Here is a 72,089-nt window from a genome sequence, read left to right on the forward strand (position 1 = left end):
AATTGTGTAGTAACAAGGTTGCAAAATCACAGATTAAGACAAGAGGAGAAATCAAAGAGTGAAGACGAAGTTGAAGTGCAATTATCAGAAACGATTTTTGATCAGATGGTTGAAAAAGAACAAGCATTGCGCTGGTCAAGGAGACACAGCCTGAGTGAGTGAGACACAGACAGAGTGAGAATTTGGTAATTTGGTGCAGTGAGGTAACCAGGAAAGATAAGTGGTTAATCTAATTGTGCTGTTTTTCAGTTAAAAGTGCAGTGTAGATTAGTGTCTGATTGGCTGAAGCTGCCCCCACCCTAATTGCTGAGAGGCAGTTATCTGGCAGTCACCCGAGGGCTGTTAAGGGGCACAAAGGTACACATTGTCTTCTTCTCTTTGAAGTTTTAGTGTGAGTCATCCTAAAGTCTGTATCAAAGACAGACAGAAAGAGCACTTAGTAAGCATTGCGCTGGTCAAGGAGACACAGCCTGAGTGAGTGAGACACAGACAGAGTGAGAATTTGGTAATTTGGTGCAGTGAGGTAATTCGGTGAAGAGTGGGAGAAGCTGCTTTTTCCCAACTGTTTTGTTCTCTCTCTTTATTCGGCCCTAATTTTGGGAGCCGTTCAGAGGAGGAGGAGCAGTCTCGTGTGAGTATAAAAACCTAACGGTAACTTCCTGTTTTACAGTTTTTTTTCCAAAAGTGACGTCAGAGGGAAGCTGTGATCTGATTGGTTGATAGCAAATCTGCCCCAATTTTTTTTAAAAACACAGCTAAACTCGTAAACTTAAATTAAACTAATTAATTAATTAGTGATGGCTGGTCAGGTGATGTGCTTGAGCTGCTTGATGTGGGAGCTGGCAGATCCCATTGCGAGCTGCAGCGACCACATCTGCAGTAAGTGTTGGCTGCTCGAAGAGCTCCGGCTCAGAGTTGATGAGCTGGAGTCTGAGCTTCAAACACTGAGGCACATCCGGGAGGGGGAGACTTACCTGGACACTGTGTTTCAGGAGGCAGTCACACCTGTCAGAGTAAGTAGTTTAAATCCTGCCAGTGGCCAGGGACAGCAGGGTGTGACTGCAAGTCAGGCAGGTAAAGGGAACCAGCAGTCAGGAACTCAGGAGCCTCAGGCCTTGACCCTGTCCAACAGGTATGAGGCACTTGCTCCCTGTGTGGATGGCGAACTGGGCTGCAGGAAGGATGAGTCAGCTGACCAAGGCTCAGCAGGCCATTCAAGGGGAGGGAGTAAGTAGGCAAGTTGTAGTTGTTGGGGATTCTATTACCAGGGGGATAGATAGTATCCTTTGTGAGCAGGATAAAGAGTCCCGCATGGTATGTTGCCTGCCCGGTGCTAGGGTGCGGGACATCTCTGACCGGCTTGAAAGGATACTGGAGAGGGAGGGGGAGGATCCAGTTGTTGTGGTCCATGTCGGTTCCAACAACATAGGCAAGTCGAGAAAAGAGGACCTGTTTAGAGATTATAAAGAGCTAGGATTCAAATTAAAAAACAGGTCCTCAAGGGTCATAATCTCCGGATTACTGACCGAGCCACGTGCAAATTGGCATAGGGAGGCAAGAATAAGGGAAGTTAACACGTGGCTGAAAGAGTGGTGTGGGAAAGAGGGGTTCCTTTTCATGGGACACTGACATCAGTTTTGGGACAGGGGGGACCTATACCATTGGGATGGTCTCCACCTGAAGCGAGCTGGGACCAGTGTTCTGGCGAAAAGAGTAAATCGGGTGGTCAATCGGACTTTAAACTAAAGATTAGGGGGGAAGGGAAAGTCAGGGAACCAAGAGGTGAAGTCATCAGTGGGAAGCGTAGCTGCTTAGGAATACAAAAAAGCACAAAAAGACAGAACTCAGGAGAGGTTACGATAGTCCCCATCCCACAAAATATGACACAGTGTATGGAAAGGCTCAGTAAACCAAGGTCCACCACACTAAGAAAACAAAAAGGGACGGTCAATAGAGAATTAAAGGTGCTATATAAAATGCGCGCAGTGTACGGAACAAGGTAGATGAGCTTGTGGCCCAGATTGTGACTGGCAGGTATGATGTGGTAGGCATCACAGAGACGTGGTTGCAGGGGGTTCAAAATGCACCACGAAATAGAAAGTGCATGTCAGAAAGGCAAGGTCACAGTGATCATGGGGGACTTCAATATGCAGGTGGACTGGGTAAATAATGCTGCCAGTGGACCCAAGGAAAGGGAATTCATTGAATGTTACAGGAGAGCTTTTTGGAACAGCTTGTGATGGAGCCCACGAGGGGACAGGCCATTCTGGACTTAGTGTTATGTAATGAGCCAGCCTTGATTAAAGATCTTAAAGTAAGGGAACACTTCAGAGGCAGTGATCATAATATGGTAGAATTCAATCTCCAATTTGAAAGAAAGAAGGTAGAATCAGATGTAAAGGTGTTACAGTTAAATAAAAGGTAACTCCAGGGGCATGAGGGAGGAACTGACGAAAATCGACTGGGAGCAGAGCCTAATGGGAAAGACAGTAGAACAGCAATGGGAGTAATTGAGGACACAGTACAGAGGTTCATCCCAAAGAAAAGAAAGGTTATCAGAGGGGGGATTAGGCAGCCATGGCTGACAAAGGAAGTTAGGGAATGCATCAAAGCAAAAGAGAAGGCCTATAATGTGGCAAAGAGTACATAAGAACATAAGAATTAGGAGCAGGAGTAGGCCAGCTGGCCCCTCGAGCCTGCTCCACCATTCAATTAGATCATGGCTGATCTTTTGTGGACTCAGCTCCACTTTCCGGCCCAAACACCATAACCCTCAATCCCCTTATTCTTCAAAAAACTATCTATCTTTATCTTAAAAACATTTAATGAAGGAGCCTCTACTGCTTCACTGGGCAAGGAATTCCATAGATTCACAACCCTTTGGGTGAAGAAGTTCCTCCTAAACTCAGTCCCAAATCTACTTCCCCTTATTTTGAGGCTATGCCCCCTAGTTCTGCTTTCACCCGCCAGTGGAAACAACCTGCCCGTATCTATCCTATCTATTCCCTTCATAATTTTATATGTTTCTATCAGATCCCCCTTCATCCTTCTAAATTCCAACGAGTACAGTCCCAGTCTACTCAACCTCTCCTCGTAATCCAACCCCTTCAGCTCTGGGATTAACCTAGTGAATCTCCTCTGCACACCCTCCAGCTACAGTACGTCCTTTCTCAAGTAAGGAGACCAAAACTGAACACAATACTCCAGGTGTGTCCTCACTAACACCTTATACAATTGCAGCATAACCTCCCTAGTCTTAAACTCCATCCCTCTAGCAATGAAGGACAAAATTCCATTTGCCTTCTTAATCACCTGTTGCACCTGAAAACCAACTTTCTGCGACTCATGCACTAGCACACCCAGGTCTCTCTGCACAGCAGCATGTTTTAATATTTTATCATTTAAATAATAATCCCTTTTGCTGTTATTCCTACCAAAATGGATAACCTCACATTTGTTAACATTTTATTCCATCTGCCAGACCCTAGCCCATTCACTTAGCCTATCCAAATCCCTCTGCAGACTTCCAGTATCCTCTGCACTTTTTGCTTTACCACTTATCTTAGTGTCGTCTGCAAACTTGGACACATTGCCCTTGGTCCCCAACTCCAAATCATCTATGTAAATTGTGAACAGTTGTGGGCCCAACACTGATCCCTGAGGGACACCACTAGCTACTGATTGCCAACCAGAGAAACACCCATTAATCCCCACTCTTTGCTTTCTATTAATTAACCAATCCTCTATCCATGGTACTACTTTTCCCTTAATGCCATGCATCTTTATCTTATGCAACAACCTTTTGTGTGGCACCTTGTCAAAGGCTTTCTGGAAATCCAGATATACCACATCCATTGGCTCCCCGTTATCTACCGCACTGTTAATGTCCTCAAAAAATTCCACTAAATTAGTTAGGCACGACCTGCCCTTTATGAACCCATGCTGCGTCTGTCCAATGGGACAATTTCCATCCAGATGCCTCGCTATTTCTTCCTTGATGATAGATTCCAGCATCTTCCCTACTACCGAAGTTAAGCTCACTGGCCTATAATTACCCACTTTCTGCCTACCTCCTTTTTTAAACAGTGGTGTCACGTTTGCTAATTTCCAATCCGCTGGGACCACCCCAGAGTCTAGTGAATTTTGGTAAATTATCACTAGTGCATTTGCAATTTTCCTAGCCATCTCTTTTAGCACTCTGGGATGCATTCCATCAGGGCCAGGAGACTTGTCTACCTTTAGCCCCATTAGCTTGCCCATCATTACCTCCTTGGTGATATCAATCCTCTCAAGGTCCTCACCTGTCATAGCCTCATTTCCATCAGTCACTGGCATGTTATTTGTGTCTTCCACTGTGAAGACCGACCCAAAAAACCTGTTCAGTTCCTCAGCCATTTCCTCATCTCCCATTATTAAATCTCCTTTCTCATCCTCTAAAGGACCAATATTTACCTTAGCCACTCTTTTTTGTTTTATGTATTTGTAGAAACGTTTACTATCTGTTTTTATATTCTGAGCAAGTTTACTCTCATAATCTATCTTACTCTTCTTTATAGCTTTTTTAGTAGCTTTCTGTTGCCCCCTAAAGATTTCCCAGTCCTCTAGTCTCCCACTGATCTTTGCTACTTTGTATGTTTTTTCCTTCAATTTGATACTCTCCCTTAGATATCCACTGTCGATTTTCTCTCTTTTTACCGTCTTCCTTTTTGTTGGTATAAACCTTTGCTGAGCACTGTGAAAAATCACTTGGAAGGTTCTCCACTATTCCTCAACTGTTTCACCATAAAGTCTTTGCTCCCAGTCTACCTTAGCTAGTTTTTCACTCATCCCATTGTAATCTCCTTTGTTTGAGCACAAAACACTCGTGCTTGATTTTACCTTCTCACCCTCCATCTGTATTTTAAATTCCACCATATTGTGATCGCTCCTTCCGAGAGGATCCCTAACTATGAGATCCTGAATCAATCCTGTCTCATTACACAGGACCAGATCTAGGACCGCTTGTTCCCTCGTAGGTTCCATTACATACTGTTCAAGGAAACTATCGCGAGTACATTCTATAAACTCCTCCTCAAGGCTGCCTTGACCAACCTGGTTAAACCAATCAACATGTAGATTAAAATCCCCCATGATAACTGCTGTACCATTTCTACATACATCTGTTATTTCTTTGTTTATTGCCTGCCCCACCATAATGTTACTATTTGGTGGCCTATAGATTACTCCTATCAGTGACTTTTTCGCCTTACTATTCCTGATTTCCACCCAAATGGATTCAACCTTATCCTCCATAGCACCGATGTCATCCCTTACTGTTGCCCGGATGTCATCCTTAAATAACAGAGCTACACCACCTCCCTTACCATCCACTCTGTCCTTCCGAAAAGTTTGATACCCTCGGATATTTAACTCCCAGTCGTGACCATACTTTAACCATGTTTCAGTAATGGCCACTAAATCATAGTCATTCACGATGATTTGCGCCATCAACTCATTTACCTTATTCCGAATACTACGAGCATTCAGGTAAAGTACACTTATGTTGGCTTTTTTACCTCTGTTCTTAATCTTAACACCTTGATCAGTAACCTCTCCTAAGTTATATTTCCTCTTAACCTTTCTCCTAATTTTCCTTGTCGTTGAACCCATATCTTCCTGTAACAACCTGCCGCGTCGCTGACCATTAATGTTTTCACTTCCCGTTTTATTTCTTTTAGTATTCCTGGTCCTATTCACTGAGCTCCCCTCAGTCACTGTACCTTGTACTGTCGCCCTTTTTGATTTTTGACTGGCTTCTCTGCCTTACACTTTCCCCCTTACTGCCTTTTATTTCTGTCCCTGTTTTACTACCTTCCAACTTCCTGCATCGGTTCCCATCCCCCTGCCACATTAGTTTAAACTCTCCCCAACAGCTCTAGCAAATACCCCCCCTAGGACATCGGTTCCAGTCCTGCCCAGGTGCAGACCGTCCGGTTTGTACTGGTCCCACCTCCCCCAGAATCGGTTCCAATGTCCCAGGAATTTGAATCCCTCCCTCTTGCACCATCTCTCGAGCCACGTATTCATCCTCTCTATCCTGACATTCCTACTCTGACTAGCTCGTGGCACTGGTAGCAATCCTGAGATTACTACCTTTGAGGTCCTACTTTTTAGTTTAAATCCTAGCTCCCTAAATTCAGCTTGTAGGACCTCGTCCCGTTTTTTACCTCTATCGTTGGTGCCTATGCGCACCACGACAGCTGGCTGTTCACCCTCCCCCCCCGAATGTCCTGCAGCCGCTCCGAGACATCCTTGACCCTTGCACCAGGGAGGCAACATACCATCCTGGAGTCTCGATTGCGTCTGCAGAACCGCCTGTCTATCCCCCTTACAATTGAGTCCCCTATCACTATAGCCCTGCCATTCTTCTTCCTGCCCAGCTGCGCAGCAGAGCCAGCCACGGTGCCATGAACCTGGCTGCTGCTGCCTTCCCCTGGTGAGTCATCTCCCTCAACAGTATCCAAAGCGGTATATCTGTTTTGCAGGGAGATGACCGCAGAGGACACCTGCACTGCCTTCCTTCTCTTGCTCTGTCTTTTGGTCACCCATTTACTATCTCCCTCAGTACCTTTCACCTGCGGTGTGACCAACTCGCTAAACATGCTATCCACGACGTCCTCAGCATCACGGACGCTCCAAAGTGAGTCCATCCGCAGCTCCAGAACCATCAAGAGGTCTAACAGGAGCAGCAACTGGACACACTTCATGCACGTGAAGGAGCCAGGGACAGTGGACGTGTCCCTAAGCTCCCACATCGCACACGAGAAGCATGACACTGGTCTGAGATCTCCTGCCATGTCTTAAACCTTTGGTTAACTTCAACAATTTCAATTTCCCCCCCAAAAAATTTAAATAAATAAATAAACAATGAGGAAAAAAATAAATAAATATACCAATGAAAAGAAACAGAAAAACAGAAACACTACTTACCAGTCACAAAAAGCACTTCCTCCCCACCCAGCTTTGAATTCCCACCTCGATTCAAATTCCCAAACTCACTCTTTGCTGCCTCACTCTGGCTGTCTTCTCTGTCTCACTGGGAGTACTCACTGGGAGTGAGTTTACAAGTGGCTCTTTTTAAACTGTCCTGAATTGACTCCCCTCCCCCACCTGCTTTTAGATCAAAGTAGATTGAAGTGACTGACACTTAACTGCCAACCAGTTATGTGAGTGGGTGGGGCAGCCCTTGTTAACCTACACTGCACAATACTAGCTTAATATAAATTAATTTAAACTCCTGAAATTTAAAAGGAGCTGCCTTACTGATTCAATTTAATTCAATTCAATTCCCACCTCGATTCAAATTCCCAAACTCACACTTTGCTGTCTCACTCCTGGCTGTCTTCTCTCTCTCACTGGGAGAACTCACTCCTTTAGTAGTGGGAAGTCAGAAGATTGGGAAGGCTACAAAAACAAACAGAGGATAACAAAGAGAGAAATAAGGAAAGAGAGGATCAATTATGAAGGTAGGCTAGCCAGTAACATTAGGAATGATAGTAAAAGTTTCTTTAAATACATTAAAAACAAACGGGAGGGAAAAGTAGACATTGGGCCGCTCCAAAATGACGCTGGTAATCTAGTGATGGGAGACAAGGAAATAGCTGAGGAACTAAATAAGTACTTTGCGTCAGTCTTCACAGTAGAAGACATGAGTAATATCCCAACAATTCAGGAGAGTCAGGGAGCAGAGTTGAATATGGTAGCCATCACAAAGGAGAAAGTGCTGGAGAAACAAAGAGGTCTAAAAATTGATAAATCTCCGGGCCCAGATGGGCTACATCCTAGAGTTCTAAAGGAGATAGCTGAAGAAATAGTGGAGACGTTAGTTATGATCTTTCAAAAGTCACTGGAGTCAGGGAAAGTCACAGAGGATTGGAAAATCGCTGTTGTAACCCCCATGTTCAAGAAGGGAACAAGGAAAAAGATGGAAAATTATAGGCCAATTAGCCTAACCTCGGTTGTTGGCAAGATTCTAGAATCCATTGTTAAGGATGAGATTTCTACATTCTTGGACGTGCAGGGTCGGATTAACATAGAACATAGAAAATACAGCACAGAACAGGCCCTTCGGCCCACGATGTTATGCCGAACCTTTGTCCTAGATTTATCATAGATTATTGTTGAATTTACAGTGCAGAAGGAGGCCATTGGGCCCTTTGAGTCTGCACCGGCTCTTGGAAAGAGCACCCTACCCAAACTCAACACCTCCACCCAACACCAAGGGCAATTTTGGACACTAAGGGCAATTTATCATGGCCAATCCACCTAACCTGCACATCTTTGGACTGTGGGAGGAAACCGGAGCACCCGGAGGAAACCCACGCAGACACGGGGAGGATGTGCAGACTCCGCACAGACAGTGATCCAAGCCGGAATCGAACCTGGAACCCTGGAGCTGTGAAGCAATTGCTACATCAATCCACAATGCTACCGTGCTGCCCTTAAGAACAAATAAATCTACACTATATCATTTTACCATAATCCATGTACCTATCCAATAGCTGCTTGAAGGTCCCTAATGTTTCCGACTCAACTACTTCCACAGGCAGTGCATTCCATGCCCCCACTACTCTCTGGGTAAAGAACCTACCTCTGATATCCCTCCTATATCTTCCACCCTTCACCTTAAATTTATGTCCCCTTGTAATGGTTTGTTCCACCCGGGGAAAAAGTCTCTGACTGTCTATCTATTCCCCTGATCATCTTATAAACCTCTATCAAGTCAGCATGGATTTAGTAAGGGGAGGTCGTGCCTGAAAAACCTGTTGGAGTTCTTTGAAGAGATAACAAATAGGTTAGACCAAAGAGAGCCAATGGATGTTATCTATCTTGACTTCCAAAAGGCCTTTGATAAGGTGCCTCACGGGAGACTGCTGAGTAAAATAAGGGCCCATGGTATTCGAGGCAAGGTACTAACATGGATTGACGATTGGCTGTCAAGCAGAAGGCAGAGAGTTGGGATAAAAGGTTATTTTTTGGAATGGCAACCGGTGACGAGTGGTGTCCCGCAGGGTTCAGTGTTGGGGCCACAGCTGTTCTCTTTATATATTAACGATCTAGATGACGGGACTGGGGGCATTCTGGCTACGTTTGCCGATGATACAAAGATAGGTGGAGGGGCAGGTAGTATGGAGGAGGTGGGGAGGCTGCAGAAAGATTTAGACAGGTTAGGAGAGTGGTCCAAGAAATGGCTGATGAAATTCAACGTGGGCAAGTGCGAGGTCTTGCACTTTGGAAAAAAGAATAGAGGCATGGACTATTTTCTAAACGGTGACAAAATTCATAATGCTGAAGTGCAAAGGGACTTGGGAGTCCTAGTCCAGGATTCTCTAAAGGTAAACTTGCAGGTTGAGTCCGTAATTAAGAAAGCAAATGCAATGTTGTCATTTATCTCAAGAGGCTTGGAATATAAAAGCAGGGATGTACTTCTGAAGCTTTATAAAGCATTAGTTAGGCCCCATTTAGAATACTGTGAGCAATTTTGGGCCCCACACCTCAGGAAGGACATACTGGCACTGGAGCGGGTCCAGCAGAGATTCACACGGATGATCCCAGGAGTGGTAGGCCTAACATACGATGAACGTCTGAGGATCCTGGGATTATATTCATTGGAGTTTAGGCGGTTGAGGGGAGATCTAATAGGAACTTATAAGATAATGAATGGCTTAGATAGGGTGGACGTAGGGAAGTTGTTTCCATTAGCTGGGGAGACTAGGACCCGGGGGCACAGCCTTAGAATAAAAGAGAGTCACTTTAGAACAGATATGAGGAGAAATTTCTTCAGCCAGAGAGTGGTGGGTCTGTGGAATTCATTGCCACAGAGGGCGGTGGAGGCCGGGACGTTGAGTGTCTTTAAGACAGAAGTTGATAAATTCTTGATTTCTCGAGGAATTAAGGGCTATGGAGAGAGAGCGGGTAAATGGAGTTGAAATCAGCCTATGTCTTATGGTCTTATGGTCTAAGAACAGGTGGAGGATGAGGCGGATATTTTTAGTTCAGGAAAATTGGCGGAATTACAGCAGAAAGATATAGAAGTAAAACGGATGTATCAGAAAGCATATATGGAAGAGGAATCTGAGTGTATACCAGAGAGTTATTACCATAAAAGTGATGTCTTGATGAGAAAATGGAGACCTTTACATATGCAGGCGGATGAAAAGTGGGCAGAAGTTCATCAAGTAGTATTGCCGGTAGGGTAAAGAAAGGAGGTGTTGTGAGTTGCACATGAGGTACCAGTGGGAGGGCATTTGGGAATAAGGAAAGCTCGAACTAAAATACAAAAACATTTTTATTGGCCTGGACTACATAAACATGTGGTTAAATTTTGTCAATCATGTCACACATGTCAAGTGATAGGGAAACCTCAAGCAGTGATAAAACCAGCGTCCTTCATACCCATTCCAGCATTTGAGGAACCTTTTACAAAGGTCCTAATTGATTGTGTAGGACCGCGTCCTAAAACAAAAAGTGGGAATCAATATCTCTTGACTATAATGGATGTGTCTACTAGGTTTCCAGAGTCCGTTCCAGTACGTAATATTACAGCTAAAAAGATTGTGGAGGTGTTACTTAAATTCTTTACTAGATATGGACTACCCACAGAAATATAATCGGATCAAGGATCGAATTTTACCTCAAGGTTATTCAAAGAAGTTATGGATTGCTTCGGAATAAAACAATTTAAATCAACTGCATACCATCCAGAATCGCAGGGAGCATTAGAAAGGTGGCATCAGACATTAAAGACAATGTTGAGGGCTTATTGTCACGATTATCCAAAGGAATGGGACAAAGGAATTCCATTCATACTGTTTGCAATTAGGGATGCACCTAATGAGTCAACCAAAATTAGTCCTTTTGAACTAATTTTTGGTCATGAGGTAAGAGGACCACTTAAATTGATTAAGGGAAAATTGGTGAGTGAGAAATCAGAAATTACATTATTGGATTACGTGTCAAATTTTAGGGACCGATTAAATAGAGCAGGTGAATTGGCTAGACAACATTTGAAAGTTGCACAAAATGTGATGAAACGGGTCGCGGACAAGAAATCCTAAGTTCGTAGTTTTGCCAGTGGAGATAAAAGTTTAGTATTGTTACCAGTGGTAGGTGAGCCTTTAAAAGCTTGGTTTTGTGTAACTTATCAGATTGAAAGGACATTATGTGAGGTGAATTATGTGGTAAAAACACCAGATAGAAGGAAGACTCACCGAGTGTGTCATGTGAATATGCTGAAAAGGTACTTTGAAGGGGAAGGAGAGAAAAAGGAGGAGGTTTTAATGATTCTAACTCAAAGTGTCAAACCAAATCCAGATGACTGTGAATTTGACATACCTCAAATTAAATTGGAAAATGAGGATGTTCTTAAAAATTGGGATAAATTGTTGAGTTACCTTCCAGAGGAAAAACGGACTGACCTGAAAGAGTTTTTGATAAGACATGGGCATGTTTGTGGAGATAAACTGGGAAGTATTAAAATGGCTGTACATGATGTAGATGTGGGAAATACTGTTCCAATCAAACAACATCCATATAGACTTAACCCTTTAAAATTGGCACAGGTTAACAAAGAGATTGACAGTATGCTGAAAAGTGGCATAATTGAAGTGGGTTGCAGCCAATGGAGCTCACCCATAGAGATCGTACCTAAACCAGATGGTCCCCAATGGTTGTGTGTGGACTATAGAAAGGTTAATGCAGTTACAAGGACGGACTCTTATCCTGTCCCACGTTTGGAGGATTGCATTGAGAGAGTGGGACAATCAGCTTTTATTTCCAAACTGGATTTACTTAAAGGTTACTGGCAGGTACCTTTATCCGAAAAGGCGAAGGAGATTTCAGCTTTTGTGACTCCAGATGGTATATACCAATTCAAAGTTATGCCATTTGCCAAGAAAAACGCACCAGCCACATTTCAATGGTTAACTGACAAAGTCATTTCAGGATTACCCAATTGTGCGGTATACATCGACGATCTGGTAATTTTCAGCCAGACATGGAAAGAAAATGCAAAACATCTGATGAAGTTATTTGATCAACTTCAGGAGACAGGTTTGGTGATAAACCTAGCAAAAAGTGAATTTAGAACAGCCCAAGTCACTTTCCTTGAGGAGTTTCGGATACCCTCAAGACGAAGGGAAATACTGCAATTTCTTGGCATGAGTGGATTGATCGAACATTTGTGCAAAAGTTTTGTAATGTGATTGCTCCACTGATGGACTTGCTGAAGAAGCGTAACATATTCCAGTGGATAGCGGAGTGTCAACAGGCATTTGACTGCTTGAAAGCTATGATAACCAATGCTCCTGTGTTGGAGAATTAAAAGGGACTCTGTGGTCAGATTGAACTAAAGTATCTGACTTTAAAGAGAAATGCCGAGACGTAGAGAAATGGATGGATCGTGCAAGGACCTTCTTGTTCAAAGAGACTGTCAATCAAGAAGGATTCCAGTTGGAGGAGGAAGACAAAAATGGACTATATTATTGCACCTGTTTGTGTGTGTTGTTTTTTTTTTAAACAAAAAAGTATATTTACTGTGTGCATTTCTTAAAGGATAGTGAGAAGATGAAAAATGAAACCCATCTTGAAGTTAGTGGTTTATTTATTTTTTCTTGGGGGGGAGGTATCATATGAGAGTACCTTTAAGAAATGGGTGTTTATAAATGGGTGTGTATATAAATATCTGTAGTGAGAGTACCTTTAAGAAATGGGTGTTTACTACTGCAGTGATGTCAGAGAGTGGGTGGAGCTGGGCTGTCTGTCAGCTTTTTATTTTTGTTTTAGGCTGTTTGCTGCAGGGTGTGTTTTAGTTTAGTTTTCAGTGTTGGAGCTGAAGCCAGACCAAGCAGGTGTACTGCTGTTCTCTGTGCCATCAAAAGACTATCTCTTGATCATTTGGTGAATTCAGAATTATAAATGTTCACACTCGTGAAGTTAAGACTGGTGTCTTTCTGTTTTGAAGGTTTTTTTAAAGTCTTATGGATGTTAAAAGGACAGCTTAATCATTACTTAGTGTTGTATTATTTGGGGGTTGTATTTGAATTGATGGTTGCTAAGATGTTCACTGTATGTTTTAAAAAGACTTGAGTTCATAGAATAAACATTGTTTTTCTTTTAAAAAATACTTTTCCGTTTCTGCTGTACCACACCTGTAGAGTGGACCGTGTGCTCCCCATACCACAATCTATTAAAAGTTGTGAGTCAGGTGAACTCCATGATACACTTTGGGGTTCTCTAATCCCTGGCCCATAACATAACTAAAAATATATTCCGGGAAAGCCAGTCTCATTCAAGTGAGAATGCAGTGTGCTAGGCCACACCCTTGAAAATGTTTTTTTTTATTGGTTTATTGGATTGCGTTTTTGAATTGGAACAGTTAAGGGGGAATTTATTAAATGTTATACATAGATTACTTAGCTGGGTGGAGTCTTTATGTTTGTAATTGATAAAACATTCTTGCTGTGTGTTTATCTATATATGTCAACTAAGTTCTTAGAATAAAGCTTGTTTGGATTAAAGTATCTGGGTCACACCTGAAGGGAAGGCTCTTGTGCTCAACCTAGCCAAATTCAACATAAAGGTTGTAGGTCTGGTGGACTTCATAATATACTTTGGAGTTTCTAAGCCCTGGCCCAGAACAAAATAATCTTCTTAAGGATGGGAAGACTGAGCAGGAGTAGTGACCAATGGATCGAACTATTTGAATACAAGATCATCTACTCTTGCATGTAGTATCCATCATTTGTATGTATTGCCTCGTAACTGCATGTAACTAGTTGTATTAGAACATAGACCATAGAACATAGAACGATACAGCGCAGTACAGGCCCTTCGGCCCACGGTGTTGCACCGAAACAAAATCCATCTAACCTACACTATGCCATTATCATCCATATGTTTATCCAATAAACTTTTAAATGCTCTCAATGTTGGCGACTTCACTACTGTAGCAGGTAGGGCATTCCACGGCCTCACTACTCTTTGCGTAAAGAACCTACCTCTGACCTCTGTCCTATATCTATTACCCCTTAGTTTAAAGCTATGTCCCCTCGTGCTAGCCATTTCCATCCGCGGGAGAAGGCTCTCACTGTCCACCCTATCTAACCCCCTGATCATTTTGTATGCCTCTATTAAGTCTCCTCTTAACCTTCTTCTCTCCAACGAAAACAACCTCAAGTCCATCAGCCTTTCCTCATAAGATTTTCCCTCCATACCAGGCAACATCCCGGTAAATCTCCTCTGCACCCGCTCCAAAGCCTCCACGTCCTTCCTATAATGCGGTGACCAGAACTGTATGCAATACTCCAAATGCGGCCGTGCCAGAGTTCTGTACAGCTGCAACATGACCTCCTGACTCCGGAACTCAATCCCTCTACCAATAAAGGCCAACACTCCATAGGCCTTCTTCACAACCCTATCAACCTGGGTGGCAACTTTCAGGGATCTATGTACATGGACACCTAGATCCCTCTGCTCATCCACACTTCCAAGAACTTTACCATTAGCCAAATATTCCGCATTCCTGTTATTCCTTCCAAAGTGAATCACCTCACACTTCTCTACATTAAACTCCATTTGCCACCTCTCAGCCCAGCTCTGCAGCTTATCTATATCCCTTTGTAACCTGCTACATCCTTCCACACTATCGACAACACCACCGACTTTAGTATCGTCTGCAAATTTACTCACCCACCCTTCTGCGCCTTCCTCTAGGTCATTGATAAAAATGACAAACAGCAACGGCCCCAGAACAGATCCTTGTGGTACTCCACTTGTAACTGAACTCCATTCTGAACATTTCCCATCAACCACCACCCTCTGTCTTCTTTCAGCTAGCCAATTTCTGATCCACATCTCTAAATCACCCTCAATCCCCAGCCTCCGTATTTTCTGCAATAGCCTACCGTGGGGAACCTTATCAAACACTTTGCTGAAATTCATATACACCACATCAACTACTCTACCCTCGTCTACCTGTTCAGTCACCTTCTCAAAGAACTCAATAAGGTTTGTGAGGCATGACCTAACCCTTCACAAAGCCATGCTGACTATCCCTGATCATATTATTCCTATCTAGATGATTATAAATCTTGTCTCTTATAATCCCCTCCAAGACTTTACCCACTACAGACGTGAGGCTCACCGGTCTATAGTTGCCGGGGTTGTCTCTGCTCCCCTTTTTGAACAAAGGGACCACATCATTAGAAGGTATTATATCATTAGAATTGCCAAATACCCTATTGCATTAGTTATCACTTTTAATCTGTCGCAGACTGATTGCGGGGAGAGCTGGTAAAGCAATGCAGCTTCACATAGTTACCTTAATAATGATTTCTGTCTGCTGCACTGTACACAATCTTAAGTTTTAAAGCAGTTCCATCATGATAGAATAATGGCAACATTAGGTTGTTAAACCATAATAGCTATTTTGTCATATGTTCAGGGTCCAGATAGTGTTCCATTTGGTTGTCTATTTTCCTGAAGTAAGTTATTAAATACTGTAGTTTGTAAAAGCCATTATTATTTATTTACAGCTCTGCATACGTCTTCGGAACTCCACAAAAGGTTGGATTTTTCCTTCCTCCAGATCTCTGTAACTTAGTTGTATGTCATTACATGAACTATAACTATGAGGATAGATTACATAGGTTTAAGATTGTTTTCTTGGAGAAAAGAAGGCTGAGAGGAAACTTGATAGTGGTACTCAAGATCCTGAGGGGTATGAACAGGATAGATTGTGAGAAATGCTTCCCACTCAAGAGAGCACCAAGAACTGAAAGACACAGAATCCAAATAATGGGTAAAAGGGGTAAGAGGTGAGGGAAAGTATTTTGGTGGCACACTGCTGTCTCACAGCACCAGAGAGCCTGGTTCGCCTTGGGTGACTGTCTGTGTGGAGTTTGCACGTTCTCCCTGTGCCTGCATGATCCCTCCAGGTGCCTCGGTTGCCTCCCACAGGCTAACTTTGTGTAGGTTAGGTGGATTGGCCATGCCAAATTGCCCCTAAATGTCTAAAATATATGCAGATTAGTTGGGGTTATGGGGGTAGGGCGGAGGAGTGGGACTATGTAGGCTGCTCGTTCAGGATTGTTGCAAACTCGATGGGCCGAATGGCCTTCTTCTGCATTGTAGAGATGCTATGGATACATTTCTTTGGATTTTTACTCAGAGGGAATGAACCTATTGACAGAGAGCTGGATGTGGGTTTGATCAAGGTATTCAAGGGGAATTGGATTTCTATCGGAATAGAAAGAATGTAAAAGGTTATGGACCAATGCAGGGAGTGGGACGAGGTAGAATACTCCTTAAGAGAGACAGTGCAGACCTGATGGGCAAAGAACAAAGAACAATACAGCACAGTAACAGGCCCCCCCCGCCCCCCCCCCCCCCAAGTCTTGATACCATTCTTGGCCAAAACCCTCAGCACTTCCTTGTGTCATATCCCTCTATACCCATCCTATCAATGTATTTGTCAAGATGCCTTTTGAATGCCGTTAATGTATCTGCTTTCACAACCTCTCCTGGCAACGCGTTCCAGGCGAAAATCACCCTCTGCATAAAAAACCTGCCTCACACATCTCCTCTAAATTTTTTCCCACGGACCTTAAACCTATGCCCTTGAGTGACTGACCCCTCCATCCTGGGAAAGAGTGCCTGCCCATATACTCTATCCATGCCCCTCAAAATCTTGCAGATCTCCATCAGGTCAGCCCTCAAACTCCGTTTGAATCTATTCAGCCTCTCCGCATGGCTAACACCCTCCAGACCAGGTAAGAATGTCCTGGTAAACCTCCTCTGCACGCTCTCCAAAGCCTCCACATCCTTCTGGTAGTGTGGCAACCAAAATTGTGCACAATAGTCCAAGTGCGACCTTACCAAGGTTCTAAACAATTGTAGCATGACTTGCCAGTTTTTATACTCTATGCCCCGTCCAATGAAGGCAAGCATTCCATATGTTTTCTTGACTACCTTGTCCACTTGTGTTGCCACTTTCAAAGAGCTGTGGACCTACACACCCAGATCTCTCTGACTTTCTATATTCCCAAGAGTTTCCATTTACAGTACATTTCCCCTCTGTGTTAGACTTATCAAAATGCATTACAGAATAGCCTCATTCTGTCATGTAAAGATTCTGTGATTGCATGATCCTGTGACATCATAGTTAAATTAGCATTGGTGCTTCTGATGTAACCCATCACTCTATAGTGGTTATATTATTAGAGCTGTAATAAGAGGACAAGTCTGGACACCCTGAGATCATGGGATTTTGTTTTCCAGCCCCATGAGATGCATTTGGAGGAAGGTACAATAGGAAGCAATTTAGGAAGGCCATTAACATGTTGGCCTTAATTGCAAGGGGATTGGAGTACAGGAATAAAGAAATCTTACTAAAATGTTACAGGCTTTGGCGAGACCAGGTCTGGAATATTGTGTCCAATTTTAATCTCCATATTTGAGGATGAATAAATTTGCATTGGAGGTGGTAGGGCTAAGGTTCTCTAAATTCATCCCTGAGATAGATAGAATTTACAGTGCAGAAGGAGGCCATTCGGCCCATCGAGTCTGCATCGGCTCTTGGAAAGAGCACCCTACCCAAGGTCAACACCTCCGCCCTATCCCCATAACCCAGTAACCCCACCCAACACAAAGGGCAATTTTGGACACTAAGGGTAATTTATCATGGCCAATCCACCTAACCCGCACATCTTTGGACTGTGGGAGGAAACCGGAGCACCCGGAGGAAACCCACACACACACGGGGAGGATGTGCAGACTCCGCACAGACAGTGACCCAAGCCGGAATCGAACCTGGGACCCTGGAGCTGTGAAGCAATTGTGCTATCCACAAGGCTACCGTGCTGCCCCAGATGATGGGGTTGTTCTATGATGACTAAATTGGGTCCATATTCTCGGGATTTTCGAAGAATCAGAGGCGATGCCTTTGAAACACATAAGATTCTGAAGAGGCTTGAAAGGGTGAATGCTCTCAAGATGCACTTTCACAGACTTCAAATGCTGGCAAGGTCAGCATTTGTTGTCCGCCTCCGAATTGCTCCTTGAACTGAGCGGTTGCTTATCCATCCCAAATCCTGACATTTCTCCTGCCACACTGAGTCACAGTTCCATCGTCAAGGGATCAGAGGCTGCTGCCTCTGAGTATCCTGGTATATGGAAAATGGTTTGTTGACATTTGAGGGAAAGCTCATTGGCATTAGAAAAAAGCAGAGTGTTTACATCTTCAAACTGTAAAATAGACCCAAATAATGATTTGTTGCAACCAGCTGCACATGGAATCAAGTTAATTCATGAATATTAAATCTAAAAATATGACTTCCAATTATTTGGACAATCATAATTTGTAAACAAATTTACATATATTCCTTGATAAATCTAATTTACAATAACTGACTTCTGCTTATCCAGAATCATTTATGGAAAGTTATTCTTTGAATTCAACGAAGCTGAAACAATACAATATTCAGATTTTATTTTTGTGCATTGTGACTTTATTTGTATAATTAACTCTAATATTTTCATTCAATTACTTCCTACATGAAAGAGTTTATTTCCTAGATAATCTACATTTACTAATTAACACATGAAGCTCGCATCCCTGTTTATGCATGGTGTTACTATTTGAATATAGAAATATAGCTTATTCATCAATGAAATCCACAGTACTGTAAGTGAGATTAAAGCACTCTGGAATCATGGAATTTGAGTGTACATTTAGAAAAGAAATACTCTTTAAACATCCATATTTCTCTCATCGACAGGAGTGATTCAATTTGCTTTACCAATTGTCGTGGATTTAGCTTATTCCAGACCTGATAATACTCTATTACTAACCTATGCTCTAGGTCAACCTATCAAAAGACGGAAACCTGTTTTCCTGCCAAGACTCAGAATAGATCTCACGAAGGGAGAATGTTTTTCCAGGTCTCAAGCAGTTAAACAAGGTCTCAGTTACTTTTTATGGGGCGAGTTCAGATTCGTCACTCATAACTAAATCGATACCTCTAATGCCATGGATCCTAGCCTATTCAGGGCTTCCTAAATGAGTGTCTAGGATTTTCAACCTCAAGATTAATTTTCACACAGTGTATTTATAATTAAAGTATATTTATTGTGAAAATACTCCCAATAGACACATACTGAATTGCAGAATTAGAATATAAGTGAACTAACAATCTTTTCTAGTTATCTGTTATTAATATAACATCGTTAACAGTCCTTTGTTATCTGCTAACATACTAACTTCTCTCAATGGAATGAGATATCTAAAACATGGAAAAATCCAAAAGTATCTCTATCAGTTTCTTAATACATTTCTAAGAAGTCCTACAAAACCATACTTACAACCTGAGGTTTTGTTCAACGAGACAAGCTTCTAAGAACAGAACTGACTCACCTCCCCCCCCCCCCCCCTATAGGGGGGGGGTCAGAATAAGAGAGTGCTTCTGCTAAAATGCCTTCTCCTTAAATACGTAAAAGTTGTTTACCGGTTCAGGAAGGTATTCGTTACCTTGGCATTTATTGTTGGTTAATTACCTATAGCCATATGGCTAATTGGATGTACTATCACTGATAGATCTTTTAATAGTTGTAGGGTCTGTGTCATTGTCAGGTGTCCTAAGATATATTGGCAAGGGGGCCCCATTTGGTGCCTGTCTTTTTTCAGTGTTGTCACTTTCTCCAGATATCAGAACAGCCCCTTTTGTGAAGGTGTTATCGTAATTGTCCAAAGGTCTGGATTGTAGTTTTAGGGTAAGGGAGAATGAGAGTATAGAGGTCAGGAGCACAGATTTTACGTCGCAGGAGGGGGCCAGTGTTCAGGTAGGTGGTTTGAAGTGTGTCTACTTCAATGCCAGGAGTATACGAAACAAGGTAGGGGAACTGGCAGCATGGGTTGGTACCTGGGACTTCGATGTTGTGGCCATTTCGGAGACATGGATAGAGCAGGGACAGGAATGGATGTTGCAGGTTCCGGGGTTTAGGTGTTTTAGTAAGCTCAGAGAAGGAGGCAAAAGAGGGGGAGGTGTGGCGCTGCTAGTCAGGAGCAGTATTACGGTGGCGGAGAGGATGCTAGATGAGGACTCTTCTTCCGAGGTAGTATGGGCTGAAGTTAGAAACAGGAAAGGAGAGGTCACCCTGTTGGGAGTTTTTTATAGGCCTCCTAATAGTTCTAGGGATGTAGAGGAAAGGATGGCGAAGATGATTCTGGATAAGAGCGAAAGTAACGGTAGTTATTATGGGAGACTTTAACTTTCCAAATATTGACTGGAAAAGATATAGTTCGAGTACAATAGATGGGTCGTTTTTTGTACAGTGTGTGCAGGAGGGTTTCCTGAAACAATATGTTGACAGGCCAACAAGAGGCGAGGCCACGTTGGATTTGGTTTTGGGTAATGAACCAGGCCAGGTGTTGGATTTGGAGGTAGGAGAGCACTTTGGGGACAGTGACCACAATTCGGTGACGTTTACGTTAATGATGGAAAGGGATAAGTATACACCGCAGGGCAAGAGTTATAGCTGGGGGAAGGGCAATTCTGATGCCATTAGACGTGACTTGGGGGGGATAAGGTGGAGAAGTAGGCTGCAAGTGTTGGGCGCACTGGATAAGTGGGGCTTGTTCAAGGATCAGCTACTGCGTGTTCTTGATAAGTATGTACCGGTCAGACAGGGAGGAAGGCGTCGAGCGAGGGAACCGTGGTTTACCAAGGAAGTGGAATCTCTTGTTAAGAGGAAGAAGGAGGCCTATGTGAAGATGAGGTGTGAAGTTTCGGTTGGGGCGATGGATAGTTACAAGGTAGCGAGGAAGGATCTAAAGAGAGAGCTAAGACGAGCAAGGAGGGGACATGAGAAGTATTTGGCAGGAAGGATCAAGGAAAACCCAAAAACTTTCTATAGGTATGTCAGGAATAAGTGAATGACTAGGGAAAGAGTAGGACCAGTCAAGGACAGGGATGGGAAATTGTGTGTGGAGTCTGAGAGATAGGCGAGATACTAAATGAATATTTTTCGTCAGTATTCACTCAGGAAAAAGATAATGTTGTGGAGGAGAATGCTGAGCCCCAGGCTAATAGAATAGATGGCATTGAGGTACGTAGGGAAGAGGTGTTGGCAATTCTGGACAGGCTGAAAATAGATAAGTCCCCAGGACCTGATGGGATTTATCCTAGGATTCTCTGGGAGGCCAGGGAAGAGATTGCTGGACCTTTGGCTTTGATTTTTATGTCATCATTGGCTACAGGAATAGTGCCAGAGGACTGGAGGACAGCAAATGTGGTGCCTTTGTTCAAAAAGGGGAGCAGAGACAACCCCGGCAACTATAGACCGGTGAGCCTCACGTCTGTAGTGGGTAAAGTCTTGGAGGGGATTATAAGAGACAAGATTTATAATCATCTAGATAGGAATAATATGATCAGGGATAGTCAGCATGGCTTTGTGAAGGGTAGGTCATGCCTCACAAACCTTATTGAGTTCTTTGAGAAGGTGACTGAACAGGTAGACGAGGATAGAGCAGTTGATGTGGTGTATATGGATTTCAGCAAAGCGTTTGATAAGGTTCCCCACGGTAGGCTATTGCAAAAAATACGGAGGCTGGGGATTGAGGGTGATTTAGAGTTGTGGATCAGAAATTGGCTAGCTGAAAGAAGACAGAGGGTGGTGGTTGATGGGAAATGTTCAGAATGGAGTACAGTCACAAGTGGAGTACCACAAGGATCTGTTCTGGGGCCGTTGCTGTTTGTCATTTTTATCAATGATCTAGAGGAAGGCGCAGAAGGGTGGGTGAGTAAATTTGCAGACGATACTAAAGTCGGTGGTGTTGTCGATAGTGTGGAAGGATGTAGCAGGTTACAGAGGGATATAGATAAGCTGCAGAGCTGGGCTGAGAGGTGGCAAATGGAGTTTAATGTAGAGAAGTGTGAGGTGATTCACTTTGGAAGGAATAACAGGAATGCGGAATATTTGGCTAATGGTAAAGTTCTTGAAAGTGTGGATGAGCAGAGGGATCTAGGTGTCCATGTACATAGATCCCTGAAAGTTGCCACCCAGGTTGATAGGGTTGTGAAGAAGGCCTATGGAGTGTTGGCCTTTATTGGTAGAGGGGTTGAGTTCCGGAGTCGGGAGGTCATGTTGCAGCTGTACAGAACTCTGGTACGGCCGCATTTGGAGTATTGCGTACAGTTCTGGTCACCACATTATAGGAAGGACGTGGAGGCTTTGGAGCGGGTGCAGAGGAGATTTACCAGGATGTTGCCTGGTATGGAGGGAAAATCTTATGAGGAAAGGCTGATGGACTTGAGGTTGTTTTCGTTGGAGAGAAGAAGGTTAAGAGGAGACTTAATAGAGGCATACAAAATGATCAGGGGGTTAGATAGGGTGGACAGTGAGAGCCTTCTCCCGCGGATGGATATGGCTGGCACGAGGGGACATAACTTTAAACTGAGGGGTAATAGATATAGGACAGAGGTCAGAGGTAGGTTCTTTACGCAAAGAGTAGTGAGGCCATGGAATGCCCTACCTGCTGCAGTAGTGAACTCGCCAACATTGAGGGCATTTAAAAGTTTATTGGATAAACATATGGATGATAATGGCATAGTGTAGGTTAGATGGCTTTTGTTTCGGTGCAACATCGTGGGCCGAAGGGCCTGTACTGCGCTGTATTGTTCTATGTTCTATGTTCTATGTATAGTTTGAGAAGGATTTGTGTATCTGTTTATCTGTTCTCATATTTTGAATACTTCTAGGTATAGGGAGTTCGTCTCAAAGAATTTATTGGTCTGTCAAAGAAGAGCCTTTAATTGTTTATTATTAGTGAGTCCTTGAAACCAGCTTAGAGTCTCTCCCATCAGGTAATAACCTCTACCTGACCTTTAGCTGGAGGGGTTTTTATTCCACATTGAATTAAAAAGCTGTTTGTATTAATGCCTTATTTTAAACCAAATTCTGCGGCGAACGTGATATCCATCACACAATATAATAATAATTGATGCTATTTAGTCTTATAAAGAGTACGATATCAATTTGAGTTTAATTAATGCAACATATTTCGTACTATCAAAAAATTTAGTTATTCCAAAATTCAGAAATTCTTAATGCAAACATCAAGATGGAAAATTGCTGTCAAAATAATGTTGATGCTACGGACGGCAAATTCAGGCAAGGAGCAGTTGTCAATAGTGGAATATTGGTGCCCTGTCACTCCATCATTACCTTTCATTGCCTGGGATAAGTAAAAACGAAATCCACCACAGATATTTAGGGCTAGGAATTAGTATAAGTACCCTTTTAATGGAATGAAATGTGTTAATGCCATGCACCACACACATCCTCCGGATCATCAGGTGGAGTTGAGGAACTCCCGAGGGGGTGGATGGTTGGAGGACGGGGCATCCCCAGGTACTGGCTGCAGTCCAGACAGGTTACAGGCTTCTGGAACGTCCAGTCCCATCGATTGTGGAGATGCAGTCGCAGAGCCAGGGACTATATGGGGGTTGTTGACGAGCATCCAGAACTGCAGGCCACATTGAAATGGGTGTATTGTGACAACTCTATGATGATCAAACTCTGTGAGATGCTGGACAGGTCCCCACTTGGTGCTTGGAAGGAGCCCTTGGCGTAGACGTTCAGTGCGACCGTCACCTTGACGGCCACTGGAAGTGAGTGTCCTCCCCCTTTTCCATGGTGCCAGGTGCGCATGATCTGGCAGATATGTCGCACAATCGCCATTCTCAGCCAGAGTCTGCGACGGCACGCCCAGTCCGGCAGGTCCTCGAATGACAGGCACTGCCGGAACACGTGAGGCCTCATGAGGTGCCTCCTTCCCATCTCCTCCTCGACCTGTTGGGCAGCCGGCTCTCACCGGCTGCCTCCTGTTCCTCTGGGGCAGGATCTGCTGCTGGAGGGTCCCCCCACAAGCAGCTCCTGCTTGTACAGCCTCAGTGCATCCCCCAGGGGTTCAGTGGCCAGGATGAAGGTCACCATGCCTGGTTGGATTCCAATAGCCAATGTCTGCAGGGAGTGAAAGTCAAACATTTTAGTATGATGCTTACCTCCATGCCCAACAGGTTCCAATGGGCTACACAGTGGCCCTGGTCTACACTACAGACACTGCACCCCCATCACTCTCTCCCCCCTCCTCCCCATCGTCATCCCCACACACATTCCCAGCCGTTCTCCCTGGCACTCTGACCCCCGCACCACTGGCCCCTTGGTGCCTCTAGCCCTTGCCTCCATCTCTGCCACCCGAAGTACAATTGGCTAGCGCTTCCCATGCCATTGGTATGCTCTGCAGCCCTCGTCCAGTGCCCTCCAGCATAGGCTACCCTGGACTTGGCCCTTGAGCAGCCCCACCAGTGGGTGGCGGCCGGTTGTGGGGGAGGCTGCGGTGGGATAATGTGCGGGACTGGTGGGGTGGACGGTGGGGGCTGGGGTTTGTGCGGAAGAGTATGAGAGGTAGAATGCGAGGGTGGTGGGGTGGGGGCGCCCATCTGGCAATGCCACTCTGCACAAACACGCGCCATGGTGTGCGATCAGTGGGGTCCGCAGCAAGACGGTTGCCTTGCAGGCCGTGGCATGGCAGTCCATGCCTGGACACCCCAGTCCCGTGAGGGATCACGTAAACTGGGGGGGGAGGGGGGGGCGATCCCCTAGTCACCCCTAGTCACCCCCATCACCCATCCGGGTCTGGCAGAGGCCCCCTCCCATGCAGCCAGCCCTGCCACTGGCACGACCGGCAGCCCATGGTCGTGCCTCTACATGGCCGATCTCCTCACTCTCCCTCATCAGCCATGGCGCTTGTTTCCCAGTTTTTGAAACCACAAGTGAAACACGCCGTTGGTAATTCCTCTCGGCAAAGGTGGAGCATCACAGAGGCGCCGGGGAATATCGGGTCAGGCAGCTATTGATATGCGGACAGCATTTACTGAACATCTGGAGTAGAGGCGGCTATTGAGGCACCTCAGCATGCCATTCTGCCAGGCACGGTTTTGGCCTCATGGCCGATTCGTCACCCAAATGCCTTTCCTGATTCCAGCATCAGCCGAATCCGAGAATCCGCCCAATGTGTATTCAAGGATTTCATTTTTTGTCATGGGAATGGGTGAGGAAGGCAGAATATTCTGCGATTATTATCTCGGACCATGCTCCACATTGTGTGGGTGTGGTCTTGGAGAAGGGACTGGCACAGAGGCCTCCATGTAGCTTGGACGTGGGGTTGTTGGCGGACTAAAACGGGAATGGTGATTGAAGATTATGTAGGGTTCAAAAGGAATGGAGAGGTTTCACCATCAGTGGTGTAGGAGGCGTTCAAAGCAGTAGTGAAGGGCGAGGTCATCTCGTTTAACATTCAGGTGGACAGGGAGGCAAGAGACGAGCGGTATCGATTGGTAGAGGAAATTTTGGAGGTGGATGGAAGGTATGCGGAGAATCGGACTCCAGATCTTCAGGTGAGGAGGAAGGAATTACAGGCAAGGTAATCTTCTGTCCTGGGGAAAGGCAGTTCGGTAGTTGAGACGAGCGCGGGGGGCCGTGTATGAGTACGGGGAGAAGGCCAGCGCTTATTGGCAAGAGAGATTGTTTGAGTCCTGGATGGGCCAGCAGAGCAGGTGATGGTGGCAGCAGAGCAGGTGAACAAGACAACTGAGGAATTTGATAAGAATTTGTATAAGTCAGAGCCTATGGAGGATGAGTCAGGCATGAGGAAGGTTATGGGGTGGTTAGAGTATCCTGAAGTAGGAGAGGAGGAGAGGGCAGGATTCGAGAAGCCAGAGGGGGTAGAAGTGCAGGTGGCATTAGGGAAATGCAGACAAGTAAGGCACTGGGGCCGGATGGTTTCTCGGTGGAGTTTTGTGAAAAGTGTTTGGATAAGCTGACACCAATGTTGGTGGCGATGTTTGAAGACATGATGGCTAAGGGGGCACTGCCAGGGACAATGGAACAGGCATCCATTTCATTGCTGCTCAAAAAGGACAAGGATCTGATGGAGTGTGGGTCATACAGGCCAATATCCCTGTTGAATGTGGATGCCAAGATTATGGGGATGGTGCTGGAGCACAGGTTGGAGGAGTGTCTCCCGAAGGTGATTGGGGAAGATCAGGTGGGGTTCATAAAGGGCAGTTGTTGTACAATGTGTGGTGTCTGTTAAATGTGGTGCTTTCTCTGGGAGAACGGAGGGAGTTGTAGGTGGTGGTGCCGCTGGATGCAGAGAAGGCCTTTGATCGTGTGGAGTGGAGCTATTTGTTTGCAGTGTTGGAGAGATTTGGGATTGGGCCTAAGTTTGTGACGTGGCTGAAATTATTGTATAAAGATCCAGAGGCATGTGCGCGCACAAATGAGATCAATTCAGGGTACGTTCCGTTGCATTGGGGAACGAGGCAGGGATTTGCCCAGTCCACCCTTCTGTTTGCTGTTGGTCATAGCACTGATGTGCTCGGATAAATGGAGGGAGAAAGTGACGGAGAGAGGATGTCCCTGTATGCGGATGATCTGTTGCTGTATATCTCCAACCCGGGTTCTTCAGTGGGGGATATTAACGGACTGCTTAGGAGATTTGGGGCTTTTTCAGGCTACAAGTTAAATTCGGGAAAAAGTGAGTGTTTTGTGGTGTCATCTCCAGGTGTGAGTTGGGACTGGGGTTTGCCATCTTGGATGGCAACAACCCACATTAGGTATCTGGGAGTTCAGGTGGCTCAGGACTGGGTTCGGCTCCGGAAGTTGAACTTTACGAATCTGGTCGGTAGGGCAAGGCGGATTTACTAAGGTTCATAAGTTCATAAAATATAGGAGCAGAATTAGGCCATTCAGTTCATGGAGTCTGCTTCACCATTCTATCATGGCTGATATGTTCCTCATCTGGTACCTACAATGTTACAGATCAAGAGTTGGAATGCAAAATCAGCCAGAGCATCTCCTCCCGAGAACACATGATCCAGGAGCAGGAGTAGGTAATTTAGCCTCCCGAGCCGAAACACCTTCAATGTGATCATGGCTGATCCCATCCTGGCCTCAACTCCACCTTCCTGCCTGTTCTCCACAACCCTTCAACCCATTACCAATTAAAAATCTGTCAAGGACGGCACTTGGCACAGTGGTTAGCACTGCTGCCTACGGTGCTGAGGACCCGGATTCGAAACCCGGCCCTGGGTCACTGTCCGTGTGGAGTTTGCACATTCTCCCCATCTGGTTAGAGTATCCCGAAGTAGGAAAGGAGGAGAGGGCAGGATTGGAGAAGCCAGAGGGGGTAGAAGTGCAGGTGGCATTAGGGAAATGCAGACAGGTAAGGCACTGGGGAAATTTGAGGGGGAAATTTGAATACGTGCATTGTGGTCACCATAACTTGAAGGTGGTTTGTGGAAGAGCTGTTGTCAAGTGACACTTAAACCCGAAACACTTCTTCAGTGTTTCCCTCCCTACCCCCTTCTCTAACCAAAAAAAACAACCACCGCTGTAAGGATCGCAGCCGAGAGGAAGGCTCGAGGACAGGTAGAAGTAGAAAGAAGTTGAACCGTGACGTCACAGCCTGCAGGTAAGTGATTGACTGATGACTGGTAAGTAGTTTTTCTTTTCACTGAAGTGTTATCGTGCGGGGCGCAGTGGTTGCTGAGTGAGTGCTTGCTGAGAAATTTTTTAAAATCTTACAGTAGGGAGTTTCCAGCTGAATCCAGTCAGAGTGAGGACAGAGTGACTGCTGGGTAAGTAGTAAAGATTTAATTTGTTTGCGCAGGCCCATAAGAGCTGATTGCTGTTTTTGTGTGGGGTGCAGTGGTTGCTGGTTAAGTGTTTTATTTTTACCTGTATTTCAGTTGGGCAGTTTCTAAACCCGAGACACTACACTTGTACTGTCCCCCACCCTTCCACCTCCTTTAACCTAAGGGGTAGAGTGAATAACAGGTAAGCTCTTTCTCTCTTTTTCTTTTTTTTTATCTAGAGGGGATGACAGGGAAGGTAGTGCAATGTTCCTCCTGCAGAATGTTTGAGGTGAGGGACGCCGTCCGTGTCCCTGTGATTTCATCTGTGGGAAGTGCACCCATCTCCAGCTCCTCAGAAACCGTGTTAGGGAACTGGAGCTGCAGCTGGATGAACTTCGGAACATTCGTGAGGTAGAGGTGGTTATAGATAGAAGCTTCAGGGATGTAGTTACTCCAAAGAATAAAGATAGATGGGTTACGGTGAGAGGGGCTCGGAGGAAGCAGTCAGTACAGGGATCCCCTGTGGTCGTTCTCCTTAGTAACAAGTATACTGCTTTGGGTACAGGTCTCTGGCACAGAGTCTGTCCCTGTTGCTCAGAAGGGAAGGGGGGAAAGGAGTAGAGCATTAGTCATTGGAGACTCCATAGTTAGGGGGATAGATAGGAGATTCTGTGGGAACGAGAGAGACACGCGGTTGGTGTGTTGCCTCCCAGGTGCCAGGGTGCGTGATGTCTCGGATCGTGTTTTCGGGATCCTTGAGGGGGATCCCCAAGGATCCACGCAGCCCCAAGTCGTGGTCCACATAGGTACCAACGACATAGGTAGGAAAAGGGATAGGGATGTAAGGCAGGAATTTAGGGAGCTAGGGTGGAAACTTAGATCTAGGACAAACAGTTATTATCTCTGGGTTGTTACCCGTGCCACGTGCTAGCGAGACGAGGAATAGAGAGAGAGAGGAGTTGATCACGTGGCTACAGGGATGGTGCAGGAGGGAGGGTTTCAGATTTCTAGATAATTGGGGCTCATTCTGGGGTCGGTGGGACCTCTACAATCGGGATGGTCTACACCTGGGCCAGAGGGGTACCAATATCCTGGGGGGGAAATTTGCTAATGCTCTTCGGGAGGGTTTTAACTAGTTCAGCAGGGGATTGGGAACCAAAATTGTAGCTCCAGTATACAGGAGGTTGACAGTAGTGAGGCCATGAGTAAGGTTTCAAAGTTGCAGGAGTGTACCGGCAGGCAGGAAGGTGGTTTAAAGTGTGCCTTCTTCAATGCCAGGAGCATCCGGAATAAGGTGGGTGAACTTGCGGCATGGGTTGGTACCTGGGACTTTGATGTTGTGGCCATTTCGGAGACATGGATAGAGCAGGGACAGGAATGGTTGTTGCAGTAAGCTCAGGGAAGGTGATAAAAGAGGGGGAGGGGTGGCATTGTTAGCCAAGGACAGTATTACGGTGGCAGAAAGGACGTTTGATGAGGACACGTCTACTGAGGTAGTATGGGCTGAGGTTAGAAACAGGAAAGGAGAGGTCAGCCTGTTAGGGGTTTTCTATAGGCCTCCGAAAAGTTCCAGAGATGTAGAGGAAAGGATTGCAAAGATGATTCTGGATAGGAGCGAAAGCAACAGGGTAGTTGTTATGGGGGACTTTAACTTTCCATATATTGACTGGAAACGCTATAGTTCGAGTACTTTAGGTGGGTCCGTTTTGTCCAATGTGTGCAGGAGGGTTTCCTGACACAGTATGTAGATAGGCCAACGAGAGGCGAAGCCATATTGGATTTGGTACTGGCTAATGAACCAGGACAGGTGTTAGATTTGGAGGTAGGTGAGCACTTTGGGATAGTGACCACAATTCGATTACGTTTACTTTAGGGATGGAAAGTGATAGGTATATACTGCAGGGCAAGAGTTATATCTGGGGGAAAGGCAATTATGATGCGATGAAGCAAGACTTAGGATGCATCGGATGGAGAGGAAAACTGCAGAGGATGGGCACAATGGAAATGTGGAGCTTGTTTAAGGAACAGCTACTGCGTGTCCTTGATATGTATGTACCTGTCAGGCAGGGAGGAAGTGGTCGAGCGAGGGAACCGTGGTTTACTCAAGCAGTCGAAACACTTGTCAAGAGGAAGGAGGCTTATGTAAAGATGAGACATGAAGGTTCAGTTAGGGCGCTAGAGAGTTACAAGTTCGCTAAGAAGGACCTAAAGAGAGAGCTAAGAAGAGCCAGGAGGGGACATGAGAAGTCTTTGGCAGGTAGGATCAAGGATAACCCTAAAGCTTTCTATTGATATGTCAGGAATAAAAGAATGACTCGGGTAAGAGTAGGACCAGTCAAGGACAGTAGTGGGAAGTTGTGCGTGGAGTCCAAGGAGATAGGAGAGGTGCTAAATGAATATTTTTCATCAGTATTCACACAGGAAAAAGACAACGTTGGCGAGGAAAATACTGAGATTCAGGCGAGGTTCATAAGGAGGAGGTGTTAACAATTCTGGAAAGTGTGAAAATAGATAAGTGCCCCGGGCCGGATGGGATTTATCCTAGGATTCTCTGGGAAGCTAGGGAGGAGATTGCTGAGCCTTTGGCCATGATCTTTAAGTCATCTTTGTCTACAGGAATAGTGCCAGAAGACTGGAGGATAGCAAATGTTGTCCCCTTGTTCAAGAAGGGGAGTAGAGACAACCACAGTAACTATAGATCAGTGAGCCTTACTTCTGTTGTGGGCAAACTCTTGGAAAGGTTTATAAGAGATAGGATGTATAATCATCTGGAAAGGAATCATTTGATTAGAGATAGTCAATATGGTCGTGCCTCACAAACCTTATTAAGTTCTTTGAGAAGGTGAGCAACAGGTGGATGAGAGTAAAGCAGTTGGTGTGGTGTATATGGATTTCACAAAAGTGTTTGATAAGGTTCCCCATGGTAGGCTACTGCAGAAAATACGGAGGCATGGGATTCAGGGTGATTTAGCAGTTTGGATCAGCAATTGGCTAGCTGGAAGAAGATAAAGGGTGGTGGTTGATGGGAAATTTTCAGACTGGAGTCCAGTTATTAGTGGTGTACCACAAGGATCTGTTTTGGGGCCACTGCTGTTTATCATTTTTATAAATGACCTGGAGGAGGGCGTAGAAGGATGGGTGAGTAAATTTGCAGATGACACTAAAGTCGGTGGAGTTGTGGACAGAGCGGAAGGATGTTACAAGTTACAGAGGGACATAGATAAGCTGCAGCGCTGGGCTGAGAGGTGGCAAATGGAATTTGATGCAGAAAAGTGTGAGGTGATTCATTTTGGAAGGAATAACAGGAAGACAGAGTACTGGGCTAATGGTAAGATTCTTGGCAGTGTGGATGAGCAGCGAGATCTCGGTGTCAATATGCATAGATCTCTGAAAGTTGCCACCCAGTTTGAGAGGGTTGTTAAGAAGGCGTATGGTGTGTTAGCTTTTACTGGTAGAGGGATTGAGTTTCGGAGCCATGAGGTCATGTTGCAGCTGTACAAAACTCTGGTGCGGCCGCATTTGGAGTATTGCGTGCAATTCTGGTCGCCGCATTATAGGAAGGATGTGGAAGCATTGGAAAGAGTGCAGAGGAGATTTACCAGAATGTTGCCTGGTATGGAGGGAAGATCTTATGAGCAAAGGCTGAGGGACTTGAGGCTGTTTTCGTTGGAGAGAAGAAGGTTAAGAGGTGACTTAATTGAGGCATACAAGATGATCAGAGGGTTGGATAGGGTGGACCGTGAGAGCCTTTTTCCTATGATGGTGATGTCTAGCATGAGGGGACATAGCTTTAAATTGAGGGGAGATAGATATAGGACAGATGTCAGAGGTAGGTTCTTTAGTCAGAGAGTAGTTCAATGCCCTGCCTGCAACAGTAGTGGACTCGCCACCACTAAGGGCATTCGAGTGATCATTGGATAGACATATGGACGATAAGGGAATAGTGTAGATGGGCTTTAGAGTGGTTTCACAGGTCAGCGCAACATCAAGCGCTGAAGGGCCTGTACTGCGCTGTAATGTTCTATGTTCTGCGTGGGTTTCACCCCCACAACCCAAAGATGTGCAGGTTAGGTGGATTGGCTACGCTAAATTGCCCCATAATTGGAAAACAAAAAATAATTTATATATTAAAAATAAATCTGCTCACGGATTTACTCGCTATCCCTGCAACAACCACACTCTGGGGTAGCAAATTCCACAGATTCACAACTCTTTGGGAGAAGTAGTTCTTCCTCAAATCTGTTTTAAATTTGCTACCTCTTATTCCAAGATTATGACCTCTCATTTTAGAATGCCCCACAAGTGGAAGCTTCAGCTCCACGTCTGCTTTATCCATACCTTTTAGCATCTTGTATACCTCATTTAGATCTCCCCTTACTCTTCGAAACTCGAGAAAGTATAGGCCTAAACTGTTCAATCGCTCCTCATACAACAAACCCCTCATCTCTGGAATCAATCTAGTGAACGTCCTCTGAACTGCCTCCAATGCCACCACATCTTTCCTCAAATAAGGGAAATAAAACTATGCACAATACTCCAGGTGCGGTCTTACCAATGTCTTGTACAGTTGCAACAACACTTCTTTACCTTTATACTCAATTCCTTTTGCTATAAATGCCAATATTCCATTTGCTTTCCTTATTATCTGCTGCACCTGCATGCTCGTTTACTGTGACTCATGCACGAGGACACCCAGATCCACCCCACTGGTCTCTGCCCTTTTAGATAATAAGTTGCCTTTCCACTTTTTCGACCAAAATACATGACCTCACACTTATCCACATTAAACTCCATCTGCCACATTTTGGCCCACTCTCGTAACCTATCTATATCCATTTGTAAAGTTCGTATTTCCTCATTGCAACGTACTGTCCCACCTATTTTTGTGTCATCTGGGATAGCCTTCCCCCATCATTGGCAGAACGGGTGTGGGTGGTTGAGGTAAACATTTTGCCACGGTTTTTATTTCAGTGCCTACCAGTGTTTTTGACAAAATTGTTTTTTATGGGGGTGGGTAGGTTGGTGTCGCCATTTGTGTGGGCAGATAAGATGGCAAGAATTAGGAGAACAGTATTTCAGAGAGAACAGACTATTTCACAGTCAGGGAGCCTGGCCCTTCCAAACCTATTATATCATTATTGGGTGGCGAAAGCTGAGGTGTGGGGTTGGAGTAGGGAGACGGAAGCTTTGTGGTGAGGATGGAGGCATGCTCTTGTAAGGAGTCAGGGTTGTGGGTGCTGGCAACCGTGCCACTTCCGTTTGCTCCAGGGAAGTGCTCGGGGAGTCCGGTGATGGTGGCCAAACCGAAAATAAGGAGGCATTTTCGACAGCACTTTAGGTTAGAGGCGGAGTCGAAGTTGATGCCAATCTGAGGAAACCATGGGTTTGAGTCAGTGAGAATGGATGCTACGATTCAGGGATGGGAGGAGCAAGAGGTAATGGAAATTAAGGACTTGCTTTTAGAAGGGCAGTTGCGAGTTTGGAGGAGCTTGGAGAAAAGTTTGGGATCCCGTAGGGGGAGGCTTTCAGGTACATTCTGGTGCGGGATCTCACAAAAAACGTTTTTCCGACTTCTCCATTGGCCCCGCCCTCCTTGTTGTTGGAGGGGGGACTGTCAGTGATGGGGCTGGAAAGGGGGGTCATCTCGGCGATCTATAGGGACATTTTGGGGGAGGATATGTGTTATAACATGCCTGTATGCTATTGGCTGGGGAAAATTGGTTACCCCATGTTCTTTGGGGAATATGAGCTCCCCCAATGAGGAGAGGGGGTGGGGGGGCTGGGAAATCATTAGCAGTGCAGCTGTATAAATAGAGCTGGCCAGTGTGGTACCAGCTAGAGAGGGAACCAATAGTGAACTGCTGGTACTTTATACATATTGTAAATAAAGTAACTTTCTGTTTGACTCTACAAACTTGTGCTGGATTCTTCATGGCCCTCACAAAATTATGGCATCTCTGGAGGGGGTTAAGGCCAAGTGGGAGGAGAGGTTGGGGATGGCGCTGGAGGAAGGGCTGTGGTGTGAGATGTTGCGGAGGGTGAATGCCTCAACCACGTGCACGAGGCCGGGGTTCATACAGCAAAGGTAGTGCATAGGGCGCATCTGACGAAGTTGAAGATGAACCGGTTGTTTAAGGGGTTGGAGGATATTTGTGGTGTGGGAGGGGCCCAATCAATCACGTATATATGTTCTGCTCCTGCCTGAAGTAGGAGAAATTTTGGAGGTCATTCTTCAATAGCATGTTGGCTATCTGATAGAATCATAGAATTTACAGTGCAGAAAGAGGCCATTCGGCCCATCGAGTCTGCACCGGCCCTTGGAAAGAGCGGCTTACTCAAGCCCACGCCTCCACCCTATCCCTGTAACCCAGTAAATCGCACTTGTTGTGTATTTAGAGCCACTGGGGGCCAAACTCAGGGTGTCAGACTTGCTGGAGTTCCAGATGGGTGTGGGGGCAGATGTTTTAACCTTTGCCTCATTGATCACTCACAGGTGGGTCCTGTTGGGGGTGGAGGACCAGTTTCTCCACCCTGTGCCTCACTGTGGCTGGAGGGTTTAATGGAGTTCTTGCACTTGCCAAAGGTGAAATTTGCTCTGAGGGGGGCAACTGAGGTGTCCATCAGAGATGGGGTTTGTTTGGTCTCCATTTCAAGGAGCTGGTTACCGTCAGCTGCTGGGGGACGGGGGTGGAGTCAGGAGGGGGGTTGGTTAGGGTGGCAGGGAATTGTGTTGTGATTGGGAGTTTGTGTTGGTTTATTTTGTACTGTGGTGTGCTTTAAATGTTAAAATGTTAAATTTTGAAAAAAAAAAATTTAAAATACCAATGAAGGAGCACATGGGCTCCTTAACCAAAGAACACTGCCTTCAAATTCCATTTTGGATATTTACTTTTCAATTTGAGCCAAGAGCACCCAGGATTTTGCCCAGCTCAAACTAATCATTTCCAAATTCCAATTTATGTACTTTAATTATGTCCATCTACTTTCTGGGAATTGTATTCCAAGTAACCTCTACAATGTTGATCATTACTACTCTTTTTTGTCTATATTTTTTAAAGCAATTTCGAACAGTTATCCTGTTTCAAATTACACTTTTAATCCATTTTATAACTCCCATTTAAAACTCAGTATTGCAAAATCACAATTTAGGTAAAATAACATGAAAATTAGAAATGCAACAAAGGAAATTCGCAAAATTCTTTATTAAACACGCACACTCATTCATTCATGGAGGCCTCCATACTCACAACAAAAACAAATTCAAAGCATCTTACTTTCATTCAATTATAGCAATGAAAACGGAAATAAAAAAAGAATTTTCAAAGTAAACAAAAGTGGATTGACACTGTCGTCTTCATTCTTCTTTCTTCCAAAACTGTAATTAAAACTCAAAGAAAAAGATCAGGGGCGAAATTCTCCCCCAACGGCGCGATGTCCGCCGACTGGCGCCAATCAGACGGGCATCGCGCCGGCCCAAAGGTGCGGAATGCTCCGCATCTTTGGCGGCCTGGCCCAACATTGAGGGGCTAGGCCGACGCCGGAGGGATTTCCGCCCCGCCAGCTGGCGGAAATGGCGTTTGTTGCCCCGCCAGCAGGCGCGGAAATGCGGCGTATGCGCGGGAGCGTCAGCGGCCGCTGTCAGTTTCCCGGCGCATGCGCGGGAGTGTCAGCGGCCGCTGTCAGTTTCCCGGCGCATGCGCGGGAGCGTCAGCGGCCGCTGTCAGTTTCCCGTGCATGCGCAGTGGGGAGAGTCTCTTCCGCCTCCGCCATGGTGGAGGCCGTAGCGGAGGCGGAAGGGAAAGAGTGCCCCCACGGCACAGGCCCGCCCGCGGATCGGTGGGCCCCGATCGCGGGCCAGGCCACCGTGGAGGCACCCCCCGGGGTCAGATCGCCCCGTGCCCCCCCCCCAGGACCCCGGAGCCCGCCCACGCCGCCTGGTCCCGCCGGTAAATACCAGCTTTGATTTACGCCGGCGGGACAGGCAATTCCTGGGCGGGACTTCGGCCCATCCGGGCCGGAGAATTGAACGGGGAGTCCCGCCAACCGGCGCGGCCCGATTCCCGCCCCCGCCCAATCTCCGGTACCGGAGACTTCCGCGTGAACGGGATTCACGGCGGCCAACGGCCATTCTCTAACCCGGCGGGGGGTCGGAGAATGACGCCCCAGTTCTTAAGAAAATATATAAACAAGTAAGAAACCTAAAGGGCACAGAAATGTAAAACGTGTTCACTTGGGCATTTCCCTTCACCGAGAATGACCCCGCCACTAAACGGGACTCTGCTTCATTTCTGCATCCTGCCGAGGCCACACTTATTCCCGCTTCCTGCACTGAAGAGCTCTATTCACGAGTGCAGAAAGAGATTGGGGCACCCGATCTCTAGACTCCACACTGTGGCGTCCAGGTCCTCCCAACACTTCAACTTCACCATTAACCTGCACACCTTAGCAATGCCAATCTGGCACTCTGGCAGTGCCCCTGACAGCTAGGCAGTGCCACCTGGGCACCTTGGCACTGCTAGGCTGGCACCCTGTCAGTGGCCCTGTCAGCCTAGCAGTGCAAACTAGGCATCATGGCATTACCAGGGTGGCACTGCCATGGTGCCCAGGTGGCACTGCCAGGGTGCCAAGCTGGCAGTACCAAGGGGTGCATCAGTGGCATCAGGAGTGCCAGGGTAACAACCTGCCCAGAGCCTGACCACCCAGGGGTCTCCGATCGCCTTGGGAGACCTCCCAAGTGCCAGTATGCCTGGACCATGTTTGTGGAAAGCAGTGCTAAACGATACCCGCTGAGAGTTTCTTCCTGGGCGCTGGGTAGATCAGGCATAGACATATTCAACTGAGACTAACTGCCTGCTTAAATCTGCAAATCTGGGTCCTGGCATCAGCCAGATCCAGATCACAACGTCTCACGAGATCTCGGGCATGATTTAACGGAAATGAAAGAAGGTCCCGTGTCGAGCGTGAGTAGCAGGGTATTTCCCCGCTATTAAACGTGATTCTGCTTCATTTATGGGCCTCGGCCAGGATCGCCCCGGCGAGGCAGCCCTTAATTCCGTTTCCTGCACTAACGGGTTCCGCTCACCAGCGCCCGATCTCTAGATTCCCCAGCACAGCCGCCAGACCCTCCAAACACCCCAACTCACCAATAAGGGGGTCATCGAGCCCCCACACCCCATCTCAAGAGGGCAGGGCACCCCCAGGCCCAATATCTGGCACAGGCATGATGCCACCTGGGCACCTTGGTATTACCAGCCTGGCATCCTAGCACAGGCAGTTTTGCACCCAGCTGGCACTGCCAGGGTACCACATAGCCCAGAGATCGACCACCCTGGGGCTCCCAATCACCTAGGGGCAACCCCACCCCCCACACCCCCTCCCCACCCTGGTCCACGTAAGGGAAAACCAGCCTAAACAGCGTCTGCTCGGGGTTTCTAAGGTGAGGCCGTTAGGTTCTGGTGCTGGGTCGACTAACTGCTTACTTGAATATGCAAATCTGAGACATAAGAACTAGGAACAGGAGTAGGCCATCTGGCCCCTCGAGCCTGCTCCGCCATTTAATGAGATCATGGCTGATCTTTGTGGACTCAGCTCCACTCACCGGCTCGTACACCATATCCCCGAATCCCTTTATTCTTTAGAAAGGCATCTATCTTTTTCTTAAAAACGTTTAAAGAAGGAGCCTCAACTGCTTCAATGGGCAAGGAATTCCAGAGATTCACAACCCTTTGGGTGAAGAAGTTCCTCCTACACTCAGTCCTAAATCTGCCTCCCCTTATTTTGAGGCTATGCCCCCTAGTTCTGCTTTCCCCGACCAGTGGAAACAACCTGCCCGCATCTATCCTATCTATTCCCTTCATAATTTTATATGTCTCAATAAGATCCCCCCGCATCCTTCTAAACTCCACTAAACTCCTTCTAAACTCCCAAAGACCTTGCCTCAATGGGCAGGATCCAGATCATGACACCTTGTTAGATCTCGCGAGGCGCGATGAAGCCGGCAAATTTCGCAAAAGGCTTCTTGTGAGATTTACTCGCCTCGTCCGATCCCAAGTCTGGCACGGCAAGGCCGATAGATCACGCCCAACATCTGTCATGGGGAAAATGACAAAAATTATTATTAAATAAGTTAAAGCAGGGCACTTAGATAAGTTCAAGATAATCAGGCAGATTCAACATAGTAGCTTTATAAAAGGGAAATCATATCTAACCAATTTATTGGAGCTCTTTGAGGAATTTATATGCGCCGCAGATGAAGGGGAATGAGTGGACGTACTGTACTTAGATTTCAAAAAGGCATTTGATAAAGTGTCACATCAATGGTTATTGCGGAAAATAAAAGCTTAATTAAAGTTTAATTAAAAGTGTAGGTGGTAACATATTTAAATGGATAGAGGATTGGCTAGCTAACAGGATACAGGGGGCATGGTGGCACAGCTGTCTCATAGTGCCAGAAACCCGGCTTGGCTTCCAGCCTTGGGTGACTGTGTGGAGTTTGCACATTCTCTCCGTGTCTGCGTGGGCTTGTTCCAGTTTCCTCCCACCACCCAAATATGTGCAGGTTAGGTGGGGGTGCAGGGGTGGGGAGTGGGACTCGGTGGGGTGCTCTTTCATGGGGTAGTTGCAGACTCGATGGGCTGAATGGCCTCCTTCTGCACTGTAGGGGTTTTATGGATTATGGATTCAGATTTGGTATAAGTAGGTATTTTTCTGGTTGACATAATGTGATGAGAGTATGCCCCAGGACCACAACTTTTTAGAATTATATAATGACTTGGATGAAAGTTTTGAAAGGGTGGTTGCCAAATTTGCTGATAACACAAAGATAAATAGGAAAGTCAGTTGTGAAGAGGACATTAGGACACTATAAAAATATATAGATAGGTTAAGTGGGCAAAAACCTGGCAAATGGAGTATAATGTGGCAACATTTGAGGTTATCCATTTTGGCAGGAAGAATAAACAAGAAGCAAATTGGCCTCTAACTTCCTGGCTCCCCAGCTTTGGATTTGGGGGGTGGGGGAAAATGCCCCTAAAATGCACTGGGGAATCCCTCTCAAATGTTCCCAGTTGAGAATTTACGTGGTAATTGTCCAGAAGCGCTAACGTCCCCTGGACAATTGAGTTGTGCTGGGAACCATCCAACAAAGCTGTTATGTTCTTGTGCTCTGGCCGTGTGAATGATGCACAGAAAAACATCTAGTTCTTGACTAGTTAAAGTATTTTATTATAAAACAAATGCGTGGTGAAGATAATTTTAATAAATATATTACAAACTACTAATACTAACAAATTATCATAGAGCTACTGCAAATACGACTATCCACTAACACAACTAACTCCCAACTCCTCAAGGTAGTCACATGGTAGATTTACACTGCCACCTACTGTTCGAAGGTAATTTTCATCCTTATATAAAAGATGGCTTATGCATATCATTACAAAAGCAATTTAAATCATTAACATTGAATGGTTTTGCCAGTGTTACACTAATAGTTGCTCTGAAAGTGTTAGAGAAAATAAAAACGCTTCTAACTTCAGAGTCTAACTATTATAAAGAGCCTCACAACCCCACAACCTAAGAGGATACTCCCACCACTGACCTGATCCCCACTGCACAGACTCGCACACCCATGTCTGAGCCCCCCGCCCCTTAATGTATGATCCTCTCTCCAAATGTTCAAACATCCACCCCCCACATCCCTTCCACTTATCTGAGACACTTATTGGGCGTCATTCTCCGATCCCCCGCCGGGTCGGAGAATGGCCGTTGGCCGCCGTGAATCCCGCCCCCGCCCCCGCCGAAGTCTCCGAAGGGAGAAAAGTCGGCGGGGCGTTAATGGCGCCGCTGCCACGGAGAATGTCACGGGTCTGCGCAAGGCAGCCGATTTTCGGCCTGCCGATATTCTCCCTTCCGGATGGGCCGAAGTCCCGTCGACGTGATGACCGTTCACGTCGACGTGAATCAAACCTCCTTTTCATCGGCGTGACCCGGTGCTCCAGGCTCACGCCGACCAGCGAGGAGGTGAGTGACGGCCTGGGGGGTTGGCTCTGGGCAGGAAATGGCATGGCCGCAGACTGATTGCGTGAGGAGAGGTGTGTCTCGGCTTGTGTGTGTGTGTGTGCGGCAGGGGGGGGGGGGGTGGTTAGAGTAGGCTGGGCTCCGGGGGAGTGCCGGGAGGGGGTCCATGCCGGGGTGGAGGTTGGGGGGGGGGTCCGTGCTGGGGTGGAGGTTGGGGAGGGGGTCCGTGCTGGGGTGGAGGTTGGGGGTTGGAGGGGGTCCGTGCCGGGGTGGAGGTTGGGGGGGGGGGGGTCCGTGCTGGGGTGGAGGTTGGGGGTTGGAGGGGGTCCGTGCCGGGGTGGAGGTTGGGGGGGGGGGTCCGTGCTGGGGTGGAGGTTGGGGGTTGGAGGGGGTCTGTGCCGGGGTGGAGGTTGGGGGGGGGGGTCCGTGCTGGGGTGGAGGTTGGGGGTTGGAGGGGGTCCATGCCGGGGCGGAGGTTGGGGGGGGGTCCGTGCCGGGGTGGAGGTTGGGGAGGGGGTCCGTGCTGGGGTGGAGGTTGGGGAGGGGGTCCGTGCTGGGGTGGAGGTTGGGGGTTGGAGGGGGTCCGTGCTGGGGTGGAGGTTGGGGGTTGGAGGGGGTCCGTGCCGGTGTGGAGGTTGGGGGGGGGGGTCCATGCTGGGGTGGAGGTTGGGGGTTGGAGGGGGTCTGTGCTGGGGTGGAGGTTGGGGGTTGGAGGGGGTCCGTGCCGGGGTGGAGGTTGGGGGAGGGGGTCCGTGCTGGGGTGGAGGTTGGGGGTTGGAGGGGGTCCGTGCCGGGGTGGAGGTTAGGGGGGGGGTCCGTGCTGGGGTGGAGGTTGGGGAGGGGGTCCGTGCCGAGGAGGGTGATGGGAGGGCAAATGAGTTGGTCCACCTGGCCAGGTGCCAGCCTCCAACAGTTGGACCCATGCGGTCCATGCCACCTGGCTGGGGGGAGGAGGGGATATGGGCAATGATGACATGTCGTCGTTCCCCTCCCCCCCACCAGGCCGTCATGTTTTCAGATCATCCAGCGATGTTGGCCGCCGTGGTGGCAGCCGCTCATGTCTATGTTGCCCTGGATGAGGAGGAGGAGGAGGAGGAGCGTGCCAGAGAGGCGGCGCAGGCTGCCGCAGAGGGGCAGGCGGCAGCCGTCCAGGCTGGAGGGACACCGGACCTTACGGACCGGGAATGCAGGAGGAGACTCCGGATGAGCCGGGAAACCGTGGCACACATCTGCCACCTGCTGGCACACCTGTCAACGCGTGGCACTGGCGGGGGACACCCTCTCCCCGTGTCCGTCAAGGTTACGGTGGCCCTGCACTTTTATGCAACGGGGTCATTCCAGGCATCGAGTGGGGACCTGTCCGGCATATCGCAGACATCGGTGCACCGGTGCATCCGGGCAGTGACAGATGCCCTTTATGCCATGGCGCACCGCTACATCCGCTTCCCCGTGGACCGGGCCAGCCAAGATGCCCGGGCCGTGGGCTTCTCTGCCGTGGCCGGGTTCCCCATGGTCCAGGGCGCGATCGATGGGATGCACGTCGCCGTGCGGCCACCTGCAGATAACAGGGCCGTGTTCACTAATAGGAAGGGGACCTATTCGATGAACGTACAGGTGGTCTGCGACCACCGCATGAGGATCCTGCACGTCTGCGCCCGTCACCCAGGCAGTGTACACGACTCATTCGTGTTGTCGCGGTCATCCATCCCCGGCATGTACGAGGGACGCCATCCCCGGCTGAGGGGCTGGTTGCTGGGCGACAGGGGCTACCCATTGCGATCGTGGCTGATGACGCCTATACGGAGGCCACGCAATGAGGCGGAGAACCGCTACAATGATGCCCATGTAGCGACAAGGGGAGTGATCGAGAGGTGCTTTGGCATGCTGAAGATGCGTTTCAGGTGCCTGGACCTCTCTGGGGGCGCCCTCCAGTATCGGTCAGATAGGGTCGGCCGCATCATTGTGGTGTGCTGCATCCTGCACAACATAGCCCAGCAGAGGGGCGATGTGCCGCAGGCAGAGGAGGGCGGAGTGGAGGAGCAGCAGGAAGAGGCACAGTCCTCCCCAGATTAGGGGGATGGGGGCAATGGTCAGGGCAGACGGGGTAGACACAGGCGGGTGGCTGTCCACCGTTACCGGCTGGCCCAGCTGGCACGGGACAGACTGATAGCCGCCCGCTTCACTGACTAGATGGGCGTGGGAATCGGGTAGTATGGCCACAGACCGCACACCATGGCAACAGCCGACCACCCACACCCCCCACCCATCCACCCACCCAGCACCCTCACCCCCCTCCCCAACCCCACACACCCCACCCGCATGCACACCACCCCCCCCCCATTGCCGATCCACCGGCGGCACAACGGGCCGGGCTCACCCAGTTGCGGGTGGACGCGTGTCTATCGCAGGCCACGGAGGATGATGACAACCCGCCCTGCGATGAGCTCCTGGCTCTACATCGTTGGACTATGTCTGACCCATGGCCACAGTACCACCATCCACCCGGACCATCCCTGCATGCGGCTGTGACACTGCAGCGCACGGTCCCGTCCTCTGCCCGGGGGATGTTGATGGCGGCCCAGGGGGAAGGGGGCAGACTCACCTGGGGCTGAGGTAAGACCACCCCTCACACACACACTTGCGCTCAACGTACATGACACGCCCGCACACTTTGGACAGAGCACAAAGGCAGCTTCGGTAGGTGTAACATTGACTTTAATAACCAAAGGAGTTCATGCACGTGCCCTAGCCCCTAAAACTCATCTGTGCCCTGCACCTGTGCCAACTTACTCAGTGTCTAATTGTTTGGCCTTACGGGCCCTTTGACTACGTCTACGTGGTTCCCCAGACGGTACAGCAGAACTGGAGGTGGACTCCTGTGATTCCTGCCCTCTGACACTGGATCCCTTTGGCGGCCGTTTCCTGGGGCGTCCTGGCCTAGATGGGCCAGGCTGCGGCCCGGGCGACTGGGATGGCGAGCTGCCAGCCTGTCCTGCCCGTTGCCCACCCGATGCACCTGGGACGGAAGGGGGGGGAGTCCGAGGTGTCGCGGTGTACCGGGACCTCCCCTACAGAGGGAGCCGGGACGGACCACACCACCTCCTCCTCCCTCGGGGTGCCCGATGGCCCCCAGGCCTCTACATAGGTGGGGGATGCGAACGGACTGGCCATCCGATGCCCCCCCGACATCTGGCGCTGCCAGTCCTGGAGGCCCGTGCTGGCATCGACAGGGGTCTGCAGGTTTGCAGCCATGGAGCCCAGGGTGTTGTCAAACCCTGTCTGTGACAGTGCGACGCCGGCTCGCACATGGCCACTGGCGCCGATGCCCTCAGCGATGGCCTGCTGAGACTGGGCCATGGCCTGCTGAGACTGGGCCATGGCCTGCAGAGACTGTGCCATGGCCTGCAGAGACTGGGCTATGGCCTGCTGAGACTGGGCCATGGCCTGCTGAGACTGGGCTATGGCGTTGAGCGCCTCTGCCATCTGGCGCTGGCACTGGCTCATGGCCTCCTGTGAGAGGGCAGCCATTTCCTGGGCCACAGACGCCGCCTGCACGGAAGGCCCCAGGCCTCGCAAACCGTTCCCCATGTCTGACACCGTCGCACCCATTGCCTCCACCGCGGACGCCACCCGTGCGGTGTCAGCCTGGGTGGCACGCATGACCGGGACCACTCCCAGCTCCTGGACGCGGGTGGACTCCTCCACCTGCGACCGCAGCCGCCGCAAGCCACCCGTCACCCTCTTCGCTCGTCTCCGGGTCGGTGGTTGCATCGGATCTATGTGTGGGTGTGGTAACTGCAGGAACCCGGGATCCATCTGGGCGGCAGATGTTCGCTTGGCCTGGGCTGCCCTCCGACCGCCCGGTCCCTCTGCTGCTCCTACCTCCACCTGCTGAGACTGGGCCATGTCAGGGACGGCTGTGTTGTGCGCACCAGTGAGTGTACCAGACGCCTCATCGCTAAAGTGCCCAACCGTGGTGAGTGTTTCTGCGATGGTGGAGGGTGTTGGTGACAGCAGTGGCGTTGTGTCGTGCTCTTCGTCCCACTCTGACTCCATGGCACTTTGGGGTGGGGGTTCGTCTCCACCCATCCACTCTGAGTCACTGTCCGGTATTTCGTCTTCCCGGGTAGGGCTGTCCTGGGTAGTGCTGTCCCGGGTAGTGCTGTCCCGGGTAGGGGTGTCCTGGGTAGTGCTGTCCCGGGTAGTGCTGTCCCGGGTAGGGGTGTCCTGGGTAGTGCTGTCCCGGGTAGGGGTGTCCTGGGTAGTGGTGTCCTGGGTAGTGGTGTCCTGGGTAGTGGTGTCCTGGCTCGGATGTGACGGGGGCCTGTGGCTGCCCCCCTCATCGCTGGGTGGTCGCTCCCGCACGTGACGGGGTTGTCGTCTCCCTGTTGCTCCAGGTCTCTCCGTCTCCCATGGTGTGCGAGGGGCATCCTGCGGGCGTCGCATGCTGGAGGGTCCGGGTCTCTCCGTCTCCCGTGGTGTGCGAGGGGCATCCTGCGGGCGTCGCATGCTGGAGGGTCCGGGTCTCTCCGTCTCCCGTGGTGTGCGAGGGGCATCCTGCGGGCGTCGCATGCTGGAGGGTCCGGGTCTCTCCGTCTCCCGTGGTCTCCGAGGGGCATCCTGCGGGCGTCGCATGCTGGAGGGTCCGGGTCTCTCCGTCTCCCGTGGTCTCCGAGGGGCATCCTGCGGGCGTCGCATGCTGGAGGGTGCGGGTCTCTCCGTCTCCTGTGGTCTCCGAGGGGCATCCTGCGGGCGGTGTGCATCTGCGGGGATGGGTGCCTGGACGTTTGGTCCTGCGATACACAATGAAGCATGCATGGTTAGACATCAGGCAGTGATCAGGTGATACGGGGGAGGGGGATATAGGGGAGGGGGGATATGGGGACGGGCTGTCGGTGGCTCACTTGCTGGTGGGCCCCCGACCTCTGCATCAGCAACCTCCCGGTCCTCAGGTCCGCCAGCCAGTTCCAGGGCCCTTTCCTCGTGTACGGTCAGTGGCCTCTCATCAGCGGGCCCTCCTCCAGTCCTCACATGCTCCCTATTGTTGTGTGCGTGCTTCTCCTGTGGGGGGGGGGGTGGTGGTGGCTGGGGTAAAAGGCAACAGTGTTAGGCAGGTATATGAATGCACGCCATTGCAGAGGTTAAGGTTAGGGCTGGATTCACTTGGGGATATGGGGGATATGGGGGAGGGGGGAATATGGGGGATATGGGGGAGGGGGGATATGGGAGGGGGGATATGGGGGAGGGGGGGAGATGGGGGAGGGGGGATATGGGGGAGGGGGGATATGGGGGAGATGGGGGAGGGGGGATATGGGGGAGGGGGGATATGGGGAGGGGGGATATGGGGGATATGGGGAGGGGGGATATGGGGGAGGGGGGATATGGGGGAGGGGGGATATGGGGGATATGGGGAGGGGGGATATGGGGAGGGGGGGATATGGGGGATATGGGGGAGGGGGGATATGGGGGAGGGGGGATATGGGGGAGGGGGGATATGGGGGAGGGGGGATATGGGGGAGGGGGGATATGGGGGAGGGGGGATATGGGGGATATGGGGGAGGGGGGATATGGGGAGGGGGGATATGGGGGATATGGGGGAGGGGGATATGGGGAGGGGGGATATGGGGGAGGCTCACCCTGCCTGCTCTGACGAGGTCGTTCACCTTCTTGTGGCACTGGGTGCCTGTCCGTGGTGTCAGGGCCACAGCGGTGACAGCCTCTGCCACTTCCCTCCACAGACGCCGGATGTGGCGTGGGGCAACTCTGCGGCCGTGCCCGGGATACAGGGCGTCCCTCCTCTGCTCCACCGCGTCCAGGAGCGCCTCCACATCGCGTGACTCGAACCTCGGGGCTGAGCGACGGCCAGCCATCCAGTCGGGTGTTGCGGTCGGGTGTTCCGGTCAGTTGGGGGGGAGCAGCGCGGCCTTGTGAGCCGTCACGCCGTGCAGCGCGTATGACGCTGCACGGCGTGAACCACTGCGCAGGCGCAGATCCCGTTACGTCGCTGCTAGCCCATTTCGGGCCGGAGACTATCGTCCCATTTTTATGACGTGACGCAAGTGGGATTTGCGCCGTTTTTTGCGCCGATCGGCGGACTTTCCGCCGATAACGGAGAATTTCGCCCATTTTCTCCCTGGTCTGTGATTTACAATGGAACCTTTAAACTAACCTCCTATAGGACAGCTAGTGCCATAAAAAAAGGGGACGTGTCCTCCTTCACTCCACTTTTTTGGACTTCAACGATGGAACTGAGGACATACTATGATGTCTGAGTTTCACCCAGCCTGAGTCAGGAAGGTCAGGTGAGGCATACACTGAAAACGTTTAGCACAGGCAAGTGGGTATGGAGTGGTAATCTGCCGCTGATTGCCAATCCGAGGAAGTTATGGCATCATCTAAATGGTGAGAGATTGCAAAATTCTGAAATGCAGAGGAATCTGGGTGTCCTAATGCATAAACCACAAAAGGCTAATATGCAGGTACAGCAAGTAATTCATTAAGAAAGCTAATAGAATGTCTCATTTATTGCGAGGAGAATTGAATATAAATGTAGAGAGGTTATTCTTCAGTTGTACAGGGCAGTAGTAAGACCACAGCTGGAGTACTGTGTACACTATTGGTCACCTGATTTAAGGAAGGATACATTGGCAGCAATTTAGAGAACGTTTACCAAACTAATACCCGGAATGGGTGGGTTGTCTTCTGAGGAAACATTGGACAGTCTAGGATTGTATCTGCTAGAGTTTAGAAAAATTAGAGGTGACTTGATTGAAACATAAAAGATCCTGAGGGGTCTTGACATAGTGGATGTGGAAAGAACTTTTCCTCTTATTGGAGAACCTAGATCTAAGGGGTAACTGTTTAAAAATAAGGGCAGCCCATTTAAAGTGGAGATGGGGGGAAATATATTCTCTCGGGGGGTTTTGCGTATTTGGAACACTCTTCCTGAAAAGGTGGTCGAAGCAGAGCCTTTGAATATTTTTAAGGCAGAGATGGATAGGTGGCAATTGATTAATGGGGCTAGGCAGGATACAGTTTTGAGGTTACTATCAGATCAGTCATGATCTTATTAAATGGTGGAGCAGGCTCAAGGGGTTGAATGGCCTACTCCTGCTCCTAGTTTGTATTAGTGGGAAGCACGGTAGCACAGTGGTTAGCACAGTTGCTTCACAGCTCCAGGGTCCCAGGTTCGATTGCCGGCTTAGGAAATTGTCTTTGCGGAGTCTGCACGTTCTCCCCGTGTCTGTGTGGGTTTCCTCCGGATGCTCCAGTTTCTTCCCACAGTCCAAGAATGTGCAGGTTAGGTGGATTGGTTGTGATAAGTTTCCCTTTAGTGTCCAAAAAGGTTAGGTGGGGTTACTGGGATAGGGTGGAGGTGTGGGCTTGGGTAGGGTGCTCTTTCCAAGGGCTGGTGCAGACTCGAAATTCGATGATTCGAAGTATGTTGATAAGAGTTTTAGATCCAGATTAAACCAGAAAGCTCCAGGAATCAAACACAATTGGTAAAGCAAACAAAGAACAAAGAAAAATACAGCAGAGGAACAGGCCATTCGGCCCTCCACGCCTGCATCAACCTAACGCATGTCTAACCTAAAACCTTCTACACTTCTGGGGCCCGTATTCCTCGATTCCCACCCTTTCATGTATTTGTCAAGACACCCCTTAAACATCAGGTGTGTAATGAAACTAAAAATTGACACTGAGCAAAGACAGTGAGTAAAATTAGGACAGTGAGTAAAATTTTAATCAAAAAAGTAGGCTTTAAAGCGTATATGTAAAAAGAGAGGTGTGGAATTTGAGGGAGGGAATAAAGCAGAGCTGAGAGCCCAGCTGGCTGAAGACACAGCACTGATGCTGTTGCTAAGTGTGTGAAGAATGCATAACCGGAGTCAGAAGAATGCAGAATGCTTTACCGTTGAGGATTAAATGCTGCATTCTTTATAGAAATTAATACTTATTATTTATGCCTATCTCTATGCAGATTTAATACTCTTTCTTGTGACAGAACCAAACTCCATTGCCTTTTCTCACTTAATAACGTATTCATATACAATCATTGGGCAAACTGAAGTTGATCTTTATTCATTTGGGACCATTGCTGTGACATGGTGCTTTTTATAGCTTTTAATCTTTGCAGGAACATGGCAATTGTCAGAATTAAAGTAGCTCTATTATACTCCAGGGATTAATAGCATCCAAGGAACAGCAAGATAATGGAAGGAAGACATGAATCACGGAAAATATATATATTGAGGAACCACTTGGGAAAACCTCACAGTTGTTTATTTTGAAAAGCTATTTCACTGACTGAGCAATGTATGTAATTCATTCATGTAATACGTTCCAAAAGATCACATACAGTTTGCCCTTCCATACATTTTCCCAGGCAATTTTTCTTTCCGACGTAGTGAGCCGAACAGCAATAAACATGAGAAAGAAATGGCCTATGGTTGGAGGAGCAGCTCCATGCCAAATCTTCCAATCAAACTTACCCATTTGACCGGCATTTTGAAAACTGGCTCTGGGGGCCACACATTGGACAAGCCTGGAATAAACCATTATCATTCTCAAACAATGGTTTTGTGCCTGGACTGTTTGCGGGGAGCCCATGAATTCTTGTTTGAGAGTGTCGCCACCTTCATGGTGTTGGTGGTATTTTCAAAATCAATAGTTTTAGTATGACTATAATTTTGTAGTCTGGATTAATATGTTATTCATCATTTTATCCTAAATTGACATTTCACTGGGCGGGATTCTCCATTTCAGAGACTAAGGGCAGCACGGTAGCGTTGTGGATAGCACAACTGCTTCACAGCTCCAGGGTCCCAGGTTCAATTCCGGCTTGGGTCACTGTCTGTGCGGAGTCTGCACATTCTTCCCGTGTGTGCGTGGGTTTCCTCCGGATGCTCCGGTTTCCTCCCACAGTCCAAAGATGTGCGGGTTAGGTGGATTGGCCATGATAAATTGCCCATCGTGTCCAAAATTGTCCTTAGTGTTGGTGGGGTTACTGGGTTATGGGGATAGGGTAGAGGTGTGGACCTTGGGTCGGGTGCTCTTTCCAAGAGCCGGTGCAGACTCGATGGGCCGAATGGCCTCCTCCTGCACTGTAAATTCTATAATAAGTGCTGACGCCGGGGCAGAATCGGTGGACTTCTACAACAGAACAATTTGCAGCACTCCCGGAGCACGTAGAGTAAAGGCCATTGGCAGATCAATAACGGGCCCGACCCAGTATTCTCCGAGGCTCCTGCGATGCTCCGCCAGGAGGAATTACCTTGGCTAGCTGGGGGGGGGGGGGGGGGGGGGTCTGCCAGAGCCAGGGATGGGGTCGGGGGGGGGGGGCAACCAGGGGATGGTCGTTGAGTCTGGTTGAGTCCTCCCCGCCCTGGGACTGGGGTGTTCAGGCACGGAGCACCATTGCCGCGCCCTGCAAGGCAGCCACCTTACTTCGCACCCAACTGACCATGGCCACCATGGCCCATGGCTGCACAGAGTGACACCAGCCATATTGTTGCCCCTGTTTAAGCTTCTGGGTTGCTGTGGAATAAAGGAGTTATGCTTCTCCACAAAACACCTTTATTACTTTGATCCAACTTCACACATAAATCTCTACTAACAAATAGTGCCACCTTATATATATCAGTGACTTCTATTAGATAATTGACATCAAATTAGTATTTAATTGGAAGGTCTGTTTCTAACAGCATTTCTAACACATTTCTAACAGCCCCCACCTCACCACCAACACACACCACACACCCCTCCACCCCACCAATATCCCCCCGCTCCCCACCACAACCGGGTGCCACCCAGTGGCAGGGCATCACACAGCTCACCCAGGGAAATACAGGAGGGCGCCAGATGGGGGCTGATGTGTTGGGTAGGCTGGGTCGATGTGGACTGCACATGATGCAGTGTAGCGAGAGACAGACCTCCAACACCTCCAACAATAAGATGCAACATGATTTTATTTAACATCTAAACTATTATACATGTTCAACTGTGGTTGACACTATGCTGACTTGACTGGAGACCTGATGCTAGCCTAACCAGACTTACTAGCTACCACATGGTGTTTGCACTGGCCAGCACACTAACTCTGACTGGCTCAGAGGTTGGGTCCCGAGAGAGCGGGAAAACTGGTGCCCTCTGGCTTTATAGTGGTCGTGTCCTGTCTGGTGATTGGCTGCTCTGTTCTGTGAGCTTACTGGTCATCCTGTGTGTCAATCACTGCATGTCTGCACTCCATTATATACATAGATTTATATTATGACATCTTCCCCTTTTTTATGTTGTATTGTGTGTGTTGAGATAATAAATATTAAGGTGCATGTGCGTGTGGCTGTGTATATGTGCGTGACTATATACAGAATGTGCTAAAATGACCTTATGTACACAGGAAGGTGTCTTGAGTGCAGATATAGGGCAGATGAAATGGTAAAAACGATATTTATAGAGGTCAAAACGATAAGGTAACACAGTTGTGGCAAAGTTCAGTCTATAAGTTTAGTCTCTGCGGTGGGCGACGATTTCTGGTTGACTGCCTCAAGGGTGGATCAGGGGCTGCCTGCACTTGGATAGGTGGGACCGCCACCAATGCGGTGGTCGCAGAGGTCGGCAGGATTTCTGGTAGATCGGTGGCCTCGTGGGAGGGCACGTCCGGAGGAAGCATTGTGTGAGGTGGGACATTATGGTTAGGTGGCAGGCATTGTTATTGAAAATACGGAAAGATGTGTAATTTGAAACATGGAAGTCTGGCAATATCTGGTCTGAGAGAAACATGAGAGGATACAGGGAAAGATCCCACAAAGAGTTAACAGCAGCTGCCAGGGAAGGATTGTAAAATGCAGATAGCCTTGGTCAAGCAGGCTGAGCAAACAAGACAAACAGGATTTTGAATGAAGCCAAAAACAATGGCTCACACCTTCACTGAAATTAACTATCTTAGTTAGCAGCTGGGAAAGAAAGGATGAGGTTCTAGGTGTGAAAATTTGCTAATACCAGGTAAATTGAAGAAAACTGGAGACTATCAGTCTACGAGAAACATAATTCAAAGCCAAAATCAAAGTCAAAATTATGAACTGAGGATACAATTGGAAAATAAAACTATAGAAATGACAGGAATTAAGAGTAACACCTCTTGAAACCAAAGCATTTGGAACATCACAAAGGAAACAATGTAATCAGATCTATGAGATGAAGTCATGTCAAAATGAATACTTAGTTGGATTAAAAGGTTTAGATCAAAGATACGTTTTACAATCAAAGAAAATAAGAGTTACTTTACAATAACGTCATAAAAACTTAACTGTTAGAACTGTGGGCAGGGTTAGGGCGAGAGCATGTAACGGCTGTGCGATGGCATTGATTGAACGTAAATCCTGTACTAATCGGTACTGGTCTGGTTTGGCTGGTTTAGGCACAGCAAGTATGGGGGTGTTACATTCTGATTGGCAACGGACCAAAATACCCTGCTGCAACAGCTCTCAGATTAATTTGTCTATAGACGGGGCAGCTTGGGGTTTCAGGGGGTATTGCCGAATGGAAGGCAGCTTTACATGGTTCTTAATCGTTACCTTAATAGGTGTAACATTTGTCTTTGCCACTTGTGATGGGTATTCCGCCCAGACCTGTGGATTGACATATCCCAAAATATCACGGTGATGCTGCAGTCGAGTGTTAATCGTTTCAGGGACCTCAAAATATTTTATGGCAGTGCCGTCTGGCGTGTCTTGAAGTGCGTACTCTGTTGGATCCGAATGATCCACTGCCCTCCTTACCATAGGCCCCAGATCCCTGGCATGGTACTGGTCGTGGATCTGACGTGTAATATGAGGGCTTACTGAAGCTGACTGTGGCCATAAATGTGGTGGTATTGTAACAAAATCGGCTATACCTTCTTTTCCCGTGACTGTGGCTGTAGCCTTGACTGGCCATTCGGTCCCAATTAACGGCCGGTATTTGTCCTCCAACTCCCTGTTTTGTCCGGTTCTGTCATAGGCCAGGGTAACGTGATGCAGTGAATGTTCAATGTCTAACGTCCACCACTGGGGGGGGTGATAGAAATATAGCACTGTTGTCTCATCCTCCATGATTGAACCGTTACCCCTTCGTCTCCGCGCTCTAGCTGTAGCTGGAAGATACACAGTAAATCTCGGGCCAACAAGTTACAGTCCAATCCAGTAGTCACTACAAACTGATGATCTGCAGACTTATTCTCGTAAGTGACTGTCACAGGTTCAGAAATAGGATACTCACACACCTGTCCTTGGAACCCCGACAAATGCTGCGTGTGGTCAGATAGTGGTAGTCGAAGTTCTGATTGCAGAGAAGACATGGCTGCTCCAGTGTCGATTACAAATGGGTGATGTTCATCTCCTATCTGCAGAGAGATAATAGGTTCCCTGTCCGATTGGAGAGTCCTTATGACTAAATTAGCTAGTCAATCCTGTGTTGGGAAAGGGTTTGCCTGGGAGAAGTCAGTGTATCTCGTCTGTCCTCCCCTTGGTGGGTACCCCTCCTTTGGGTCAGGTAGTCTCCTTCTGCTGCCTGTCTTTTAAAGGGGCATTCCTGTTGCCAGTGATCTGCACGGCCGCAATTAAAACATGCATTGTTCCCTCTATATCTGCCCCGTCCTCTTCTCCCAGTAGACCAATGGCCCCTCAGAGGGGGCGGCGGTTATAAAGCTGTTGGTACATACGGTGGGCCATAAAGAGGAGCTGAGGGTCCATTTGGGTGGGTTTGATATCCTCCCCCTCGCTGATCCACCCACCCAAAGTCACAATATTGGGGTTCCAGCTGGTAAGCCACTGTTTCTGCCGCTGGTTGGGGTCTCAGATCATCCTTTTTCATTACATACTCAGACTTAATCTTTGTAACTGAGCCACCTTCCAGGCCTACACCCTCCTTCCAATAAAATCTGACTGCCCTGGCCATTCTCTGTCGTTCTCTGTCCATTTCATGTTATTACATTTCACGGCAGTAGCCACGGAAGGTGGTAGGCAATGCATTCACATAGCACAATATTGAGGGGAATTCTAACCATTTTGATATGGCAAGTCGCCTGACTGCCCATGGTAGATTTCATTAAAACGTTCCAGAAATTCCTCTGGCTCTTCAGTCTTTTTAGGTTTGAGGTCTAAGATAGCAGAAATATTTGTGGGCTTTTGAAATGTGTTATTCAACGCATTCAGGATTTGTGACCGTCTATCATCGTCTAACGCATGGGCCTGCTGGAGTGCGTCGTGGCTAGCATAATTCAAGTGATTGAGATGATTGCGGTACTCTGCTGGGGTTAAAACCTGCTGGACTAGGGCCCAGAGGTCCCTAGAATCAGCTTGATAAACTGAGATGGTAGTTCTCAGATGATCCACGAAAGCAGCAGGAGATTTTTTGCTGTCTGGGATTGCAGCCATAATAGCCATCATCTCACTGGGTCTCCATGGGAAATAAACGTCTATCGTGGGCTGGGCCGCCGCCGTCACAGCATCAGGGTTTGGTATTTTCCTAATCGGCAACTGTCTCCGCGTCTCACCAGGGGGCACTCTAGCTATTTCCTCTGGCTCTTCCAAGACTTCGACGTCCCTCCCTGTCACTAGAGGGAGCTCCTTCTCCTCAGAACCATTCCTATCCTCTCCCTTTGTTCTCGGACTTTTCTGTCCCTCCTTATCGGTCTGAAGGGATTTAAGTGGTATGTGTGATTGTTTCTGGGTAGGATCAGGGCCTTCTCTCGCTGTCCAAGATCGGGTCCTAGAGCTAAATGGGCTTGTGGAACAGAGCTCCCCTTCTCTCTTAGATAATGAAGATGGTAAAATAGGACCCACGCTATCAACCGAAGGGGCTGGAGTGACTGGCATGATTTGAATCTGGGGAGCAGTGACTGGATATAAATTATGATACTCTGGTGTTTCCGGAATTAGTGCAGACAATGCTACAGGTGCAGTCGGAATCCTAGCCGACCTGGTCAAATTGTCTAATTCTTCATCTTCTGTCAATGCAAGGCCAGCCATTGAGCTACGTAGCCCATTTTTTGTTTGACCCGAGCCTCCCCTGTCTTTACTTGCGCGTTTTTTGAATGCACACTCCTTTTTCAAGACCTCTAACGTTTTCTGGTTTCCCCCTTCACTAATTGGAATTCTCATTTTAAGGGCATTGTCTTGCCAACTTGATAACATGATCTTATCACTTTCCTCTTGACAATATTGTCTCCAGAATCCAATTAATTCTTTTGCTTTCATACTTTGGCTCTTTTTCCAGATTTGTCCCTGAATTTTCTTAATGATGTCTAGGTCTTTGGTGCCCCCTAGTGGCCATTCATCACCCAATTTGTTCCTTAAGGTTGCTGACATTTTCCTAAAATCTTTCGCTTTATCTGGATAAATATCACATAATATTTGCAGTGGCATGCCTGGATCATTCGTGTTATCCAAGCAATTCTCCATAATCTCAACTAGTCCTCAAAACTGCGTTTTTCGCCACTACAGTCCAAGGGTACAATTTTAGCTTAATCAACGATAGATTTAAAACACTCACACATGGAATTAAACCATCGTTTTTAGATGTCCCATCAATCTCAAAACCGAACCCAAAACCGAATCAGAACTCACACATGGAATTAAACCATCTTTTTTTTTAGATGTCTCATTAATCCCAAAACCTAACCCAAAACCAAATCAGAACTCATGCATGGAATTAAACCATCTTTTTAGATGTCTCATCAATCCCAAAACCGAACCCAAAACCGAATCAACAAATATGAAATCCCAACAATTAAATTTCTAATCCCCAGACTGACCTTTGATTTCGTCGAGATGATCTTTCCGTACCAACCGCGAGTGACCAGACTAATCAGACGATAAGAAGGGGGGAAAGATCAATGCGCGGTCATTTTCCAGCTATACACTGTGGGCCCCTTTTCCACTCTCCTTTGTCTAAAATCAGTCTAATTCTGAGTTCGCAGCTGGCCGATGACCGTCTGGAGAAATCCCGGGTTTCCAGCACCAAATGAGAAATCTTAATTCTTTACCCGTCAGTCTGGCCTCAATAAAACTCGAGTTGGATTTGCAGGCATAGCATTAGTTATTTTTATTTGACTTGCAAGTCTGACTCGTTTCACACAAACACAGGAGACCAGCTGCCTCCCGAGTCCCCGAATCGAGTGAGTCCGTAGAACAAAGAAATCTCATACATTCAAATGGCATCAAGTTTCACATACACGATTCCTATAGGTCATCCTATACCCCTCCTGACCTGGCCATACATCCTAATTGGCTCACTTCTCTTCCCTTCCTCTGGCCTCCTATTACCCAGCATCCTTTTCTCCTCCTTAGCTGGACACCCCTCCCCCTTGCTTTGCCATGCGTTCTGAAATCCTTTGTCTGTGAACTAACAGAATCAGACCGGCCTATATCTACATTACAGTAACTAATATCTCTAAAGTAACTATTTTATATCACATTCGTCAGTTGGACACCTCCAAATGCACCTGCAGGCCCTGGATGATTTGACACCCCCTCAGGTGGTCCCAGGCTCTGTGTTTGCATCACCATTATTGATGGGACCGCCCTTTCCAGAAGCCTGAGACCAGTCAGGACAGCAGCTAGTCCCTGAGGTCGGGCCGATTTCCAACCGTCCGCCCCCTTGAGTGTTCCTACCTCCACCTGATGTACCGCTGCACTAGTGTGGTGCGCACCAGATAAGTGTGCTTGGAGTTTCTTCAGTAAAGTTCCCTACCTTACTTCAGTGGTAGGGAAATTACTGGAGAGAATTCTTCGAGACAGGATCTACTCCCATTTGGAAGCAAATGGACGTATTAGTGAGAGGCAGCACGGTTTTGTGAAGGGGAGGTCGTGTCTCACTAACTTGATAGAGTTTTTCGAGGAGGTCACTAAGATGATTGATGCAGGTAGGGCAGTAGATGTTGTCTATATGGACTTCAGTAAGGCCTTTGACAAGGTCCCTCATGGTAGACTAGTACAAAAGGTGAAGTCACACGGGATCAGGGGTGAACTGGCAAGGTGGATACAGAACTGGCTAGGCCATAGAAGGCAGAGGGTAGCAATGGAGGGATGCTTTTCTAATTGGAGGGCTGTGACCAGTGGTGTTCCACAGGGATCAGTGCTGGGACCTTTGCTCTTTGTAGTATATATAAATGATTTGGAGGAAAATGTAACTGGTCTGATTAGTAAGTTTGCAGACGACACAAAGGTTGGTGGAATTGCGGATAGCGATGAGGACTGTCTGAGGATACAGCAGGATTTAGATTGTCTGGAGACTTGGGCGGAGAGATGGCAGATGGAGTTTAACCTGGACAAATGTGAGGTAATGCATTTTGGAAGGGCTAATGCAGGTAGGGAATATACAGTGAATGGTAGAACCCTCAAGAGTATTGAAAGTCAAAGAGATCTAGGAGTACAGGTCCACAGATCACTGAAAGGGGCTACACAGGTGGAGAAGGTAGTCAAGAAGGCATACGGCATGCTTGCCTTCATTGGCCGGGGCATTGAGTATAAGAATTGGCAAGTCATGTTGCAGCTGTATAGAACCTTAGTTAGGCCACACTTGGAGTATAGTGTTCAATTCTGGTCGCCACACTACCAGAAGGATGTGGAGGCTTTAGAGAGGGTGCAGAAGAGATTTACCAGAATGTTGCCTGGTATGGAGGGCATAAGCTATGAGGAGCGATTGAATAAACTCGGTTTGTTCTCACTGGAACGAAGGAGGTTGAGGGGCGACCTGATAGAGGTATACAAAATTATGAGGGGCATAGACAGAGTGGATAGTCAGAGGCTTTTCCCCAGGGTAGAGGGGTCAATTACTAGGGGGCATAGGTTTAAGGTGAGAGGGGCAAAGTTTAGAGTAGATGTACGAGGCAAGTTTTTTACGCAGAGGGTAGTGGGTGCCTGGAACTCACTACCGGAGGAGGTAGTGGAGGCAGGGACGATAGGGACATTTAAGGGGCATCTTGACAAATATATGAATAGGATGGGAATAGAAGGATACGGACCCAGGAAGTGTAGAAGATTGTAGTTTAGTCGGGCAGTATGGTCGGCACGGGCTTGGAGGGCCGAAGGGCCTGTTCCTGTGCTGTACATTTCTTTGTTCTTTGTTCTTTGTTAACCAAGTGTCTCTGGGATGGTGCAGGGTAAGGATGACAGCTGTGACAGAAAGTCAGTTTTGATCCCGGAATGGTGCTCCAGAGTATCTCGGGCTGGGGTTTGGGAACTTGCATTGCAGTCCATTGCTGACTTCTCGCTCTAATCAGCTTGGGGATGGACTCGGGGGCAGGGGGCACCAGAAGGGCCCACCTCATCGGCAGGTGATCCTATAAGACACAACATGATGTATGATTGTTTCAGCGGTTGGTGTTGTGGATTGTGTGGGAGGTTGGGTGATGCGTCAGTGGTGAGGGAACAGTGCGGGGTGGGGTGGGGGTGGTGTCACAGGTAGGCTTACATTAACACTGCAATGAGGTTGCCGTGAAAATCCCCTAGTTGCCACACTCCACCGCCTGTTTAGGTACATTGAGGGAGAATTCAGAATGTTCAATTCATCTCACAAGCACGTCTTTCAGGACTTGTGGGAGGAAAGCGGAGCACCCAGAGGAAACCCACGCAGACACGGGGAGCACGTGCAGACTCCGCACAGACAGTGACCCAAGCCGGGAATCGAACCCGGGCCCTTGGCACTATGAAGCAACATTGCTCATCATTGTGCTACCGTGCCACCTCTGGGATTGTGCCATGCATGCCATAGGGACACCTCAACTCAGCGGGGGGGGGGGGGGGGGGGAGGGGGGTGTCACTTGGTTGCCCGATTCCAACCGTCGCCTCGGCAACTGCCCTCTCTCCAGGCACACCGACTAGATCCAGTACCCGCTGCTCCACAATGGTGAGGGTCCCCCTCAGGTTTTCTTTCTCTCTGGGGTTATATGCTGCCTTCACCTGGGGGTGGGGGGTGGAGGAGTGAGACAGAAAAGGCATGAGGCAGTCAGATGCATGCAGCAGAGGGGCTAGGCAGCTGGTGGTCTTTGTGGCCAGGACACCCGACCATGGCGGGCGGTATGGGTGCCAGCATGTGGTACAAGGTGGGGAGCGTGCAAAATGTCAGCGGGTGGATTTTGGTCGCCCTCCGGATGGGGGAGGTTACATTTGTGTGGGATGGGGTTGGTGCCAGGGGCACGGTGAAGGTTACGCACTCTGGCCATCCTGATAGGTCAAGCAGCTTCTTCCTGCACTGCTATCCCGTCCACAGCGCTCACGGCCTCAGCCACCTGCACACAGGCCCAGTGTATGGCGACAGGTGGCAGCCTCCTTCCCACTCCAGAGAACAGGTTGGCCTGCCTGTTTTCCACACCGTCTAACAGGGTACAAGCTCTGCGTCTGTGGACCGGGGTGCTGCCATCTTGTTGGCAAGGATGAGTGTGTGGGGGGGAATCAAGTGCTAATATACAGCTGCCGCTTGTCAGCTTCTCGAGTGGCAATCCCAACCTCAGTGAACCAGACACAGTTTTCCATTGGAATCGATTGAGTTCCACATGACGCTCATGCTAGCCCATCAACAGATCATGAATTGCTCTGGGACCAGCAGAAATGTAGTTGTTGTAGAAGTCCACCGATTCAGTCCCTGCATCAACACTCAGTCTCTGAAATGGAGAATCCCACAAAACATGTGTAATTGGATGAAAACCAATCATATTGCATTATTGACAATTTATAGACCAATGTTAGCTTCTGGCTGCTGTTGACGAAAGAGTCAAAAATTCTGCTCCTTTTCACAAACACCTTTATTTTCCTTGAACACACTCTATACAAAACTCTATCATCACACCACATCACATCACATGCCACAAGAGCCATCTTTACATATCAGTGTCAATTATTGAATACTTAACATCAATGAGACATCTAATTGGAATGCCTCTTCACCCATTCCTAACAGTGCCCATTCCTTGGAGAAAAAATAATAATTTGGTAAATATTGGTTTCCCCCGAAAAAACAAAATTGAAACCCAAAAACACACTCAATTCCCCCCCCCTTTTTTTTTTGTTGAAAAAGTCACAGAAACAGGCACCCTTCATTAATAATATCTAAAAGTTTCTATGAACTAGTTTCTATGAATTGGACAATTGATAGCTACTGTTGACCCATTTAATTTTTGCTATCTCCCCTCTTAATAGTTCAATAAACGTGTTGAAGCTATCTCCAAGTCTGAACCTTCCTTTGTCAGAGTGCACATCAAGGAAGCAGCTTATGCCACGACAAGAGCATAACAAAAGATGATACCAGTGAGTAACTGATTAAATCCATATAGCTCAACTCAACAAAACAGTGACAACCAGCAACAAAAGCCAGACAAGATGACGTTCGGGATTCCGATTCCTCAGCAGCTCCAGTACCAAGGCAATCTCAGTGAAAACTGGCGTTGGTTCCGGCAGAGATTCGAGATCTACCTGGTTGCGTCCGACCTAGATGGCGTGGCAGAAAAAATAAAGCTTCTACTTACCATCGTGGGTCCAGAAGCAGGTGAAATATTCCAGACCTTCAAATACTCAAAGGGGCAAAACAAGAGCGACTTCCAGGCAGTCCTGGACAAATTCCAAGAATTCTGCAGGGAACATCCAAGAAGAAAAGGTAAAAGAGGCGCCAAAACTCACCGCGAAGTAGGCTTGCAACAACGAACGGAAGTTTTGAATTGCAGCCATCCTGGAAAAGGTGTTGCACATGCGCAGTTGTGCGAAGATCGCACAAAACGGGAAGGTCCGAGAAGTTGCGCATGGGCACTTGCGAAAATGGCTCCAAGTAAAGGAACAGCGATCTGCGCATGAGCAATCGCTTCCTCCGCTCTACGTCACAAGCGTCATGATGTCAGAGGCCCCGGACCATGCCCACTTAAAGGGGAAATGTCCCAAAACACGAAAGAAAAAATTCAAAGCCTCAAAATCAGTTTCTTTCACCTGGAACGACAGCACAATGCCTGAAATTCGACCAGTAGCTGAAAGTAACAACCGCAGAACCCTGCAACAAGCAGTAAGCACCACCCAACGAGATAGTCCAGTCCTTGAAGATTATGACTTAGACCTTGAATTCTTCTTTGGACATCGCGAGCCCAATGCCAGCTCCTACACAAAACGTGATGACATGGTCTTGGAACAGTAAGAAGTCTTACAACACCAGGTTAAAGTCCAACAGGTTTGTTTCGATGTCACTAGCTTTCGGAGCGCTGCTCCTTCCTCAAGTGAATGAAGAGGTATGTTTCAGAAACATATATATAGACAGATTCAAAGATGCCAGACAATGCTTGGAATGCGAGCATTAGCAGGTGATTAAATCTTTACAGATCCAGAGATGGGGTAACCCCAGGTTAAAGAGGTGTGAATTGTGTCAAGCCAGGACAGTTGGTAGGATTTTGCAGGCCAGATGGTGGGGGATGAGTGTAATGCGACATGAATCCCAGGTCCCGGTTGAGGCCGCACTCATGTGTGCGGAACTTGGCTATAAGCTTCTGCTCGGCGATTCTGCGTTGTTGCGCGGCCTGAAGGCCGCCTTGGAGAGCGCTTACCCGGAGATCAGAGGCTGAATGCCCTTGACAGCTGAAGTGTTCCCCGACTGGAAGGGAACATTCCTGCCTGGTGATTGTCGCGCGATGTCCGTTCATTCGTTGTCACAGCGTCTGCATGGTCTCGCCAATGTACCACGCTTCGGGACACCCTTTCCTGCAGCGTATGAGGTAGACAACATTGGCCGAGTCGCACGAGTATGTACCGTGTACCTGGTGGGTGGTGTTCTCACGTGTAATGGTGGTATCCATGTCGATGATCTGGCACGTCTTGCAGAGATTGCCATGGCAGGGTTGTGTGGTGTAGTGGTCACTGTTCTGAAGGCTGGGTAGTTTGCTGCAGACATCGCGCGACAATCACCAGGCAGGAATGTTCTCTTCCAGTCGGGGAACACTTCAGCAGTCAAGGGCATTCAGCCTCTGATCGCCGGGTAAGCGCTCTCCAAGGCGGCCTTCAGGACGTGCAACAACGCAGAATCGCCGAGCAGAAGCCAAGTTCTGCACACATGAGTGCGGCCTCAACCGGGACCTGGGATTCATGTCGCATTACATTCATCCCCCATCATCTGGCCTGCAAAATCCTACCAACTGTCCTGGCTTGACACAATTTACACCTCTTTAACCTGGGGTTACCCCATCTCTGGATCTGTAACGATTTAATCACCTGCTAATGCTCGCATTCCAAGCATTGTCTGGCATCTTTGAATCTGTCGAAATATATGTTTCTGGAACATACCTCGTCATTCACCTGAGGAAGGAGCAGCGCTCCGAAAGCTAGTGACATCGAAACAAACCTGTTGCACTTTAACCTGGTGTTGTAAGACTTCTTACTGTGCTCACCCCAGTCCAACACCGGCATCTCCACATCATGGTCTGGAAGACAACGACTCAGACGAACCTTTCACCTTGGGAGGCTACCCCAGTACCAAATCCGAACCGCAACTGGACGTGTTGTACATTGACGACCCCGACAACGAGTTCTTCGGATTGGGGAATCTTCAGCCCAGCATCTACGACATCCCGACTCGTGATTGCAGGATAATGCTGCGGCCTGACACCAAGAGACAGAGAGCGGTACAAGCCCACAGAGAGCGGCCTGCTGCCACACAGAGAGTGGTCCACGCACCGCGAAGGGTCCCAGCCTCCACACAGAAAGCGATGAAAGACTCCACAGTGAGACAAATGCATGTCTCCACACAAGAAGTGACTCCAGTGACACAAGCCTCCACAGCGAGCTCATGGACAGACTCCACGACAGAAGCAACGCAAGACTTCACAGCGCAGTCCTTGCATGAACAAGAAGTGACTCGAGTGACACAAGCCTCCACAGCGAGCTCGTGGACAGACTCCACGATAGAAGCAACGCAAGACTCCAGAGCGCAGTCCTTGCATGAACAAGAAGTGATGACAGTGTCCACAGAGAGACCAATGCACGATTCCACACAAGGAACGCTGCAAGACTCTACAGAGGGAGTGACACAAGCCTCCACAGTGAGCTCGTGGACAGCCTCCACGATAGAAGCAATGCAAGACTCCAAAGCGCAGTCCTTGCATGAACAAGACCATGAGGGTCTAGCAACCTCCTCTGAGCAACCAACAGCAGACAATGCAAGTCTGCCACGCTCAAGTGAACAACAAAAAGACTATGACAGTCTGCCACGCTCACTGTCTATGACAGTCTACCACGCTCCTGTGAACAAGAAGAAGATTCTGACAGTCTACCACGCTCAAGTGTACAGCAAGCAGACTATGACAATCCATCCAGATTATTTGAGCCACCAGAAGAAGACTCTGACGGTCTACCCAGCTCAAGTTAATGACAAGAAGACACTGAGGCTCTTCCCACTGTATGTGCGACAAGTGACGACAGCATCCCACTTCCCATACCAGATGTGCAACGTGACAGACCTCAGCTAGAATGTACAGAGGCACTCGACAATCACAGAGGGACTACTGGTGACTCCGGTGACACCACGTTACTTCAAACCTCACTCGCTCGAGCCTCTCCGCAAGCAAATGCATTCCTGAATGTTTTGACTCCGGACGTGGAGCATCACGAAACCTCAGGAGATGCAAGTGAACCTGAATTTACTCCGGACGTGGAGCATCAAGAAATCTCAGCTGACTCAAGTGAACCTGCAGTGATTCCGGACGGGGAGCATCAAGAAACCAAAGCTGATTCAGGTGAACCAGACGGGGAGCATCGACAAACCAAAACTGACTCAGGTGAAACAGACCAGACTCCAGACGGGGAGCATCGACAAGCCAAAGCTGATTCAAGTAAGCCAGACATGACTCCAGACGGGGAGCGCCGCAAACTCAGCGACGGCTCGCTCAAGGAGGCAGCAGATGCCACAAAGCACGCTGACACAAGTAACTGTGTTAAGGACTCGTATTATCCACAGAGTGTGGTCCTTGAGCGCAGCAAACACGACAACAAAACCAACCACCACAACAACAACATCAAAGACAATGGCAAGCAGCGTACCAAAGGCAACAACGTCGACAACAACAACATCAATGGAACTACGACTGGTACGACATGGTACAACTCTGCAAATGAGGGACACTGTTACTGCTCAGCTCAGTACAATGACATGCCATGGCAGGACGATGCATCTTACCAATTCACGTTTGCTGCACTACCAACAGGCAACCTGGCTTTCAGGACAGATGCCATCCAACATCGCTATCAAAGGCATCGGAAGAAAAAAAAGACTCCAAATCACACAGCAAAGTGATTTAACCACTTCTTGGTTCCTTCTGCACAGGGCCACTGATGGCGTTCACAAGGACATGCCACTGTCAAAATCACCAACTCACCAACCCAACAAGAAAGACATTCGACCATGATAATTGATGGGTTTTGGACTTACACCTATGATTTGGACTTATTGTTTAATGATCACTGTGACCATAACTTGTACAGAGTATCACTCATCTACCTAGTTTGTTCAATTTTCTTTCACACTCTACAGAAAATATGTAACATGATATATTTTTTCTTCGTTGTTTATTTATTTATTTAATTTTTGGGGGTAAATTGTAATTGTTGAAGTTAACCGAAGGTTTAAGACATGGCAGGAGATCTCATACCCGTGTCATGCTCCTCGTGTGCGATGTGGGAGCTCAGGGACACATCCACTGTCCCTGGCTCCTTCACGTGCAAGAAGTGTGTCTAGTTGCAGCTCCTGTTAGACCGCTTGACGGCTCTGGAGCTGCGGATGGACTCACTTTGGAGCATCCGCGATGCTGAGGACGTCGTGGATAGCACGTTTAGCGAGTTGGTCACACCGCAGGTGAAAGGTACTGAGGGAGATAGAAAATAGGTGACCAAAAGACAGAACAAGAGTAGGAAGGCAGTGCAGGTGTCCTCTGCGGTCATCTCCCTGCAAAACAGATATACCGCTTTGGATACTGTTGAGGGAGATGGCTCACCAGGGGAAGGCAGCAGCAGCCAGGTTCATGGCACCATGGCTGGCTCTGCTGCGCAGCTGGGCAGGAAGAAGAATGGCCAGGCTAAAGTGATAGGGGACTCAATTGTCAGGGGAATAGACAGGCGGTTCTGCGGACGCAATCGAGACTCCAGGATGGTATGTTGCCTCCCTGGTGCAAGGGTCAAGGATGCCTCGGAGCAGTTGCAGGACATTCTGGGGGGGGGGTGAACAGCCAGCTGTCGTGATGCACATAGGCACCAACGATAGAGGTAAAAAACGGGACAAGGTCCTATAAGCTGAATTTAGGGAGTTAGGAGTTAAACTAAAAAGTAGGACCTCAAAGGTAGTAATAGAACATAGAACATAGAACATACAGGGCAGAAGGAGGCCATTCGGCCCGTCGAGTCTGCACCGACCCACTTAAGTCCTCACTTCCACCCTATCCCCATAACCCAATAACCCCTCCTAACCTTTTTGGTCACTAAGGGCAATTTATCATGGCTAATCCACCTAACCTGCACGTCTTTGGACTGTGGGAGTAAACCGGAGCACCCGGAGGAAACCCACGCACACACGGGGAGAACGTGCAGACTCCGCACAGACAGTGACCCAGCAGGGAATCGAACCTGGGACCCTGGCGCTGTGAAGCCACAGTGCTATCCACTTGTGCTACCGTGCTGCCCAAAATCTCAGGATTGCTACCAGTGCCATGAGCTAGTCAGAGTAAGAATGTCAGGATAGATAGGATGAATGCGTGGCTCGAGAGATGGTGCAAGAGGGAGGGATTCAAATTCCTGGGACATTGGAACCGGTTCTGGGGAGGTGGGACCAGTACAAACCGGACGGTCTGCACCTGGGCAGGACTGGAACCGATGTCCTAGGGGGGGTATTTGCTAGAGCTGTTGGGGAGAGTTTAAACTAATGTGGCAGGGGGATGGGAACCGATGCAGGAAGTTGGAAGGTAGTAAAACAGGGACAGAAACAAAAGGCAGTAAGGGGGAAAGTGTAAGGCAGAGAAGCCATAGTCAAAAATCAAAAAGGTACAGTGACTGAGGGGAGCTCAGTGAATAGGACCAGGAATACTAAAAGGAATAAAACAGGAAGTGAAAACATTAATGGTAAGCGACGCGGCAGGTTGTTACATGAAGATATGGGTTCAACGACAAGGAAAATTAGGAGAAAAGTTAAGAGGAAATATAACTTAGGAGAGGTTACTGATCGAGGTGTTAAGATTCAGAACAGAGGTAAAAAAGCCAACATAAGTGTACTTTACCTGAATGCTCGTAGTATTTGGAATAAGGTAAATGAGTTGATGGCGCAAATCATCGTGAATGACTATGATTTAGTGGCCATTACTGAAACATGGTTAAAAGATGGTCACGACTGGGAGTTAAATATCCGAGGGTATCAAACTATTCGGAAGAACAGAGTGGATGGTAAGGGAGGTGGTGTAGCTCTGTTATTTAAGGATGACATCCGGGCAACAGTAAGGGATGACATCGGTGTTATGGAGGATAAGGTTGAATCCATTTGGGTGGAAATCAGGAATAGTAAGGCGAAAAAGTCACTGATAGGAGTAGTCTATAGGCCACCAAATAGTAACATTATGGTGGGGCAGGCAATAAACAAAGAAATAACTGATGCATGTAGAAATGGTACAGCAGTTATCATGGGGGATTTTAATTTACATGTCGATTGGTTTAACCAGGTCGGTCAAGGCAGCCTTGAGGAGGAGTTTATAGAATGTATCCGCGATAGTTTCCTAGAACAGTATGTAATGGAACCTACGAGGGAACAAGCGGTCCTAGATCTGGTCCTGTGTAATGAGACAGGATTGATTCAGGATCTCATAGTTAGGGATCCTCTCGGAAGGAGCGATCACAATATGGTGAAATTTAAAATACAGATGAAGGGTGAGAAGGTAAAATCAAGCACGAGTGTTTTGTGCTTAAACAAAGGAGATTACAATGTGATGAGAGAAGAACTAGCTAAGGTAGACTGGGAGCAAAGGCTTTATGGTGAAACAGTTGAGGAACAGTGGAGAACCTTCCAAGTCATTTTTCACAGTGCTCAGCAAAGGGTTATACCAACAAAAAGGAAGGACGGTAAAAAGAGGGAAAATCGACCGTGGATATCTAAGGAAATAAGGGAGAGTATCAAATTGAAGGAAAAAACATACAAAGTAGCAAAGATCAGTGGGAGACTAGAGGACTGGGAAATCTTTAGGGGGCAACAGAAAGCTACTAAAAAAGCTACAAAGAAGAGGAAGACAGGGAGAAGTTGCTGAACACAGCGGGTCTGGTGGCCTGAAGTGCATATGTTTTAATGCAAGAAGTATTACGGGTAAGGCAGATGAACTTAGAGCTTGGATTAGTACTTGGAACTATGATGTTGTTGCCATTACAGAGACCTGGTTGAGGGAAGGGCAGGATTGGCAGCTAAATGTTCCAGGATTTAGATTTTTCAGGCGGGATAGAGGGGGATGTAAAAGGGGTGGCGGAGTTGCGCTACTGGTTCGGGAAAATATCACAGCTGTACTGTGGGAGGACACCTCAGAAGGCAGTGAGGCTATATGGGTAGAAATCAGGAATAAGAAGGGTGCAGTCACAATGTTGGGGGTTTACTACAGGCCTCCCAACAGCCAGCGGGAGATAGAGGAGCAGATAGGTAGACAGATTCTGGAAAAGAGTAAAAACAACAGGGTTGTGGTGATGGGAGACTTCAACTTCCCCAATATTGACTGGGACTCACTTAGTGCCAGGGGCTTAGACGGGGCGGAGTTTGTAAGGAGCATCCAGGAGGGCTTCTTAAAACAATATGTGGACAGTCCAACTAGGGAAGGGGCGGTATTGGACCTGGTATTGGGGAATGAGCCCGGCCAGGTGGTAGATGTTTCAGTAGGGGAGCATTTCGGGAACAGTGACCACAATTCAGTAAGTTTTAAAGTGCTGGTGGACAAGGATAAGAGTGGTCCTAGGATGAATGTGCTAAATTGGGGGAAGGCTAATTATAACAATATTAGGCGGGAACTGAAAAACATAGATTGGGGGCGGATGTTTGAGGGCAAATCAACATCTGACATGTGGGAGGCTTTCAAGTGTCAGTTGAAAGGAATACAGGACCGGCACGTTCCTGTCAGGAAGAAGGATAAATACGGCAATTTTCAGGAACCTTGGATAACGAGAGATATTGCAGGCCTCGTCAAAAAGAAAAAGGAGGAATTTGTCAGGGCTAAAAGGCTGGGAACAGACGAAGCCTGTGTGGAATAGGAGGAAAGTAGGAAGGAACTTAAGCAAGGAGTCAGGAGGGCTAGAAGGGGTCACGAAAAGTCATTGGCAAATAGGGTTAAGGAAAATCCCAAGGCTTTTTACACGTACATAAAAAGCAAGAGGGTAGCCAGGGAAAGGGTTGGCCCACTGAAGGATCGGCAAGGGAATCTATGTGTGGAGCCAGAGGATATGGGCGAGGTACTAAATGAATACTTTGCATCAGTATTCACCAAAGAGAAGAAATTGGTAGATGTTGAGTCTGGAGAAGGGTGTGCAGATAGCCTGGGTGACATTGAGATCCAAAAAGACGAGGTGTTGGGTGTCTTAAAAAATATTAAGGTAGATAAGTCCCCAGGGCCTGATGGGATCTACCCAGAATACTGAAGGAGGCTGGAGAGGAAATTGCTGACGCCTTAACAGAAATCTATGTATCCTCACTGTCTTCAGGTGATGTCCCGGAGGACTGGAGAATAGCCAATGTTGTTCCTCTGTTTAAGAAGGGTAGCAAGGATAATCAAGGGAACTACAGGCCGGTGAGCCTTACTTCAGTGGTAGGGAAATTACTGGAGAGAATTCTTTGAGACAGGATCTACTCCCATTTGGAAGCAAATGGATGTATTAGTGAGAGGCAGCATGGTTTTGTGAAGGGGAGGTCGTGTCTCACTAACTTGATAGAGTTTTTTGAGGAGGTCACTAAGATGATTGATGCAGGTAGGGCAGTGGATGTTGTCTATATGGACTTCAGTAAGGCCTTTGACAAGGTCCCTCATGGTAGACTAGTACAAAAGGTGAAGTCACACGGGATCAGGGGTGAGCTGGCAAGGTGGATACAGAACTGGCTAGGACATAGAAGGCAGAGAGTAGCAATGGAAGGATGCTTTTCTAATTGGAGGGCTGTGACCAGTGGTGCTCCACAGGGATCAGTGCTGGGGCCTTTGCTGTTTGTAGTATATATAAATGATTTGGAGGAAAATGTAACTGGTCTGATTAGTAAGTTTGCAGACGACACAAAGGTTGGTGGAATTGCAGATAGCGATGAGGACTGTCAGAGGATACAGCAGGATTTAGATTGTTTGGAGACTTGGGCGGAGAGATGGCAGATGGAGTTTAATCCGGACAAATGCATTTTGGAAGGTCTAATGCAGGTAGGGAATATACAGTGAATGGTAGAAACCCTCAAGAATATTGAAAGTCAAAGAGATCTAGGAGTACAGGTCCACAGGTCACTTAAAGGAGCAACACAGGTGGAGAAGGTAGTCAAGAAGGCATACGGCATGCTTGCCTTCATTGGCCGGGGCATTGAGTTTAAGAATTGGCAAGTCATGTTGCAGCTGTAAAGAACCTTAGTTAGGCCACACTTGGAGTACAGTGTTCAATCTGGTCGCCACACTACCAGAAGGATGTGGAGGCTTTAGAGAGGGTGCAGAAGAGATTTACCAGAATGTTGCCTGGTATGGAGGGCATTAGCTATGAGGAGCGGTTGAATAAACTTGGTTGTTCTCACTGGAACGAAGGAGGTTGAGGGGCGCCCTGATCGAGGTCTACAAAATTATGAGGGCATAGACAGAGTGGATAGTCAGAGGCTTTTCCCCGGGGTAGACGGGTCAATTACTAGGGGGCATAGGTTTATGGTGAGAGGGGCAAGGTTTAGAGTAGATGTATGAGGCAAGTTTTTTACGCAGAGGGTAGTGGGTGCCTGGAACTCGCTACCGGAGGAGGTGGTGGAAGCAGGGACGATAGTGACATTTAAGGGCATCTTGACAAATACATGAGTAGGATAGAATAGAGGGATACGGACCCAGGAAGTGTAGAAGATTGTAGTTAAGTCGGGCACCATGGTCGGCACGGGCTTGGAGGGCCGAAGGGGCCTGTTCCTGTGCTGTACATTTCTTTGTTTCTTTGTTCCCCCTCCCCTTCTCTTCCCCTCCCCTTTCCCCTTCCCCCTCCCCCCCCTTCCCCCCTCCCCCCTTCCCCTTCCCCTTCCCCATCCCCCTCCCTCTCCCCCCACTTACCCCCTCCCCCTTTCCCCGCTCCCCTCCCCTCACCCTTTCCCCGCTCCCCTCCCCCTCCCCTCCCCCCCCATTCCCCTCCCCCTCCCCTTCCCCCCTTCTCCCTCCCGCTTCCCCTCCCCTTCCACTTGCCTCCCACCCTCCCCATCCCCTTACTCCCCCCTTTCCCCTTCCCCCTTCCCCTTCGCCTTCCCCCTCCCCCTTCCTTCCCATTCCCCATCTCCCCTTCCCCCTTCCCCCTCCCCCTCCCCTTCCCCTTCCCCCTCCCCTTCCCCCTCACCCCTCCCCTCCCCCTCCTCCCCTCACCCCCTCGCCCCCCCTCCCCTTCCCCCTCGCCCTTCCCCCCTCCTCCTTCCCCCTTCCCCTTCCCCCTGCCCCCTTCCCCTCCCCATTCCCTTCCCCTCCCCCTTACCCTCCTCTTCCCTCCCCCTTCCCCTCCCCCCTTCCCCTTCCCCCTTATTCTTACCCCTTCCCCTCCCCACCCTCCCTCCCCTCCTCCCCAACCTCCCCCTCCCCCTACCCCCTCCCCTTCCCCCTCCGCGTCCCTCCCCCTCGCCCTTCCCCTTCCCCCAAACCCCTCCACTACCCCCTCCCCCTCCCCCTTCTCCCCTCCCCTTCCCCCTTCCCCAACCCTCCCCCTCCCCTACCCTACCCCGTCCCCCTCCCCCTTCCCCCTCCCCTTCCCCCTCCCCTTCCCCTTCCCCCCTTCCCCCTTCCCCCTTCCCCCCTTCACCTCCCCTCCCCCTTCCCCCTCCCAACTCCCCTGTCCCCTTACCCCTCCCCCTTCCCCCTCCCCCTCCCCCTTCCCCCTCCCCTTCCCCTCCACCTACCCCACCTCCCCTCCCTCCTCCCCTCCCCCCATTCCCCTCCACCGCTCCCCTCTCCGCCATTCCCCTCCCCCTCCTCCTATTCCCCCCTCCCCCTTCCCCCCTTCCCCTCCCCCTTCCCCCTCCCCTTCCCCCTCTTCCCCTCCCCTTACCCCTCTTCCCCTCCCCATTCCCACTTTCCCTTCTCCCCCTTCCCCCTTTCCCCCTCCCCTCCCCCTTCCCCGTCCCACTCCCCCTTCCCCTTCACCTCCCCCTCGCCCCTCCTCCTCCCCATCCCTTCACTCCCGCTTTCCCCCCTTCCTCTTCCCCTTCCCCCCTTCCCCATCCCCATCCCCCTTCCCCTCCCCTTCCACTCCCCCTTCCCCTTCCCCCTCCTGCCTTCCCCCTCCCCTTCCCCCTCCCTCCTTCCCCCTCCCCTTCCCCCTCCCCTTCCCCCTCCCCTCCATTCCCATCCCCCCTCCCCCCCTCCCTTCCCCCTTCTCCCCCTCCCCTTCCCCTCCACCCTCCCCTCCCCCTTCCCCCTCCCCCTCCTTCCCCTTCCCCCTCCCCTCTCCCCTTTTCCCATTTCACCTTCCCGCTCCCCTTTCCCCCTACCCCTTCCCCCTCCCTTCCCCCTCCCCTTCCTCTCTTCCCTCTCCATCTCCCCTTCACCCTCCCTCTCCCCCTCTTCCCCTGCCCCTTCCCCATCCCCCCTTCCCCTTCCACCTCCCTTCCCTCCCCCTTCCCCTCCACATTGCCCCTCCCCATCCCCCTCCCCATTCCCCTTCCCCCTCCACCACTTCCCCTCCCCACCTTCTCCCTCCCCTTTTCCCCTTCCCCTTCCACTTCCCCTCCCCCTCCCCTCCCCCTCCCCCCTTTCCCCCTCCCCCTTTCCCCCTTCCCTGCCCCCCTTCCCCCTCCCCATCCCCCACTCCATCACCCTCCCCTTTCACCCTCCCCCTTCCCCCCTCCCCCCGTCCCCCACCCCATCCCCATTTCCCCCTCCCCTTCCCCTCCCCCTTCCCGCTCCCCTTCCCCCCTCCCCCTTCCCACTTCCCCTTCTCCCCCTTCCCCCTCCCCTCCCCCTTCCCCGTCCCCCTCCCCCTTCCCAACCCTTCACTCCCGCTTTCCCCCTTCCTCTTCCCCTCCCCCTCCCCCTTCCCCACCCCCTTCCCCTCCCCTTCCCCTTCCCCTCCCCTCCCCCCTTCCCCTTCCCCCTCCTGCCTTCCCCCTCCCCTTCCCCCTCCCGCTTCCCCCTCCCCTCCCCTTCCCCCTCCCCGCCTTCCCCTCCCTGTTCCCCCTCCCCCTCCCCTCCTTCCCCTCTCCCCCTTCCCCCTCCCCACCGCTCCATTCCCATCCCTCTTCCCTCCCCCTCCCCTTCCCCCTCCCCTTCCCCCTCCACCCTCCCCTTCCCCCTCCACCCTCCCCTTCCCCCTCCCCCTCCTTCCCCTCTACCCCTTCACCCTCCCTCTCCCCTTTTCCCATTTCACCTTCCCGCTCCCCCTTCCCCCCGACCCCTTCCCCCTCCCCTTCCCCCTCCCCTTCCCCTCTTCCCTCTCCCACCTTCCTCTTCACCCTCCCCCTCCCCTCTTCCCCCTGCCCCCTTACCCCCTTCCCCTTCTCTCCCTTTCCCCCTCCCCTTCCCTTCTCCCCTTTCCCCCTCCCCCTCCCCCTTCCCCATGCCCCCTTCCCCTTCCACCTCCCTTCCCCTCCACGTTGCCCCTCCCCTTCCCCCTCCCCATTCCATTTCCCCCTCCCCCACTCCCCCTCCCCACCCTTCCCCCTCCCCATTCCCCTCCCCTTCCTCTCCCCTCCCCTCCCCCTCCCCTTTTCCCTTCCCCATCCACTTCCCCTCCCCCCCTCCCCCCTCCCCCCTTTCCCCCTCCCCCTTTCCCCCTTCCCCCTGCCCCCTTCCCCCTCCCCATCCCCCACTCCATCACCCTCCCCCTTTCACCCTCCCCCTTCCCCCTCCCCCCGTCCCCCACCCCATCCCCATTTCCCCCTCCCCCTTCCCCTCCCCCTCCCCCTCCCCCTTCCCCCCTCCTGCTTCCCCCTCCCCTTCCCCCTCCCGCTTCCCCCTCCCCCTTCCCACTCCCCGCCTTCCCCTCCCTGTTCCCCCACCCCCTCCCCTCCTTCCCCTCTCCCCCTTCCCCCTCCCCACTGTTCCATTCCCATCCCCTCCCCCTCCCTCTCCCTCCCCCTCCCCTTTCCCCTCCACCCTCCCCTTCCCCTCCACCCTCCCCTTCCCCCTCCCCCTCC

This window comes from Scyliorhinus torazame, chromosome 11 (assembly GCF_047496885.1).
Source record: "Scyliorhinus torazame isolate Kashiwa2021f chromosome 11, sScyTor2.1, whole genome shotgun sequence".
In the NCBI taxonomy this organism is placed as follows: Eukaryota; Metazoa; Chordata; class Chondrichthyes; order Carcharhiniformes; family Scyliorhinidae; genus Scyliorhinus; species Scyliorhinus torazame.